This window comes from Dasypus novemcinctus, chromosome 12 (assembly GCF_030445035.2).
Source record: "Dasypus novemcinctus isolate mDasNov1 chromosome 12, mDasNov1.1.hap2, whole genome shotgun sequence".
Lineage (NCBI taxonomy): Eukaryota > Metazoa > Chordata > Mammalia > Cingulata > Dasypodidae > Dasypus > Dasypus novemcinctus.
Window position 1 is genome coordinate 49,889,312 of NC_080684.1, and position 72,089 is coordinate 49,961,400.

A 72,089-nucleotide genomic window follows, 5' to 3' on the forward strand; every position below is an offset into this window, starting at 1 on the left:
CTCCTCAGACTGGACAATTTCAAAAACCTTAAATTCAAGTTCACTGGTCCTTTCTTCTGACTTCTCCAATCTGCTGTTGACCTCCCCTATTTTATTTCTTACTTCAGTTGTTGAACTTTTCAGCTCCAGAATTTCCATTTGGTTTTTCTTTATAATATTTATTTAATTACTGAAACTCTCATTTTGTTCTTAGATTGTTTTCCTGATTTCCTTTTTTCTTTGCCCATGTTTCCTTTAGTTCATTAATCTTGTTAAGAGAGTTGATCTAAGATCTTTGATTAGTAATTCCAGAGACTGATCTTCATCCAGAATAGCTTCCACTTGAATTTGTTTTTTCCTGTGACTGGGCTTCTCATATGCTCTGTAATTTTTCTGAGCACTATATTGTAGTAACTCTGGAAATCTATTTCTCTGACTCCTTAGTCCAACAGACCAAGAACAAGGACAAAAAGAAAAAAGAAAAAAGAAAAGAAAGAAAGTTAGAGAAAAATATTTTTAAAAATGAAAGGCTGCACTGTTTCTCCAAGTCTCTCAGTAAATGCTAGTGGGATGCAGGAAGCTGCTGCTGTTGAGGTGAAACCAAAGCCGGTGTGCTGGCCCTTCAAGGATCTGCTACACAACAAAAAAGAGAGAAAAGAAGGAAACCAATAATAAAGTGCACTGGCTCCCTGTCCTGATAGATGCTGGTGTGAGGCCAGAATCTGCTGCTGCATAGAGGATCAAAACCTAAGCTAACATCAAGATTAGACCAAGAAACACCCATCCACAAAACAAAAAAAAACAAAAAAAAACAATGGAAAAGTCCACCATCTTTTATACCTATTTATTGATTTATAAGCATCCTTCATGTATTAAAAATATTAAATTTTGTGATAATCATCATAAGGGTCTTTTTTATGTGTTTTTACCTTTTACATGTGTTAAATGTGATTTTCAAATATAATTTAAAATTTTAATTTAATAAAATCTATTGATCTATTCTATGTTGTGGCCTATTATTTTTGTACTTACAAAATTGATCATCTACCTAAGATCAGTTAACAATTTACCTCTAGTTACACTGCAATATCTATTTTATATCCTCAGGTCTTTTATTGAAATTAGGAAAGTTTTCTACAGTTATGCCTTTGTGCATTGCTGCTGATCTAATTGGGTATGGGAGATGTATTAGTCAGCCAAAGGGGTGCTGATACAAAATACCAGAAATCTCTTGGGTGTTATAAAGGGTATTTATTTGGGGTAAGAGCTTACAGATACCAGGCCATAAAGCATAAGTTACTTCCCTTACCAAAGTCTATTTGGAGCAAGATGGCTGCCAATGTCTGTGAGGGTTCAGGCTTCCTAGGTTCCTACATCCCAGGGGCTTTGTTTTCTTCTGGGTTCAAGGTTCCTTTCTTCCTGGGGCTGGCTTCTCTTTCTTCTTTGAGCTTACTTCCCAGCTCTTCAGCATCAAACTTCAACAACAAAACTTCAACATCAGAAGCCTTCAACTCTGTTCTTCACCATGCCCTAATCATAATTCAATCATGCCCAGGTACAGATCAGATTACAGTCATAATCCAATATTTCTTTTTGGAATTCATCAATTATATCAAACTGCTACAGGAGAAGATCTTCTTTGAGAATATATATGTTTCTTAGGTTTTTTTAAAATTTGAGTACATAGAAGTTGAATTCATGGGTCACATTCTATCCAGCTAAGATATTCACAGGATACAAGATGAGGTGCTAGAATTTTTTATAAGGAGTCCTGAGAACAAATCAAAACTAGCTATTTGTGAAGTTATTCAGATTTACCTTTGCATCCTTTATGTCCATTGTAGCATTCTTAGTAGCACAGCTTCTTGAAGAAGCCCTATATTTTAATCTATTCTTCCCCAGTATTGCTATGGGTGACCTAACTGGTCCTATGCTGTCAAAATTGATACTACCCCAAAAGTGTTGAGGTCTGTGTTTTATCAGCAGTATTCTTGATACTGCAACAATTTCAGGCAAAGTTCCCAAAAAAACCTGCTCAAGTGGAGTATAAATGTGTCGATTTCCCTATAAAGCTCCTAGGGAAAGGATAAATTGTGGTCATCAAGAGCATCACTTAGGGCATAAAATTCCTCTGACAGTCATGTTGCTAAATCATAAAGCCTATAAAGTCAAGACAACCCACAGCCCCAGTGGCTCTAGGTAAGGAAAGTTGCAGTCTTTGATCTATTTGTTTGGATTTGTCATCCTCTAAGTTCCAGAAAGTCAGATGATGCCTACTCCATAAGGAGCCCCTACTCCAGGAAGTCCTCCCATTTATTCACTGATTAAGCCAAAACATATCAAGTACCTAATACATCCCAAGATTTGTGCTCATGAAGAATGTACAAATTTGTCAAAGTTTCTGCTCTCAAGGAGCTTCTAGTTGGTGGGAGTGGAGGAGATAAGGTAATCAAACATACTAATGAATCTAAACTAGTGCATGCTGGGGATATAGCAATGACTAAGTTAGGCAAAAGTGCCTCTATGTAGGAACTTGATTCTAATGGGAGGTAGATTGAAGAGATAAGGAGGGTGGAGAGAGAGAGAGAGGTGGGTAGATAAATGATAGATGATAGATTATTGATATTGTTAAAATAAAAACTTGAGCAAAATTTGATTAGATATCAGAAAGCTTTGTTGAATCAATTCATAAATTGGGGAGGTTACAATCACCAGGAGGTAGAAAGGAATTTCACTGAACAAAAGGAACAAGAGGCTCTTACAGACAGAAAAAGGGAGTACATTTGGAGGAAATCTTCATTGGTTTACATAGACTATATTTTCTAAAATGGTTAATGCAGTCACTGCTTATCAATGAGGAAGTTAGCTGACATAAAAATAGGGAGTTAACAATAGGTGATTGACTGGTTTAAATTCTGTTATGTGGATAAGCCAGTCATATACAGGGAATAGAAACTTACTTAGAATTTGGTTTTGCTTAGATTTTGGAGGGCTTAGCACAAGCACTTCCATGTTGGGTCTACTAAATGTTATTTGTCAATATATATATGAGAGAGAGAGAGAGAAAGAAAGAAGAGAGAAAGAGAGGGAGGCAGGGAGGCAGAGAGGAAGAAATAGAATTCTGAGAAGAAAGAAAAACAATTGCTTAAAAGTATATATAACTTGCATAACTGATCAAGATCAAGCTGGAGGTGATCCCAAAAGGCTTAGTACGGTGGTTGCCTTAGTTGGCCAGGGCTTCTATGATAAATACCGTACAGTGAGTTGGTTTTGGAGGAATTTATTATCCTATGGTCTTGGAGGCTAGAATACAAATATCAAGGTCTCAGAGGCCAAGCATTCTCCCAGAGTCTCTAGTATTCTGGTATTAGCTTGCTGCAACGTTGCGGTGCCGTGGATTGCACCTATTTCTCCATCACATGTTGATCTGTGTCCCTGGTCTTCTCCTGTGACTTTCTCTGACTGAACTGCATCTAAATTTCCTCTCCTTATGAGGACTCCAGTCACATGGATTAAAAGCCCACCCTAATTCAGTCTGACCACATCTAAATACTCTCTTTGAAGATCCTATTCACAAATTAGTCCACACCTTAACGTATTCAAATGGGTACCTGTTTACAAATGGGTTCGCACCCATGGTAAGGCAAATTAAACTTGAACGTGTCTTTTGAGAGATACACAATTCAATCCCCAACAGTGGTGAAGAGCATGGACAATGGAGTCAGAATGCCAAGAAGCTAATACCAGTTGCAATGTGATTTTGTATACTTTTACTTGAACTCTGTGTTCAGTTTCTGTCTGCAAAATGCATGTAATAATGGTATTATTGCCTGGATTATATAGGTTATAGTTGAAGTGTTTTTGAAAATTCCTGGCCCATGTGCACTATGGGAGGATTTTTAGAAAAAGGTGTTAAAAGGGGAGCAAACGGTGTTTCACACTGAAGGAAAAGAGCGTGAAGATTCCCAGGACTGTTCCTTACACACACCAGTATAGCCTTGCAGTTATTTCCAAGTCACCACCCATTCTGACTGGTTAAGGTTCGTGTCCTACTGGTTGTTCTATATGTCAGCTACCACATTTGCAGATGCTTCTGGCAAGAAGGAGTTGAAAGACTAAGTGCCTGAAGCTCAAAGAGTGCTACAAGATGAGGTTGAATGAGAACACACAATACCTTGGAGGACAGGATCAGAATTAGGATTAGGAGAATGGGGCAACTGGGGCAAAAATTTAAGGAGACACTCACTCTCAGAGTCCTGTCAGTACCATTTGCACAATCCTGAGAGTGAGAGTCTCCTTCAAATGTGTAGGCTTGCTGCCTCACTGGCCTCATCTTAGCCCAGCCCTGCTGGAGGCCATTTTATGGAGTTTGCTTATTATGCTAAGGGCAATGAAAAGCCATCAAGGATTTAGAAGGATGAGGCAGGCGGGATCCAGGCTAGGAGTGTGTGAGCAGCCCATGATACTTATAAGAAGCAGTATTTGTTTTAGGATCCAGACCACTCAGGGGCTTCTCCAGATGGTTCTGAAGCACTGCAAAGTCCCTGCATGCTCTCTGGAACAACTTGACAAAATGTGCTTCAGTGGTCCCACAACCAGTCTTCCCATCCTGTTCAGATTTAAACAGCCATCTCCTAGGACTTATGTAACTCAGGATCCAATATGACACCCTTTTGCATAAAACTACCTGGGGCCCTAGTACCTAAGCCTAGAATAAACTTGGGCAGCTGGAGAGCTTGTGAAAGCTTGTCCCAACAGTTGAACCTCACTAGGACATCATCATTGTCAAAAGAGGCAACCAATAATGTAGATGTGGAAACAGCAAAAGAACCTCTGGGTATAAGTTGAAACCCAACAATTATATCTGGAACCTCAGATCCCAAGTTGTGAGATATAAACTGTATAGCTCAGAAGCTTTTGGTTGCAAGTCATGGAAAATCCAATTCAAATTGACCTAAAATGAAGAGGATTAATTGTACCACTAAGAGAGCAGGTGGGGGGCATAGTTTAAGTTAGAATCCAGCTCCATTTACTGTGATTCTCTGGACATGGCTCCTTGTATTGACTTCATTCTTAGGCTAAATCTCTTCATTGTAATGAGATGGCCGCCAGCCGTAACCGATGTCACAATCATTCTCATTCACATCAGGAAGAGATAACATTCTTTTCTTCAATTATTGACCAAAATTTATAAGCTTCAAAATGATTGGGCTCCCTCTGAATTAATTACCACACTCCATTGCTCCTATCTTACCTGAGCTGGTTCTGTGTTACCTAAGTCATTCAATGGGGCAAGAACATTGACAAACCTGGCCCACCCCTGGTGCCAAGTATAGGATCATTGCTACTCAAACTGCATAGCCACTGCTCCTTGTCACCTTATCAGAGGCTCTTAACCTCCTATATAAAATAGTAACTTTCTATACAAACCCTCCACTACTCCCTATCCATTTACCTTGCTTTATTTTTACTCTAATTTATTACAGACAGCCAATTCTCATTATTCACAATAGTTATGCATTATAAAGTCACTGCAAACACTGAACTGGCAAGTACTGAAACATTGCTCCAAGGGAAAATACATGATTTTATTCTTGCAAGCCTCTGATCAAAGTATTTCCTCTACAGATCAACATATAACCTTGTTGTATATGTGTTTGAGAGGGAAGAAGAGATATGATGTGGGGGCATTTTCAGAATTTGGAGTTGTCCTGGGTAGTACTGCAGGGACAGATGCTCGACAGTGTATGTCCTGCCATGGCCCACTGGGTGGACTGGGGGAGAGTGAAACTACAATGTAAACCATTATCAATGTGGTACAGCAGTGTTCCAAAATATATTCACCAAATGCAATGAATGTGCCACAATGATGAAAGAGGTTGTTGATGTGGGAGGAGTGGGATGAAGAGGGTGGGGTATATGGGGATCTCATATTTTTTTAATGTAACATTAAAAAAAAAAAGAAAGACACCTTATAAATTTTGCTTCCCCTTTAAATTTGCATACAATGATTCCCTAGGAAGTTCTTTGCTTCACCAGTCTTTTAGAGACTGTTCCCATTTACAACATTTAAACCCTTTAAGCCAGTACCATTGCTTTCAGAATATTTTAGAGCAACACTGAAACACTGTTTACAATATGAGAACTGAAACAAGAAGGCAGAGTGAGGTGATTGCCTTATTTGATCTCAGCTAGGGAAGTGCCTATGGGGCAACTCAAATTTTTGTTTGCTCTAAATGTGCCCATGAATGACCACAAAACCTCCGCAAATGCAGAATCCACAAAAAATCAACTATACTTCTTTATTTAAATTTCCTGTTTCCCATTAAAAGAGTGCAATTTCCACAAACATATTGTTCTGTTCCCAGTGCCTCCAATTGGACCTGGCATAAATAACTTTTTCTGAATGAATAACTTGGAGTAGTATGAGCAGTGAGTGACTAATGAGGAAGTAGAGGACTGGCATTGTCTTTTCTAGCAGGGAAGTGGAAGTGGAAGAATGATTAGACTGTGGCTAGAGGTTGAAGGTAAGCTTGAGGTAGGGTTTCTTTTTGTAAAATGAGAGAGACTTCTACATGTACTTGCTGAGGAAAGGGATCCAGTGGAGGGAAAGTTTGAAGAGCAAACTGCCTCCTCTTTTCCTAATGTAATATAATTGGAGGAAGAAATTGGTTCCCATTTCTTATTTCAAGAAACCAATTCAAACAGTTTTAACTCTTATCTTGTTTTCCTTGAGTGACATCTAGAGTTGATCAGAAGTATTGAATCTTTTCTAGTTCTGTTTCACCTCAAGATTGTCATTTGGATTGGTGTTTCCCAAACTATTTTCTGTGAAACAAGGACATGAGATGTCCCTAAATGCCTGTAAAGCTATTCTCAGATCAAGTTTTTGGAAACTCAAATTAAACAAAGTTAAAGTGTGCTTTTTGTTTGTTTGTTTTCATTTTTTATTATTTTTTTTAAAGATACATAGATCACAAAAAAATGTTACATTAATAAATACAAGAGGTTCCCATATACCCCACTCCCCACACCCCCCACTCCTCCCACATGGACAACTTCTTTCATTAGTGTGATACATTCATTGCATATGATGAGTTAAAGAGTGTTTTAATGATGAACTTTTCCAAGTCTTTAATATTCTAATGTGCATTGTAATTCTCCAGGTAGAAAATAGAGTTTGCAAAATTTTCCAAAACCTGTTAAATTAGAAAACATTTTTTAGGTTGAAAAAAAAAAAAGATTACTATGTTGGAGACCTACTAACATTCTGTGGAACAGAGTTTGGGAACTGCAGTCACGGGTTTGCATTTTCCCTTGGAGCATGGTTCAGCATGATCTGTGTTTAGTGCTTGCTTGCTACCAGGTTAAAGGTATCTGTATCATGATGGTGACCATATATTCTTTTTTTTTTAAGATTTTATTTTTTATTTATTTCTCTCCCCTTCTCTCCCATTGTCTACTCTCTGTGTCCATTTGCTGTGTGTTCTTCGGCATCTGTTTGCATTATCCGGTGGTACTGGGAAACTGCATCTCTTTTTTGTTGCATCATCTTGCTGCATCAGTTCTCCGTGTATGTGGCACCACTCCTGGGTGGGCTGTGCTTTTTTCACGTGGGGTAGGTCTCCTTAAGGGCACACTTCTTGAGCGGGGGGCACCCCTACATGGATCGCCCCTGCGTGGCACAGCATTCCTTGGTCCCTGGCAGCACTGCATGTGGGCCAGCTCACCACACGGGTCAGCAGGCCCTGGGGATTGAACCCTAGACCCTCTATATAGTAGACAGACACTCTATCAGGTTGAGCCATGTCTGCTTCTCCAGATATTCTTTTTTTTTTTTTTTTTTTTTTTTAAAGATTTATTTATTTATTTAATTTCCCCCCCTCCCCTGGTTCTCTGTTCTTGGTGTCTATTTGCTGTGTCTTGTTTCTTTGTCCACTTCTGTTGTCGTCAGCGGCACGGGAAGTGTGGGCGGCGCCATTCCTGGGCAGGCTGCTCTTTCTTTTCACGCTGGGCGGCTTTCCTCACGGGCGCACTCCTTGCGCGTGGGGCTCCCCCACGCGGGGGACACCCTTGCGTGGCACGGCACTCCTTGCGCGCATCAGCACTGCGCATGGCCAGCTCCACACGGGTCAAGGAGGCCCGGGGTTTGAACCGCGGACCTCCCATATGGTAGACGGACGCCCTAACCACTGGGCCAAAGTCCGTTTCCCCAGATATTCTTAATTTAGTCTCAATTTCAATTACTCAGTCCTATTATCCCTTTAAGCCCTTGAGAACTTTTCACACTTTTTTGCCTTGAGACAGGTCAGTATAGGAAATGAGGAAAGGCCACTGGTCAGAACAAAGCCATGACCCAGCAAAAAGCATGAGATCCAGCAAAAATCATGGCCATGAGACCCCACCTGGGAACCCCCTGAAGCTCGGGAGGTAGCTGCTTGAAAACAAAGCTGTACCCATTACAACCAAAAAGCCCACCAAGACCCTGGCCACAAGGTCCCTTTTGAAACCCCCAGGCTCAAAGAAGTCCCGGATAACTCCAAACAGAAAGGACTCCTCATTGATTCCCTGAAAGCTAACAGGGTGAGGATAGAAAGGTAACCAATCAGGACAGTAGATAGCAGAGATCCCTCCTTAATATGTAGAAGTGGGGAGAAGGAAAGGCCTTACAAAGGCCGACCCCGGGGCCTAGGTGCACCGCTCACTCTGCAGCATGCCTCACCCATGTCTTTGGAATGTACTCACACCCTTGTCTGTTTCTCAATAAACTCTTTGTACTGGTCTCACCTTTGCTGGTGCATCTCTGAATTCTTTTTTGTAACACAGCCAAGAAACTAGAAACCCAGAGCATTCTGGTAACAGCCTAATTTTTAAGAAATTGCTCTTGCTGTTTATTGAAAGTCATCAGATAATGGAGATACTTACAAGAAGGAAGGTACGGAGCAAAAGGCAGCCAGGGATGTGTAAAGTCTCCAGAGTATGGTCTTAGTCTAAATAATAACTATATGATCTTGCAGAAATTATTTAACTTCTCCATGCATGAAAATCACAAAACATAAAAATCAGTGCTACCTTTGCTGTCTCTTTTCAGTTGTTGTAAGGTTCCCTTGGGACACCTATCAGTAAGGCTTTCCTTTCTCACCCTCATTCCTCACCCCCTTCCCAGCCTGATGGTTCTTTTTAACATTTGTCATCCTCTGACTTGCTATATATTTGCTTCTTTATTTGCTTATGATCTGCCTCCCCAAACTCAAATAGGATTTTTATCTGCTCAACTTTTAGAACAAAGCCTTACACATAATAAATTAAACAACTCTTTGACAGCTTGATTAATTGTAAAAATTCAAGGTGACCAAATGTTTGAGACACCTTGAAAACTACTAGAATAATTGGTATAATTGGAAAATATAAGTATCAGGTACATATTGAAAGCTCAATATATGTTTATAGGCAGTCTTTTATAACATTGGGATATTAACTAAAAAGTCTTTTATAACAATATGCACTAGCGTAACTACAGAAGACTTTGTAGACCAGAAGCGACCATAATGAAAATATGGAATTTGGCTCGAAAAGAAGTATAAATAGTGGGTAGCTGGTGGACAAAACAGTGTGTGCAAGGACTTAAAAGCAGAAATGCAAGCATGTCTCATTTTTTTTTTAAATGGGCTTGTCTCCAGGGAAGCATACGTGTCAGAGCGTAGTGAGAGGTAGATTTGTAAACTCATTCAGTCACTTATTCAACAAATGTGTGTTGAGCACCTACTGTTTGCTGGACTTTTGGCTAGGATGAATAGATAGTAGAATGTCTGATGATTCACTCTCTGAATATCAGCTCAACAAGTTGAAAAGTATTCATGCTATCTCATGAGGTTATTTGAAGGATTAACAAAATAATGTAACCAAAGGGGCTTTGTAAGCCATTATGCTCTGTGATGATACACTTCTATATTATTATTCAGCTGAGGATTCAGCTAGTGAAAGCATTTTAAACCATGCATTTCAACAAGTGGTCACAGCCAATATATTTCTTTTTTTTATGTCTTTTTTTTAATTATCTTTTTTTAAAGTTATTAGATCACACAAAACTTTACATTAAAAAACATAAGAGGTTCCCATATACCTCACTCCCCAAACCCCCACCCCCATCAATTTTTTTAATTGTATTTTTTTGAAGATATATATGGGGTGGGTGTGTAGCCTTCATTAGGTGGGCCAGAAATATCATCTTAATGGAAAGGATGTTTGAGCTGAGACCTGAATGAAGAGAGTCAACTGCAGGGAGCAGATGTGGCTCAAGCAGTTGAGTGCATGGCTCCTGTATGGAAAGTCCTGGGTTTGGTTCCTTGTGTCTCCTAGAGAAAACAAACAATGAGTAAAAACAACAAGCAGACAATAAGCAAAAACAACAAGCAGACAATGAGCAAAAACAATGAGCCAAAAAAAAAAAAAAAGCATTCGGCAATGAATTCTTAATATATAACCAAAAACACAAGCAATAAAATAAAAAATAGATAAATTGGATTACATAAAAAAAAAAAACTTCTAAGAACATTTTTTTAAAAAAAGAGTCACTTGCACAAAGAACTGGGAGAAGGGCATTCCAAGAGGAAGTAGCAAATATGAATGCCCTAGACCGGGTGAATGTCACATGTTTCAGAGACAGAACTTTGAGCAAAGAGATGAGCTCAGAGAGGAAAGCTGAGCAGCTCATCCAGGTTCTTCTAAGCCAGATAATAAGGTTCATTCTCAGTGCAAGGAAAGTCTTTAAATGAGGTAGGAGAAACCCCAGAAGAGTGTAGAGTCCCAGAAATTGAATGATTAAAGAGTTAGCTTGATTCTCATGCAGGCTTCATCCTCATGGTGGCAAAATAGCTTCAATAGTTCTAACTATATCCTAAGCTCAGAGTTTATAGAAAAGAGAGAAATTCTTCCCAGGACTCATTTGCAAATTTTGGAGTACACTCTGATTGGGCCTTTTTGAGTCATGGGCCATTCCTGAATTCTGTACTAATCATTGTGACTAGGGAGCCTGAGTGTAGAGTACCATTCATAACATATGGATGAAAAGCTGGGATTCCACCATTAACTAAACCTTGTACCTTGCATGAAATTATCACCAGAATTTTGAAAATTGACATAGCTCAAAAGTGCCAGAGGGAACTGATTTCTGTGAAGAGAATGCTTTCTTACCTTTTCCAAAAAGTGTCTTAAACAAATATCTTAGTAGGCAAGGGCTGTAGACCCTTGTGGCAGCCCATTTCTAACCCCCAAGTATGCTTCCTTATTTTAAGTCAATCTAAGCCAGATCTAAACCAGGCATGACTCAATCATAAATGGAAAATAGCAGACCAGCAGAGCCTCGTTTTGAATCAACTGATTTGAAAAGAGTTCTGTTTAAAGGAAATGTGACCACATAGTTGGGAAGTTGTTTCGCCCACCCTTTTGCAAGAGTTTCTATCCTGTCATAAAGGTTGAGGTTAGGAACAGGCCATGGTTAGGATATTTAGTATACTTGGCAACAGTGGTCCCTTGGTTTCTTTCCCTTAACCCTGCACACACCATTTACTCATACACTCACTTGTTCATTCATTCAATAAAAGTTTATTGAGCAACTACATGTGCCAGGTACTGTTTAAGTACCAGAGATACTAGAGTGAATGAAACTGATAAAAATCCTTCCCTTCATGAAACTTGCATTCTAGTAAGGGAAGAAATATTTTAAGAAAGAAAAGTAATGTATTTAGTATGTTAGAAGGTGGAGGGCACAAAGGGGATGTGGAATGCCATGGTAGGAGGTTAGCAATTTTTTAATAAGTGACCACCTCTCTAAGACACTTTTTTCCATGCCAACTAGCTTTCTTTATGAAGTATTTCTTTTCCTAATTAGCTAAAAATATAAAATGAATGATGCATGAAGGCAGTTAGTAAAGGGGGGAGGCTGGGGCCTAGAAGACACAATGTGATATAAGATTGGTAAGATTGCTAGGAGTTAGTAGGTTGGAGTTCCTTCATGGGAAACTGGAGCAAACATGACTCATTACAAATCAGCTGGGATTATGTGCTGCCTTTTTCTGGGGTAGTGGAATGTAGAAGGATTTGGAGGAAGCTTTGAACAGGATCTGGATAGGCAGATGAAGGCTCCTTTAACCCTGGAGGATTCTCAAGTTCCAGCTCTGCCTCCCACATTCTACAATTACCTTCCATGTAAATACCTACATTCATAACGGAGCTACTCCCTTTCCCGTGAGTTCCCAGAGTAGCAGAGAGCCAGAGAGGAGCAAAACTGATTAGGAATCAATGCTATGGATAAAGGGAGATGCCATCCTTAAGGCAATCTCTTGCTGAGAGATGCTGACCTTGTAAAGGTGGAGAGGTCATACAATGTATTATCCCAGGTGTGCATCTCCTTATTAAATCATTTGAAATGTACAGCATACCATTTTCATTATGTTAGGATAAGATTTAAATTGTATTATGAAAGAATTGGTCAATAGGATATTTGGGGGTATATCTCAAGAAAAAATGTAAATGTAGTATCCATATGAAAAGGTGAATCATAAAAGGTTGTCAGGGGAATACAAACTAAAATAATGAGATCCCTTTTCAGTGACTGGACTGGCAAAAATTAAAACTCATTGATAGATCAAAGTGCTAGTCCCTTGATATTAATGTTTCTACTTATGAGCCCTGTTTTTGTGAAATTGAAATCTAGCCTAGTATTATATTTTGCCTAAGAGTTACCTCCTGAAAGCCTCCTTGGTACTCAAATGTGGCCTGTCTCTAAACCAAATGCAGTATACAAATGCACTATCTTCTCCACCCCATCCCCACCCCCCTGGAGTTGGACATGACTCCCAGGGACGAGCCTCCCTGGCAACAAGGGATTATTACCAAGCACCAACTAGTGATGCACTTGGAAAAAGACCTTGACAAAAAGGGGGAAATATTAAATACAAATGAGATTTTATGACTAAAAAATTTCAAAGTGAATTGGGAAGTCATTCAAGAGGTTACACCTACACACATCTCAGGAGGATCTCATTGACTGCCACAGTGAGCAGTGCCTCAAGCAGGGGTGCTTCTGAGGGTTCTAGAGGCATCTAGACACTATAGACTATAGGCAGGGCAGACAACCCCAGGAACTGGCACCCTGTCAGTGGCCTTATCTTGGAATATATGATAACTTATTCCTCCAATGTCTCAGAGTTAGATTTATTTATAATTTTCCTACACATGTTTCTTATGCCCCTTTTATTTGAACCTATAATTAGCACTATACCCATTAAATATATGTTCCAGAGACTTAAATCTTCTGGCTGTTCACATGCCTGTTGAACCCTGAATCTCAGCAGAGTTGCAGCCAACACCTATTACCCAGCTCTTCAGACTCATCCAGAATAACTTAACAAAAGGATGATGATGAACAGCCCCCATCCTTAAAAAACAAGAGTATCTACAATTGTAAGCAAGACAGGTCCATTTATCTGTCCCATGGGATCTAAGCCCCCTGTCAATTGGAAGCAGAGTGGGCATCACCATCCCCAAGTCCTCAAGATTGAGGAATGAACAAACATAAGGTGAGAATGCAACCATGGACTAAAGAAGACATTATTATTCTAGTAATGTAAGAACTTGTAGTATTGATATAAAGGCAGTGGACACCAGAGGTTCTGAGGGAAGGGAAAGGAAAGAATAGGTATAACATGGGGCATTTTGTGGACATTGGAATTCTTCTGCATGACATTGAAATGACAGATACAGGTCATTATACATTTTGTCAAAACCTATAAAATTGTGTGGTACAAAGTATACACTAAACCATAGTGCAAACCATAGACTATGGTTAGCAGCAATGCTTCCATATGTGTTCATCAATTGTAATAAATGTACCACACTAATGAAAGATGTTGTTCATGGAGAAAAATGGGGAGGAGGGGTATATGGGAATCCCCTATATTTTTGATGTAACATTTATGCAATCTAAAGTGTCTTTAAAAAATTTTTTTTAATTTATTTTTATTTTAAATCATTGATAATATCCATAGGTAGTGAGAATACGGGGGGAGTTGGCAATGAAATCATTATATGAAGTAACTTGACAGTATTTAGCCTCTAGAAATTCTTCCTAAAAAAACAAAAACACAAATCAAGATACATATGTAGAGAGGAAGGCAGCTGTGGCTCAATCATTTGGGCTCCCATCTACCATATGGGAGGCCCTGGGTTCGCATTCCAGGGCTTCCTTGTGAAGGCAGGCTCGTCTGCACACTGCAGAGAACCACGGGCCCGCAGCCACTGCAGAGAGCTGACTCAGCAAAGTGATGCAACAGAGAAAAGGGAGACAAAGAAAAACACAGAAGAGTGTGCAGTGAATGGACACAGAGAGCAGACAGCAAGCAAGCCACAAAGGGGGGGGGGGATAAACAAACAAACAAAAAAAGAGACATATGTAATGATGCTTGTTACAGGATGTTTCATATGCACAAGAGAAAAGCTGAAAACAACAAACTGGAATGGTTGAATAAATTATACTGTATTCATGCCATGGAATATTAAAACATACATACACACACACACACACCCCGTTTGGACAGATGTCCCTGATATGTTTTATGTTGTTACATTTTGCTAGTTGATGGGTATAATAATTTTTGTTTCTTAAAAAGGGAGAGACGCTATATGCATAGATAGTCTTTCATTATTGTCACTGGGGTGGTGGTAAAAACAAAACTTGGAAAAAGAGTCCCAGCAAACTGCCACCATTGGCTTACTTGGGAAAGTGGAAGAGGAGAGTCAGGGGGATGTTTTTGTTTTTCTTTCCATGCCTTAATATTTTTTTCAATTTTTATGACAAGCACATATTACTTTTATAATTTTAATAGCCTATAAAAGTATAAATGAGAAAAGCAAGGAAATTGTTTACCTAGAGGAGAAAGCATGATCCCAAGAATCAAGCAAGGATTCTAAGAGCAAATAGGGAAGTGTTTGGGAGAGAATAAAGTCCAGAGAGTGAAAGCACCCGAAACCATGCCCTTTGAGAACAGTAGGAAAACCTGGAGCTATTTAGCCTGGAGAAGAGATTAGGTAGAGGGAAAAGACGCTGGGATGGAAATAAGGAGAAAGGATTGCTGGCTTCAAATATTTAAAGTGTGGCAGTGGCAGGGACAGCTAGGTGTTGCTCAGTACCCATCCTCCCCTCCTCTCTCACAGACTAGAACTCCCTATTTGTAACTGGATGCATGGCTATTCAGGATAAAAAACTATATTTCAGGGCCTTCCTTGCAGCTAGGTATGATTGTGTAGCTAAATTGTAGCCCTGAAATGGGAACATAGATGATGTAGTTAATTTCCAGCTTAAGCCAAGGTGCAGGGCCTCCCTTCCTAAACATATATATCCTAACTAATTCACGTGTTGTGTGGATGATGGGTCAGAATTACTCTATGACTCTAGGAAAAATGTGATATGTTTCAAGAGGATAGATTTCAAATCATTAGAAACAATTTTCCACAGGCAGGATTAATTAGAGATAGAGAAGGCTCTATTAGGACCCATTTAGTCTCTCATAAGTCCAGGTGCTTAAACATACGCAGGCTGGAAGACAGTGCTATAGAGAAGGCACCAGTATAAGATGCAAAGGTGGACACTATGGCCTTATTGGTTCTTTCAAGTTATGAGAGTCCATTCTATTCTAAGAGGTACAAATTTCAACACATCTCTATTGACAGAAACAAGATGTTAGACTTGCATTACAATATTCATATTTGTACTCACTTATTACAAATCAGTAGAACCCTACAATCATCTTAGATTTCCTTCCTCAGAGTCTATCTGCCCTTAACCAATTGGTTAACAAGTCATATCAATTTTATCTCCTAAATGTCTCCCAAAACCACTTCCCCTTTTCCAGCATCACTGCCATTCTTTTCTTCCACTGTTTCATCAAAAAAAAAAAAAAATTCCTAAATGCCTGCTGTTTGCCCAAGCATCATGGTAACGCAGGGGATGCAATGCTAAATAAGCTAAGTCTGTGCCTTCAGGAAAGAGATAAGCAAGCAAACAGAAAATTACAAGGCTGTGTGATAAATACTATTCTGAAAATACACTATGCAAGGAATATCTAACCCAGACTGGGAGGATAAAGGAAAGCTTGCTGGGAAGAGGTGATACCTGAACTGAGTCTTAAAGGATAAATTATTTCAGACGTCATCTCCTCAGGAAATTTGTTCTGCCTGCTATCCCACTACTACTTTGCATAGCACACACCATTATTGCTTACATTGCACTGTATTATTGTTTGTTTTCATGTCTCCCTCCCTGGCCTGTAAATTACTGGAGAGAAACAATGAGTTGCATTTATCAGTATTAGCTCAGCCACGTCTATAAATATTTATAGACTTAACTGATTTTAATTTTAGTTAACTCACAGCCACAGTTAAGGATGTGCCTTCTTATGGCTTCTTGTGATGTACAATAATTCAAAACACAGTTCTGTAGCTGCTTTTGATACTTTCTGCCACTCCTCTGCTCAAGCTGACTGAGCTTTCACTTTTTGTTCCTACCAGAGCATACATCTGACCCACCAGGGTCCTCAGTAACAGGAAAGACAGTGACTCCAGTAGCTGCCCCTGTGGACCCTGCATGGACCACGGCTGCCTGGGCGGAGCCTGCCCTCCCAGAGCAGCGATGGGGAAGGACCAGGACTGTACAGCCGTCCCAACATCCTCTGACGAAAGCCAGTCATGAGAACCATGGAATGACTGACTGGGTGAGTGTGCTTTCGTACCCCCATCTCTGGAAACAATGACAGGAGCTCTGACACCAGTTTGAAACTTTATGGCTTGACTTTTTCTAAACTGGTGTCTGTGGGCAGGTTGAAGTAATCAAGTTCCAATTTCGAAGTATTTCTAAGGTAGGCCAGAATGAAATAGTGGAAACTCGTTATAATGCAGTATTTCCCAAAGAGTGAGACACATTCCACCAAGGGTTTGCAAGATGATTCTACACGGTACACAAATGAACGTGCTTTAGCATAGTTAAACGCATATTTATGTTAGTTTAGTCACCTATTTGAAGTCATTTATTTATTTACAGTTATCTTTTCTTTGGGGAAAGTTAAAAAAAAATATGTTGACAAATTCATCGTTACGCAAATAATAGTACAGGAGCCGTTAAGAGAGAAAGCACAGGAAACACTGCTATAGGACATTCCTCAAGGTTCATGCCAACCAGGGAAATTAATCCAGTTCACTATTTTATTCACTTATTCATTCAACAAATATTTATTGAGCACTTGCTGTGCTTAAGGTTCTGGACAGAATGGCAGTGACTCTAACAGTTACAGTACAGTGGCAGAGACAGGTATCAAATATGAAATGAATTATAATTATGACAGCTTCTATAAAGAAAGACAGCATGCAGGAAACCACTGACAAACAGCAGGATGATGTCTGAACTGAATCTTAAAGAATCAAGAGAAATTAACCAGGCCAAGGAGGCCGTGGAGCCGTGGGGGCAGGTGGTGGGATGAGCACGCGTGAGACTCTGGGAGGGCCAATTCAGCTGGAGCACAGAAGGGCCCTCGATGCCTCCTTGTGCAGATTGGTGCACAGGACCCTTGCAGTAGCTCATTTCATTCAGAGCTGATCCAGAAACAGAGGCCCGAGAGGCAAAGTACCCAGCCCTGGCCACACATCCCAAGAGCAGCGGAGCTGAGACCTCAACCCACTCTCTCGTGGGTTCGCACCTTCACCACAGGCTCAGGTAGTGCCCACTTAAGTAGGCTCTGGTCCAAGTGCTGGGGACCCTGCAGGGAACAAAACAGACAAAACCCCTGCCCTACGGAGCTTGCATTCTGACGTGGTGGAAATGGTGACTAAACAAGTCAAAACAAGCTTGTCAGCCATGCAACGGGAGAGAAGTGGCTGAGAGAAAAGTGAAGCACGGGAGGGGCGAAAGGAGTGACCCGGAAGGGCCTCCTGTTTTTTCTGATGGCTCCGATAATGAGGGCAGAGACCTGGGGCAGTAAGGGCTTGCCGGGGCTCTCAGCCTCTCCTCTCCGTAGAACTCCTTCCACCCCGCCACACTCCTCAATGGTACCTCAGCCTCCTTCTGCTGTACCCTGGGGTAAGGGTTTATTCAAGTCTCTGAGTTATAATTATAGGCTGACAAACAAAGCTTTTTAACAGGAAATTTAGTCAGCTGAGTATGATCCGTAAAATACACAAATGGTTTTATGTTGCTGCTTTTACCAGAAGGGATCTCCCTTTGTAAACACTAAATGGCTTTGGGCATCTCGTGGGCATTTGGTGGTCACAGCTCTTTTCCAAAGCACAACTATCTCTGGTTCTGCTGAAGTCCAGAATGTGAACCTGTGACTCACAGGACTTGACCTCTGAGCCCATGGTCACCACCAAGACAGTCTCCCCTCTGTGCACCTAGGCACCAACTTCTTCCTAGCTGTCTTTTCTGTTTCAGCCTTTATTTAAACACACAAACCTGTGCTTCTTCCCCCAGCAGTTGAATAAAGTCTGTTTGCGAACAGGCATCAGCACATGAATATTGTTTTTTACTTGGTAGATGATTTTGAATTCTTATATTGCTCCTGAATTTAGGAATGTTCTGACTATTCTAAGCAAGCCAAAGAATTTAGCAAAGAAGCAAACAAAAATTTGAGTTCAGTTACCCCAAAAATCAGGGGATACAGATGGAATTTGATTCATAAGGACCTAAAGTGCATGTAACAAATTCTTCTTGGCTGATGGAAAGTGAATGTTCCTTAGTCCTTCTGATGTCTAGGGCCCCTAAGTGATGAGTCTGCTTAGGAATGGTGAGTAACCAAGACTCAGAACTCCAGGCTCTGTGGTACTGCAGCGCAGTCAGACTCAGCTGTGAGAGGGGCCTGTTCCTGGAAAACTCTGAGTTCCCTAAGAAGGGGGCAGTGAGAGGCCATGGGCACACTGTCTCCTTAAGGGTCCACAGCAAAGCTAGGGGTAGGTTCCTGCTTCCCCATATCCCAGCTCTGTTCTTCCAAATGTTCCTCAAGAAATAAACCTCCTCCACCACGGGAGGCCCAGAAACCTGCCCCCACGGAGCCCTGAATTAACAGGAAGACATGAAGAGGGAGTTCTCCAGTCTCCCTATTTCCAATTCCCTGGTGCCCATCGCACCTTTCCCTTCCAATGGATTTGTCTAATAATGAGATCACAGCAGACGTAAGGTGTGGGGCCACAGTGTGTTGATGGGGAAGGGCTAAAGGAGAAGAGGCAAGGGACAAACAGGTAATTTTGGAATATGGGATAAGTCAGGAGAGGGCAGTCCTGAGAGGGAAATCCTGTGGGCAGAATAATGGCCACATGAAGGTGGGAAAAGGAAAGTGGGAAAGCAATGAAGGGATGACGTGCCAAAGGCAAAATCAGTGAAGGTCTTGGGGAAAGCCTGCCTGATCATACCACAGAACACCAAATCACAGAGGTGTGCAGCAGTGGACAACGAAGGCCTTGTGGAGCTGAACTGGCCCGCTGCCCAGGGCATGCTGCCAGAAACTGCTCTGCCTTGTATGCCAGAGAGTGGTAAAGCAGAGTCCATTTAAAGCAAAAAGCAGTCATGCCTAATCATTCTTTAACCCAAAGGCTAACTGTGAAAACAAAGGTTTTAGGCAGGATGAAAATTGTTTTGTGGATCTGAGCTGCATTGAGACTTATTTGGTCACTATCAACTTTCCTAATTGTACAGCACCCGGAAGAAGCATTATCAAGCTTCAGCATCATTTCAGCTATTGTTATTTGTGGTCTTTGTGGCTCGGGTTATCTGACAAAGACATTCCTAGTAAATCATTCAAAGTGGTTAGTTGACTAGTGTGTCCTATCTGATCTGATCTGGTTGTTATCCGTTAGTTACACTTATTGCAATTCTAACATGTTGCCATGGAAGAGAACCAGGAAAAAGAAATAGTTCAATTAAAATTAATTTCTGCTAAGAGCTGAGTGTATACTGGACACATTTAACAATCATCCGACCCTTAAGTAGACAATAATCATATACATAGACCTACATAAGTCTCAAAAAATTATACTGTACTTCAGAAATCTGTCATTTTCCCTCTATAAATATTCCATGCACCAATTCAGGCTATACAACTTCAAATTAAATTTATACAATGTACATTTGAATTGTAAAACATGTTCAGGATGTAAACATTCTTTAAAAAACATTGAAAATATAATGATTAGTGAGCATTTCCTTATCTCTAAAACTTTATCGCATTTGACTCTTCTAGTCTATTCTGAACTTACTGTCAATACTACATACAAAAATTGTTTAAAGAAATACAAATAATTATAAATTTGTTTCTGGTCATTCAAAACGACTATGAAATTAATGCTCTTTGCTTCTTGATTTACTTAATGCTTTCCAAGAATTTTTTAATCCAGGAGAGGAGAATATCCAATTCACCGATGGCTTTGTAGATTCCTTTGTTTCCAATCTGCAGATAAAGTACAAATATGAATGCAGAACATTTTCATACTTTAAAAAGCAAAGTGTTTGAAAGCAAGGGTTTGGAATACATACCCCATAAAATATTCTTTTCATCCTGGTAATGGGTTTCATCTCTCTAGCTGATGAAGCACAGGAATTCTAAGAAATCAAAAGTAACACCATGGAGCCTAGAGTGATTACAACTGAAAATGGGAGGATTGCATCCAGCATCCAGGTGGAATCTGAGCCTCCTCTTGACATAAAGGTGCAATGGACACAACCAATCCAGTGTCCACATAGAAGAGGTGGCATTGGATTGGGAAAAGTGGACATAATGGACAAAGGGTATGGGGAAAGGCAGGAAGAGATGAGAGGTGGAGGCGTCTTCGGGACATGGAGCTGCCCTGGATGGTGCTTCAGAGGTAATCACCGGACATTGTAAATCCTCACAGGGCCTACATGATGGAATAGAGGAGAGTATGGGCCATGATGTGAACCAATGTATATGAGGTGCAGAGGTGCCCAAAGATGTACTTACCAAATCCAATGGATGTGTCATGATGATGGGAACGAGTGTTGTTGGGGGGGGGGGGAGAGGGGGGGTGGGGGGGTGGGGTTGAATGGGACCTCACATATATATTTTTAATGTAATATTATTACAAAGTCAATAAAAAATAAAAAAATTAAAAAAAAATCAAAAGTAAATAAAGATACTACTATTGAAAAGGCACTAGTAATACTCACTCTTCCATCCATTCAATAAATATCTATTGAGCATGTACTATGTGCTTAGTATTGCACATGCACTGGCAAGTAAATATTTCATCGTCTCTGTACTCACAAAACTTATAGCCTTCTGGTAGAGGCAGATGATGAATAAGGTAACAAACAAAAAATTAAAATTTATAATTTATGATAAAGCTGTGTTGTACTATGCACGGCTCTATGACAGCAATTTACAGGGGTGACATACTTTGAATAGAGTGGTCAGGGAAGAATTCTTTGAAGAATGACATTTAAGTTGAGGTCTGAAAAATGAGGAGGCAGGAAGTGAATAGAGGAAAGAGGTAATGCGGGAGGATGCACATGGGAGAGCAACTCAGGCAGAGGGAAATGTGTTGCAGAGTCCCTGAAGCAGGAAAGAACTTAGTGATTTCCAGAAACTCAGAGGGCAAAAGCCTTCTGCAGCAAGTGAGCAAGGAAAAGAGGTATGAGAGATGTGGAGCTAGGTTAGGAGCTGGGATTTTATCATAAATGCAGGGCAAAGGCATTAAAACATGAGAATGACAAGACTGAATTTGCCTTTTGAAAAATTACTCAGGCTTCCAAGCATAATGCACAGTACAATGTGTAGGTGTAGATTACCAGGAAAAAGCACCGAGGAAATTAATATTGGTTTTAAAATTAGGAGGAGATTCTGATGTTATAAGGAAACAGCTTGTAGTTTCCCTGGCTGGTGGAAACTGCCAGTTTCCTTTGTAGATCCTTATCTGAGCACTGGAATGGCTCAGGAGTCAAGGGTGGGGAAAGTGACATCCCTCACCGAAGGTCCCATAGGAGGTCCAATCCTAGTGACAGTAGAACGTAGGAGCACAACTATAAAAATAATGTTCAGTTAAAGCCCCTGAACCAGAGGAGCTAAATGACGCTATTCAGGTAACACCTATTAAAATGAAAAAAAAATGTTCATAACAGCATTATTCACAATAGTCAAAAAGTGGAAACAACCCAAGTGTCCATCAACAGATGAATGGATAACAATATGTAGTATATCCATACAGTGAGACACTATTCAGCCATAAAAAGGAATGAAGTTGTTATATGCTGCAAAATAGATAAACCTTGAAAGCATTATGCTAAGTGAAATAAGCCAAATGTAAAAGGACAAATATTTTTATTCCATTTATGTGAAATATCTAGAATAGGCAAATTCATAGAGATAGAAAATCGATACAGGTTACAAGGGGATGGGGAAAGAAGAGTTATTAATGGGTACAGAGTTTCTGTTTGGGTTGATGGAAAAATTTTGGAAATGGATGGTCTTGATGGTTTCACAACATTGTGAATATAAGTAATGCCACAGAATTGTACAATTAGAATTCTGTACAATTGATTAAAGTGGGAAACTTTGTGTTTATGTATTTGACCACTATAAGATTTTTTTAAATGAATGAAAAATTGCCAAGGACAACCAACAAGTCTCTTTAGGCAAAAACACAAAGAGAAGGGGTGAGGGTGCCTCCAGCTCCTTCTCTGGTGAAAAGCAATGGAATTAAAATGATTCCTCAGTCATATACTGAGAATTGGTGTGGGGGCTTCACGGTGGTGACAGTGTCATGGCTCCACCCAAAAGGGGACTCTCCCTTCAGGTCAGACCTCACTTAGGCGAGAGGAGGCTTTCTTATGAAAGGGGCTTTCCCAATTAGGCACCCTAAATTGAAGCCCCAGTTACGTGAAATGTTATTCCCCAAAGAGCTCCATTCTTATTAGTAATCCTGTATTATGGAATTTGGTTTGCAGCACTGTGCTCAGCATCTGCAAACACTGAATGTTTGGGTTAAGGTTCAGTTTGCAGGACTGACCAGCATAGGCTACGACTCCCTGTGATCAGAATCTTGAATTTAATAAGATTTTCCAGCCCAGACCAGATCCTGTGGGTCAAAAATAATGTGACACCTTGAGGCAGAACTGGAACAGAGACCCCCTGCCCCCCTGCCACATACAGAGGGTTACAGCCCTCTGCATTAGTGCAGGGGAATCAGACAAGACCCTCCATGTACCCCAGATAGTCTATCTGTGGTCTGTATCAGGGACTGGCAAACATTTTCTGAAAAGGACCAGATCATATTTATTTTAGGCTTTGCAGGTCAAAAGGCTATTGTGTAACTACTGTATAAGTATTTACAAAAATTAAGTGACTGCTTCTATAGTGAGAGAGAAAACAAATTTCTAGAAATCTTTAATTGACAAAGTTCAAAATGTAACAATAATAATTAAGTCCAGTTTTGGTACTACAGGTATACTAATGAGAAGAATGGGATTTTTGAGAAGGATAATATGTGGCTCAATTGGGATTCAAAGTTGGGGTTCCCTATCATCAAACTGGTTGTAAAGGTTTATCTGTAAAATCCATTCTTAGCTTGTGAGCCATGCAAAAGAGGTGGAAGGCCAGATTTGACCCACTAGTGATATTTTGCTGACTTCTGGTCTATAAGAACACAATGGAACGCAATGGTTAAGAGTCCCAGTTTGAATCAGGCAGCCCTGGGTTGAAATCCTGCTTTTGTCATTTACCAACTGAATAATTGTGCACAAGTTACTTTAACTCTTCTAAGCTCATTTTCCTTATCTATCAAAAGTAATGAAAGTACTCAATTTATAGATTTATTTGGTAGACTCTGAAATAATATATGCAGATAGCTTAGCATAATGCTTTGCAAACCACAAAACCATTCAGTAATAAATGTTAGCTCCTATTATTTCTACACAACATAGTCACTTAAACTTAGTTTTTCATTCCAATGTGGGCATAGTCATTTCCAATAAATCCATTCGATACCCTCAAAAAAAGTCCCAAGTAAAGATCCTTGAAATATTACTCTATACGGATACTTGAATTAGAGTATTAATAGTACTAATAGACAACATTTCCTAGGAACTTATTGTCAGACCTGTGCTCTGTGCTTTAAGTATATACTCTCACAACATCTTCACAGTAATAACCCCATCACCCTGATTCTAAGAGTCAAAATTCCTGGCCAAAATGGCCTGTTATGCACCTGCTCCCTCTCAACCAATTCCTGCCTTAGAGAATACTTCCTGAAATTCATATTACACTTCTGCCAACCTCTGCAATACGGGCTCTTCCTTACCTTGCAGATGGGTGGAGTATTCTATTCTACCTTTAGTATGAAGTAAATTCAAAGAAAAACAGTTTCATAGTCAATGCTGCTAAGCCTCTTTATAAGAATTGTGTCATTCTTCGCATTGGTATATAGCAGCCATTCCCCTCAAAGAACTCAAATTACTTAACAAACCCCTTATTTTTCTCACCATGTTATGCGGATCCCTTTCTTTCCACAAGCTATAAAATTGTATTATACGAGATGACTACACTCTTAATTCAATACAATCAAAATACAATTCCATCTAGGCAAACTGTTCTGAAAGTCAGTTAATTAACCCAGTCTTCCTGGCTTAGTTCCTACAATCAAAGACTTATTTTTCTGAATAAAAATATTTAAGATCCTATTTTTATTCTATTAGTCTACAAGGAAATCTGTTTTTTCCTCCAAAGACAACTATCCCAGGCGCTGGTCTTCATAAAGCAGTACCCATGCCAATAGAGAAAGAAGTGTCTTCAGCCGCTGAGGATGGAGGCAGCTGGTGTCAGAGGGAATTCCTTCATTCATTAAACAACCTTTCATGACATTCTGTTATGTACCAACCCCTCTGTTAGGCACTGGGCACGTAATGATGAGCAAAACAGAGTTTGCAAATAAAATAGTTATAAATAGAAAAATCAACAAAATGCAAGATCACAGTGAGAAGGTAAAAATTTAGCATTTCTGGGAACTCTCTTTATTCCAGTTCCTCTTCAAGTTAATACAGAAATATCAAGAAGATTACTAAGTAAAAATAATAAGTCAGCATTATTTTATTAGTATCCTGCACCAGACACTAATTTAAGGTGTTAATTGCATTGACTAATTTAGTCCTCACAACAAGCCTCTGAGTAGTACCATTATTATCCCCCATTTTACAGATGAGGAAATTGAGGCACAGATGTTAATACTCTGCCCATGTTCACAGAGTTAGTAAATGGAAGAGCTGGGATGGGAACCCAAACATTCTCACTCAAAAATCTATATTTACAACCACTACACTATACTGGAACTAATCAACCAAGACAATTTCTTGTTGAAAACCTTCAAAATTCAGTTAAAAAAAGAGATTAACTCAAAGATTTCTGCTTTATTTTACAGTGGGGGAAATGTCAGAAATAACTTTAAAAAACTACTTCTTGGGACAGAGAGAAAAGAGAAGCTAAGTCCTTCCGGCCTGGAATGATCTGATATCAAAGGCATTGGCCCAAATCTTGCAACTGGAAAAAGGGTATTTATAAAGAGAGTCAACACCTGCTGAATCCCAGGGATGCTATAGAAGGTCCTCAGATGCAAGGATCAATTTAAGGACAAAGCACAGGAAAAGCAAGCCACATGGCACAATATCAATGTGCATGTGCTAGAATTTAAAGATTTAACACTGAGGTAGGAGACAGAAGAAGCCACCCAAATCTGGGGCATACATAAGTTCAGTATCATTAAGGCCTTCCTGTCGACCATGTCATTTGCCAAGGAACTTTCACTGACAATGCATCCCCCAGTTGCGCGGGAGTACAAGAAAGGCTTCTGACCTCTGCCACCGTAGAAAGAACAAGAAGAGTAGAAAAGGAGAAAAACAGGTCCTTGGCAAAAAGAAAACCTATCAATGCCAGAATTGCCACAAGAACTACACTCAGGTTTATAGGATGCTCTGATGCCTTGAGCTCCATTTACTATAAGTAATATCTAGGAAAGATCTGACCCAGAAGGTTTTCATTTTCCTTATTGCTGTACATGTGTCTACAGGCTTCTACCAAGATCCAAAAAGACAACCAGATTATTTCCATAATTCCGATTGCTTTGTTGGAAAGGAGGAATTTCTAAAAGAAGGATATGTTTTTCCTTATATTTCTGTATGTTGTTGTAGTTGCTAAAATGGAATTGCATGACAAAGCGGTCAGCAACTTTACTGCAAGAATGAATGAATGATGTGACAAACTCAGCTGAAGCTGACACAACCTAGTAGGGCAATTTATTAGTAGGAGAAGAATAACTATAACTAAAGTCCAGCTCAAAGAAAAGTGTGAAATAATCATGTAACAAGAAACACACAAACAACAGCCTAACCATTCATCAAGTCAACACGTTTGTTGGGTTCTCATTACATGCTAGCTACACAATAGTGTCTCTGCCTGCATGGCATTGACTTATTTAATATATAAAAGTACCCTAGCCATAAGTGATGGCTCCAGAATCTACTGAGAGCAAGTAGAATTTATCATTTAGCATTGTAATTCTGCAAATACTGTAATTTAAAAAACTGCTCTGGGAGACAGAGGAGGAGCAATCATACTGTGGAATCCCAGAAGGCTTCCAGGGAAAAACAAGTGAGTTTCATCTTGCCAGATGAGTAGGATTCAGGAGGAGGAACAGGGAGAAGGGATGCATAGTCAGAAGAAGCAAGTTGTTCCAAGGTTGGAGAGATCAGAGATGGCTTAAGCACCCTCCAGGTCTCAGCTGAAATCCCCAGACCAAATTATCTAAAATACATCCCTTAGCCCCAACCCCTGCTATAGCACAGCCTAGACTCTGCTCCTTTCACAGCGCCTATCACAATCTGAAATCAGCTGAATCTGGTTGAAAGCATTTTCAATAAGCTCTATGATGACAGAGACATTACCTGTCAAAATCAGACAAATCTGTATTGTGTATGGCAACTGTATTAGTCAGCCAAATCTGTATTGTGTATGGCAACTGTATTAGTCAGCCAAATCTGTATTGTGCATGGCAACTGTATTAGTCAGCCAAATCTGTATTGTGCATGGCAACTGTATTAGTCAGCACTGATGCAAAATACCAGATATTGGTTGGCTTTTATAAAGGGTATTTATTTGGGGTAGAAGGTTACAGTTACAAGATCCTAAAGAGTCCAACTCAAGGTACCATAAGAGGTACTTTCTCACCCAAAGTCTGTTGCCATGTGCTAACGCAAGATGGTGAGCAGCCTTCCTCTTTCCTCTTAAGACTCTGTGATTCCAGTTTCTTCTGATCTCAGCTTTAGGCTGGCATAAGTCTCATCTCTCTTCCCAGGGCTTGTTTCTTTCAGGGCTCAGCTGCTCTGTTCTCTTCACAAGATCAGCTGTAAACTATCAGGCAAATGTCACATCTCTCTACAGGGCTCCAGCATCAAAACTAAGTTCTCTACTCTGCCATGTCTTTTTCTGTGTTCGCTTGTGTATCTACTTCCATGTAAGAGTCTATTTTATCAGCCTACCTAGAGGGCTGGTGCTCAACGCTGAGAAGCACTCTAATGAGAAGGTTGAATCAAAGCACTAATCTTAAAATAATTTAATCAGACATTTCAGCTGAATCTAATATCATCAAAGGGTTATCACACTCAGAGGAACAGACCAGTTTACAAACATAATCAATATCTCTTTTTGAAATTCATAAATAATATCAAACTGCCACAGCAACTAAAGCAAAAATGGAAAATCTCTTTCCGTCAATAATTCTGAGGAAACAAGAAACATGGGTCAGTACGTGGGCAGCTACATTTGACTCCAGTCCCTCAGGAAACTAACCACCCAGACCAAATCCTCACAAAGAATGGCCTAGAATCCTTTCTGCAGAAAGCATTGTATTATATTATATATTATATTATATTATATTACATTACATTACATTACATTATATCATATCATATCATACATCATATCATATTATTTTATATTAAGAATGGCATTCTCACAGCCACTGGAAGAACCTAAAACCTTACATGAGATCTTACACAATTTATTCATCTAGACATATAACATCACACCTTTTTATTCCTTCTTTAGCTTACCTTAGTGGCTAAGAGTTCCTACCTTGGTCATGGCACTGGTTTCCAGAAACTTACTCGCCCCCTCCCCCACCTCCAAAATACAAATGACAGATCCAGAATTAGATTAAAGACTAAATTAATTTATTTGTGTTATATGACAGCAGATGTAGAGTTTTGAGCAAATCTTATCACTGACTTAAGCCCATTTTTTCATGTTAGGTTTTACAAATATTGTGGCTCATTTAAAACAGCAGTTAAGAAAAGTGTATCAGTGCTGCCAGTTTTTGAAAATGGAAACACAAAAAGATTAAATGTCATTTTGGAAAAGGACAGGCACTAGGACACCAACACAAAACCACTGAGACCAGAAAGGTTTATAGGAAACTTTGAAAAAAAAGATTGGCATTATTGGAGGAAAGCATGACTATATTTGCAACCAAGTTTTCATGAAAGGAGGAAAGAGTGACTAACCTATTAACCAAGTGCCTCTTTGCAAACTGAATTCTTTGCAAAACTGAATTCACAATCATACATTAATGTTAACAAAAAATGGCAAATGTTTAACACTGGAGTAAATATATATCAGAAGAGTTTATAAAACATTATCCTATATCTATACTCCCTATAATTCCCAAGGCATCAGATAAGCATATAGAATCTCACTTACCTAGAATAATCTTGGACCCTCACAGAACATTTCTCAATTGTCTAAATTATAGAAAAATATACCTGTAAAGAACCTTTAAATATCTTAAACAGATATAATAGTAGGATGACTTTATTGCAAATTTTTAAAATTTTCAATGTAACTATCGTTATGAATTCATGTTACTTAGCACGTGAAAATTCCTAGCTCAGGGATAGAACTATGCCCCATAATTTTGACAGTGAATTTGTCAGCAAAAAGTTTGCCTAACCTAATTAGAGAATATATTTACCACGATTAAAACCAATTACTTGTAAGTGATCTCACATCTTTAAATTAACATTGTGCTGTAAATTATATGCATTACATATGTTAACACTAACACTGGGCGCTAAAAGACATGTGCTTGCTTAAATGAACCACTCCATTGGAAAGTGTGGAAAATGTCATTGGAAAGCAGTGAGGAGAGACACTAAGAATTTTGCAGAACTACTGTATGCTAGGCACCCTACTAGACACCTCCATATTATCCCAAATCCACAAGATGAGGTTATTATTAATATTATTGTTGCTGTTAGCCTTTTAAAAACAAGGAAATGAACACAAGGACAGAGCAAGGGACAGAGCTAGGTTTGAATTTAGGTCTCTCTACTCTCTGGCACCTAAACAGGAAGTCTAATGTACATTCAGAATTTTTAAAGCTTAGGCTTTTGGACTTTGTATTTAACCAAAGAACAAGACAGGGTTGTTCTCATTTTCTAATTCTTGTTTTATCAGTTCAACCAACTGCAGTTAAATATATACATATATATCTGAAATATATGTATATCTGAAATATTGATAGATCTGGAATAAATGTATCTGAAATTAGAAAGCTGAATAATTGGCATTATTTTACAAGTTGATAAGATAGTTGCAATGGATGACACAAATTACTAGACAAACCCACTACAAAAAAGTGAAGACACAAATATTCTGTCTATCAAGACTTACCTTATTTAAAAATTAATTATACACAACCAATAAGAAGAAATATATCTCTCTAGTTACCAACTACTGTTCAGGCTTTCAAAGTATTAATTAAAGCAGATGATGAAGTCTTGAAAACTAATGGAAAGTTTTTTTCAGTTTCAACTTTGATCATAGCAATTAGGCAAATTATTTTATGAATCCAACTAGGCAATTGTCAAGTTTTCCTTTCAACAGGAGAAAGGAGATAATAAAGATCAGAACAGAAATCTATGAATCGAAAACAGAAAACCAATAGAGAAAAGAAATGAAACTAAAAACTGGTTCTTTGAAAAAGATCAATATTGATGAACCAGACCTATCAGATTAGCCAGACAAATCAAGAAGTAAGAGAGAAGACAAAAATTGCAAATATCAAGAATGAAAAAAGTGGCAACACCCTGCATTATACTGATAATAAAAAGATACTGGGGAGCTAATTCAGGATGATGTTACTTCTCTGTGACAACAGAGTGGCTGAGTGCCTGTTTCCAATGTATGAGGTCTTGGTTTCATTCCTGGTACCTCCTAAAAGACAAACAAACATAAAAACCAACTCTCACTGGGGGGACAGATGTAGCTCAGTGGTTGAGCGTCTGCTTCCCATATATGAGGTCTTGGGTTCAATACCCTATACCTCTTTAAAAAATATATAAAGGATATTAGAACTTTATAAGCAATTTTGTAGCTATAAATTTGAAAATTTTGATTAAATATACAAAATCATTGAAAGACACAAACTACCAAAGTTCACACAAGAAGAAATAGTCTTAGAAAGTATTAAAAAAAAAAAAAAAATAGAGAGAGTATGTAGTTTAAAATGTTCCCACAAAGAAAACTCCAGGCTTAGTAAATTCTAAAATTATACCAAAGATTTAAGGAAAAATCAAAGAAGCATAAGAAAACTTTTGAGGGTGATGGATATGCTCATTATCTTAATTGTGATGGTGGTTTCACAAGTGTATACATATGTCAAAACTATCTGTATTAGATTGAGTTTTGTCCCCAAAAAGGACATATTCAACTCCTAACCTCCAGTCCAGTGAATGTGATCCTGTTTAGAAATAGGATCTTTGAAGGTGTTATTAGAAGAGGCCAAACTGATTCCTAATCCAACATGACTGTGTCCTTATACAGAAAGAAAACGACAGAGAGCAAAGACGGCCATGTGATGGAGGCAGAGATTGAGTTATGCCACAGGCCAAAGAATGCCACAGATCACTGGCAAGTCACCACCAAAACCCTACAGACTTCAGAGGAAGCATGGCCCTGCCACCACCTTGATATCAGACTTCTAGCCTTCGGAACCCTGCAACAATAAATTTCTGTGCTTTTTTTTTAACCTACCCAGTTTGTGGTACTGAAGCAGGCTGGTAAAATAGGAAATCAATAGACAGATCTAGAACCTGGCAAGAAGTCCACGTAGACGTCAATACCCCCAAGATGGCTCCTGGAAGACTCTCATTAGAACTCCCATTCCAACAAGACCTCCTCTGCAAGCCAGGAGAAGCCCAGGATATTCTCCAGGGGCTTTACCATTGGGCCCTCCTTCAGGATTGATGGGTGGGACAAACAATCAAAACAACAAACAACTGGAACTTCTCCCCTGCAATTAGCAAAGGGGCGGAATAATTAATGTTTTAAAAGACAAACAGGAAAGCAAACTGGCGCTGTCCCTGTGCCTGTTCCTGCCCTATTCCTGCTCTTGCTTTCGGTGCCCTGTTTGTGCTTTCTGCACCCTGCTCTTGCTGTTACCTCCCCGCCTCCATGATGAGGACGCAAGTAAAACCTGGGCATTTGTAATCTGTAATGGGGAATTATTGTCTGTAAATCAGCTCTCTTTATCACTTTTCAACCCTTTCCTCTCTCCCTGGGACCCATGATCTGTTATTTTCTCCCATTTCTCTTCCCACTGTTCCTTAATAAATTACTAGCATAATTAACCCGGCATGCTCTCAAAATTCATTTCTTGTAGCTTAGCCAAGAACCTAGAGAATATCCAGTTACAGTACTTTATTTGATTACACTTACGTATGGGACTACTCTAACTTTTAGCAAATCTAAAACAACCTATTAACCCTCCTCCACATTTTCAACTTCCATATTCTCTGTTAATGACTCCACCATCCAGCCAGTCCCCCAACTAGAAACCTTAGACTCATCCCAGACTTTATTCTCTTCTTCACACTCTTCCTGCCCTTCCCCATGACAGCAAAGATGCCATCACTTAAATTCAGGCACATTATCACAATGCTCTTCTCATTGTTTCCTCTGTCCTGAGCGTCATCTCCTAAAGCCACTACCCTCCCAATATAGCAGCCAAAGAGGTCTTTCTCAAACATAAAGTGTTTTATCACGCCATTCCTTTCAATGGCTTTTATTTTCATCAGAATAAATTCTAACCTCCTTAGCGAGTCCTACAAGACATTCCTTTACCTGACTTCTACCAACATCTCCTGGCTAAAATCTGACCAATCCCTCTTCACATTCCCCACAGCCACTTTACATTCATATTCATATACTTGCATTTCCCTGGATATGGTATGCTGTTTCAAGCCTTTATTCAAGCTTCTCTCCCTGCCTCTCCTCCCCATTCCTTCCCTGGAAATTAAGCTTCAGCATCTAATTCTTTAGCTGAACTCTTCTGACTGTACCCCAAGACTTAATCAATAGTAAGTGACACAATGTTACCTGGAAAAGACAAATTGTGGGAGGAACAGGATTATTTACGCCATTGATATTTTATTTTTACATCTGAACTTTGAACTAAGAAAGCTAAAGCCCAGAAATGTTCAATGGTCAGTTGATGATATGAACGTCAAAAAGGTTTTACCGTTATCTATAGCCATAACACAAAGGCCATGAAAGGGAACTGCAAAGTGAGAAAAAAATATTGATTATCGCCAACTGACGACACTATCTAATTCCTGGTTGTACAAGAGTTAGTCTTTTAAGGTTTCTCTCTGGTGATACAAAACACTCCCAACCAAGGATAACTCAGATATAAATCAAGTTATAGCCCAAGATAATGAGATTTGGTAATATAATACAGCAATATTCCATCACTGGAATTGAAAAATTCCTGGACCCAAATGCTCCTGAGTGTATCAAGGACATACATTGTAAATTTTTAAGGAAGTTTTCAGTGCTTTGATAAGTGAAAAACTCCACCTAGTTCATTATATAATTTACTGATCCACCCAGCATCAAATCTAGTTGGTAAAATAGGTTAGTGTATAATATGAGAAAAGTTATCATCGCAAATCAAAATATCTTTGCATCTTTAGCAGAGTAATCATTTTTAAGAATTCTGAATTTCCATTAAAATTATCAACAGAAGTAAAACATCTACACAGAACCAGACATTTAAAAATACCAGGCACAAGGTAACAATTTATAAAGAGCTGTAGTAATCTTTTCTTTTATCTTCAACATTTTAAGACACAAAATAAATAATTATTGGGTTCTCTAAACAATATAAAGCAGTCTATATCATCTGTTCTGCATATTTTATTGCTTCCAAGTTCTTTAAAAGACAATTTTTTCAGAAGAGTACATACATGTCAGGTAAATTCAAATATCAAGTAACTGCACACAGTAAACAAATGGACTATATACCAAAGTTCTGTGTGTACATCAGTTATTTAGAACTCAGATCGCATTTAACTATGGAAACATTATAAATTCAGCTTTGGTTTTTTACTCAACCCCTGAAAATCCTATTTAGTCTCTAGCAACACACTAACATCAGCTTTATTCCAGAGTCTCAGGTCCTGGAAACAGGAGTTGAGCCTTTTCCTCCCGTTTCCCAATCATTTTAGAAGGCTTGCATCGATTTTGAAATATGCCAAGGTTCCTTGGAAATAGCACCCACAGAACTCAGGGTGCCCCTCAAAGCCCCCTCCTTCCTGAAACCTTTCCTGTTCCATCCTGACACTACCATTCCCTGATCTGAATCCCCACCTCTGTAGTTCTTGAATTACAGAGCTTTTACTTCCTTCCCTTTTTAGAAGTGGCTGTGGAATTCCCTTCCAGTCCCATTCCTTTCCTCAGGACCACTGCCCTAATATATATACACGCAGGTGCACATACACAATTTCTGCAGGTCCCAAGAAGGCAATTATCTGTTCTAGTCAGTTTTCCCACTACACCCCACGAGCAGGGACACCAGAAGAAATGCAGCAAAGATAAATTTCTTATATGTTGGCGGTTTATATATAGGCTATATTTAGTGTCCTTTTTTCAAAATTAGTAAACTTTATTTCAACTTCGAAACATAAAATAACAGACAAAAGGCCATTAAATTATGGAAGGATTACTTTTAAAAATCCTGTCCAGGCACAATTTTCTTATTTAATCCTAAAAACAAACTCGATTGTTTCTCCAGTGTTCAGAATGATGAAAAAATGAGCACAGAATGGTTAAATTACATGACCAAGTTCTCCTTATCACTGAAGAAAATGAATTTAAAAAGCTTGACCATATTCAAATCTCATAAAACTAATCCCATATTCTATTTTTTTACCTTTGATATAGCATTGATATAGTACCTTCTATGCCATTGCTGTGAAAATATTACAATATTACAGTTAACTAGAGTCTATAAGCTACATTAGTTGTATCCATGTATTATCATATTCTTAATAACTTGTAATAGAGGAACATCCTTGTATTTGTATTATTGACCACAATCCTCATCTACCACCAAAATCACTATATTATACAGTCCCTAAATTATCCTCTAGCTGTCTTTCAATTAATATTAACCTCCTTAGACTACCCCTTTCAGCCACAATAAAATTTATAAATCAGCACTGTTAGTTATACTCATCATAATGTGTTACCATCATTTTTAATCAAGAAAAATCACACAAAATTATAATTTATGCCTGCTAAGCCCTGCCCCAACTACTAGCTTAGAGTTCCTCTTGATGCTCACTAAATTCTTATTAAACATATAACAGCCTGTGTTGCTAAAAATTATCAATGCATGATTGACCAAAAGATTAAAAACCAGGCAATTAACGAAGTGCACAGCAGTCTACTTGAGGTAGGAGAATATAAGGAGAGTGCTGAGTTAAGGGACACTTGGGGAGGTTAATCAGGTGATATGTTCATATTTGGCCATAAGGGGGAGCCAGCCACTTTGGTAAACCACAACAACCAGCACAAGAAGTGGCACACTGCTCCAAATCTGTGGTCCAAGTCCCTTATTTACTTCAAAAAACTTTTTATTTTTGTATTTTACTTATTTTTAAATTATTATTATTTTACTTCCTTATTGATTTTATTTGGTTATTTTTTTTAACTTCATTTTTGGAAAGGTTTTGGGTCACAGAAGGGTCACAAGTGGCAGGGGAGGATCACTGGTGAGGGGTATAGATGATGGGGGGATGTGTGGGGAGGGGTGCACCTAGGGCATGCCTCTAAGGCAGATGAATATATTCAAGTGTTCATGAGGTGTTGTCTCAGTGGGTGGAGACCCACACAATAACTGAAGGAATATTAAATTACCATCAGTGGGAGTCCTGCTACATACTCTAACAGAATGGCAAGAATCCCCCAAGTACATGGGCAGTGCCTAGGGAAAGCAGACAGACCTTTACAATAGACCCTTGATATTCATAATTGTACTAATGAACCTTTTCTTGTGAAATTGAAACTTAGCCTAGTATGATATATTGCCTAAGAGTTATCTCTCCTTGTTGCTCAAATGTTGTCTCTCTCTAAGAGAGACATATAAATGCACTACTTCTCCTCCTCACCTTGCCCTGGGGTGGCACATGCCTCCCAGGGATGAGCCTCCCTGGCACCAAGGAAACATTACCAAGCACCAAATAACAATGCATCTGGAAGAAGATCTTAACCAAAAGGGGAAAATGGTAAATACAGATAAGTTTTTATGGTTAAGAGATTTCAAAGTGAGTTGGGAGGTCATTCCAGAGGTCACACTTATGCACAGCTCAACAGGATCTCATTGACTGCTACAGTAAACAGTGCCTCAAACAGCAGAGCTCCTATGGGCTCTAGAGATATCCAGACACTCTAAGCAGGGTAGACAGGCTCAGGAATTTCACACCCCATCAGTGGGCCTTATGTTGGAATTTATTCTCCCCAGTGTAACAGAGCTAGACTCATTTATAGTTTCCCTACAAATGGCTCTTCTGCCCCTTTATTTTAACCTATAATTACCACTGTACTTGTTAATATGTCCAAGAGACTTAAATCTTTTGTCTGTGCATGTACAGATTGAGCCCTGAATTTCAGCAGAGTTCTAACACCTACACTCCAGTTCATTGGACTCACCCAGGACAGGTAACAAGGAGATGATGATGGACAATTCCCATCCCAAGGAACAGAGAGTGTCTGCAACTGCAAGTAAGATAGTTCCATCCATCCACCCCATGGAATCTAAGCCACCTCTCAATTAGATACAGAGCGGGCATCACCATCCCAAAATCCTCTAGATTGGGGAATGAACAATGGACTAAAGTCCACTGTTAAAATCTTATTATTGTTCTATTATAGCCTTATAATTATTCTAACAATGAGAGGACTTGTATCATTGGTATAAAGACAGTGGACACCAGAGATTCTAAGGGGAGGGAGAGAGAGAAATAGGTGTAACATGGCATTTTGAGGACACTGAAATTGTCTTGCGTGACATTGCAATGACAGATATAGGCCATTATACATTTTGTCAAAATGTCAAAACAGGGTGTAAACTAATGTAAACTATATCCCATGATGAGTAGCAATGTTTCAATATGTATTTTCAAATATAAAAAATATACCACACTAATGAAAGACGTTGTTAATGTAGGAAAATGCAAGAAGGGCAAAGTGGGGCATATGGGAATCACCTGTATTTTTTATGTAGTATTTATGTAATCTAAAGATTCTTTAAAAATAAAAATACGTATATTTTAAAAAGACATCTCATTTGACAGTGTAAGATATTTGGGCAGAAAAAATATCTATTTTTTGCCAAAAATAAAATCAAGAGAGACCACAGTTCAGAGTTCCTAGACAGATTTGTTTTCTAAGCTTTTCATCTAGAATATTGCTTGGTTTTGATTATATCATTATGTGTTCTCTAGTTATTTGAGCCAAGAAAACAGAATCAATGGGAGATTCACGTGTACAGATATGCTGTATTGTAATCAGGTAAGGATTTTTTTTCTTGTTCCTCACCATCATTAACAAATTTCATCTGGAATAACATTAAATTAAATTGGATGGCTGATGCAATGAGTAGCACTTCTAAACAGAGGAATCAAGGACTCTAGCAAAATAAGGGAACTGAAAGGACTTATTTTAAATATCCATTAAAAAGAGGCCCCTGTCCTCCAGAAACTGAAATGGGAAAGATTTTTTTGTCCCTTTGGATGACTCCAGTCCAGCAAACAGGGACTACCAAAGTTCTCATTATTTTCCACAATATCAAGTCCTTCAACAGTTTATTTTCCTCCTCTTAAAGTCTTTTAGTGGCAAAACTTCTCTCTTACTTGTGTGATAATAATCTAATCTGGTGATAAAGAGAAATAAAATTATATAATTAAACAACTTAAACTTAAGAAAATAGATAAAACTCTTTACTGCCTTGATAATATGACCTTATAGGTTAGGTATAAAATAAACCAAAGATAAGTGATGATATTTCCATTATTTCAGGCAAGGTTATACGAGCCAAACTATTTTCCCTGTGTTTTACAAAGAGGTACCAGTTCATAATTTTTATTGTTGTTGTTATTTTAATGGAATATGAGAGCTTATGAAAGACCATGGAACCTAAGTCCAAAATAAGGACATAACTTAAATACAATCTAACCAAAGAAAAAGAGAATGTAGATGTTCTGACTCTTTTACCTTACTAACCAACTCACACTCATGAAATGACCCTGCACTATGGGTTGAAATTAGGCACTTAATGGACCACAAGAAAAAGACATCCAAACTAAAAAGAAAAATTTTAAATAAATCCACTCCCAGCTGTCCAGCATTTAAGTTTCAGTGACCGTGATTCCCAGGTGTAGAAACTTCTTTTCTATGTGGCATCTCAAGGATTATAGTAATCATCACTATCCCAACCTTTGCACCATCTGCAAGGTACAAGCGCCGGAGGCTGGAAAGTACATATATATATATGGAGCCCAAACCAAGCCACAGTGGAGCCGACATCCCTACAGAGGCTGTTCAGTTAACATTGCATGGAGCCTGACTTTGTTTTTTAGGTGTTATTATTGTTGTTTCCTGGACTGGTCTCTTATTACTGTGAATGGTTTTGTAGAAATGTGGACGCTTTTACCTTCTTAATTAATTCCCCAGTGCTTCCTATAATAGTGACCATACAGTCGTGGTAAATAGTTTAGGTACCAAAAAAGATATAAGCTCTTCTTTTTCTTTAAGTTTCATCTAAGACTATACCTTAAAAGGGATATGGCTATAAAAATTAGAGAAATACGTAAAGAAAATACAATCTAAAAGCTCTCATCATTGTGGAACTTTTTTTAAAGAAAGAAAAATAATAGCTTTGAATAGTGTCTGGCACATACTTGGTGCTCAAAAAATATTTGTTAACTGAGTGAATGAATAACTTTTGAGTCATATAATGAGAAAATGATAAAAATAAATAAGTACTTATTTGAGGATCTTTCCACATTTCTTTAGCTTTCTTCAAAATGGTTTTTGTGCCACCTCTAGGAGATAATAAATAGTGGCATAATGAGCTATGGACAGATATTTGATGCTATTTCCCTGGTGATGGACTTCCCATTTGGACTACGAACCAACAATTAGACAGTGCCCTTCACTGACCCTTTGATGTGGAAACAGCTACCTACCTGCTGTTTCCTAGATATGTTTCTAAGATCAAACTCACCATGTCTGCTCTGCATACTTACACAGTTGCTCAATTTCTGCGTAAGGCTATGAAAGTCTTCTACAAAGTGTATTTCCTTGCAAGCTTGTAATTGGAGGTAACCAAAAACATCTTCCATGAAGAAGGACAGAAGCTGTTCTTGAAATCTGCAGTTTTTCTATAAATTAGATGAAAGACATTGCATAAGGCAAAACATTAGTCATTTTATGTTTTTGACTGTCACTTGAAACATGCCCCTGATTATTACTTAATGACCATCTGGAAAAATAAAAATGTAAGAAGTTTCAATCAAGTAGAAAAGTAAAAAAGAAAAAGGACAAAGCCTTACCATGAACAGTTTTCTTGTTTTCTTTTTTAGTAATCTTATATTTTTTATGTAGTCTTCCTATAATAAAACAAGAGAAACAAATTTTATCAAGAATTGCAAATGTCCATTAGATTTTCATTCTAAGCAGTGCCTAATTCTTACCGGAACTGCTGCTTTGAGCCGTGCTGCCTTGACATAGAGGGTGTCGACAGCTTGGGACAGTGTTCCCTGGGAGGAGCAACTTTTGTTGAAGGAAGATTGCTTGTGCTTGGCAATGGCAAGAGACAGAGTGACAAACAGCAACCCAGACCTCAAAAGGCAATTCACCCACATTTCCCAATGTCCCACTCTGTACTGTGTTACTTACAGAAACCAAGCAGTAGCTCTTGCTGGTTAGATAAAAGGATAACCTACTTACTTTAGCCCTCAAAGCTACCTCTCCAGTGAGATGCTGTGAAAGATATTTTACAGTTTATATAGAGGAAAATCATTTTGGTTGCTCGATTTTTTTAGAGCTTGCTTCATAATCAAAAATTGTTGACCACACCATGTGTGACGTTAAGTAAAAGCTCAATTTTACTGGTAAGGCTAGCTCACCATCTCCCCCAAAATTTAGAACTTCAGTTGCATATCAAAACAGATTTCATTATTTTAACAGACATGCCCATACCAATGATTAAAAATTTAAAATTTTTAAAAAAGTAAAACCCTATATATATATATATATATATATATATATATATATACTGTGTATTTCTAACCAGTGTCCCAGAAAATTTTAGCCAAGAAGGAAAAGTAGGAAGCCCTAAGTGACTTGTTCATGACTCCAAACAGGTTTTCACTTTTAGCCCTTGCTAAATCCTTCTTGTGGCTCCTCCACTTCCCCCAAAAGCCATCCCTTTTCAGTTAGCATCAAGGCCAAGAGAAAAGTCTTCCAGCTCTTCTCAAAACGTTTTCCAGCTCAGAAAGTGTAACTCTCCTAACATCGTCAAAATTGATTTGGAACTGGACTTGGAATAAAGACCCACAACATAATAGGTTCTCCCTCATCTCTTCCCAAACTTATCACCCAGACTTTCCAACCAACAGTAGACTTCCAAAAGAGTGTGAATTTCCTGAGGAAAGAGAATATATCTTGTCATCTTTGAAGCCTCTGCCTCTACCATGGTGATGCATCTAAAAAGAAGCACATCTAGTATTAGTTAAATGAATACTTCTCTTTGCACCTCAGGAGATGCCATGATAACTGTTTTTTTTTGTTGTTGTTAGTTTGTTTGTATTTTTATGCCATTAAGAAATGTTTATTAAGGACCTCCCTATACAAAAAGCAGTGTTAGGTAATAGGGAGCTAGCAATATGGATGTTACATGAACTCCCATCCTCGATTCTATCCCAGTTCTTTCTATGGCAATAAGTGTGGTTCATTTTGGATATCCGCTCCAAAATCAGATAGATATAGCCCAGGGTCAGATACTGAAAAGCAGGGATAGGTCACCAAAGCCTAGCATAAAGTTAATGTGGTGAAAAGGACAAGCCAACACTAGGAATCTGTTTGTGAGTAAGAGATTCATCAAATCTCAGCAGGGCCAATAACAATCATCAGAACCCAAGACTATGTTCTAAATGAAAGCGAGTAGGACTAACAAAGGAGGAAGGAGAAAGAAAAGAAATGTAAGGTGAAAGGTCCAAAGACTTGAGGGTGTTTTCTGCTATTTCAAAAAGTGAATGGGTCTCTTTGATAGTCCCTGCCCCAAGCTTCATTTCCACAGAAAGACCTCTAGGGGGCTTAAAGAAGCACCTGGTGAAAGGCACACCCTATCAAGTGAGATGAAAACTGTTCTCAAAGAGCTGCAACAGAAAATAGTTGAAAGTGCAAAGTGAGATGGAAATTTTGTAAAATTTCTTTTAAAAATTAAGTGTTATAAATTCTTTTTTTAAAAATTAGACACACCAGTTGTTCTATACTGAAATATTTGTGCTTTCTAAGTCAAAATGCAATCTTTACAACCTGCCTACCTTTTTCCAGATAAGTTTTGAAATAACTTAGGTTCTTAAAATCAGTAAGGTCTCCATGTTTGTTGCATATTATACTGTTTACTGCAATATGTATGATAGTATATAGATAGAAAGAAATGGGAAACATATATACTGTTAAGAGTAACTATGTCTGGGGTTGAGTTTGAAAGAGACTTCCCTTCATGCCCTACATATAATTTCTGTTAACTTTGATTTTCTTTGAAAGCATGGATTAATTTTGTAATTGAAAAAAACTAGATAAAGAAATAAGCTTTTTTTAAAAATGAGGAACAAATGAAGTTTATTCTAACATTTTAGTGTGTAAAACCTCTCACCCCCAGCCCCTTTTTTAAACAATCCACAGTTTGCTAAGCCATTGGATGGAGGTCCTATTAGCAAAAAAGGGACAACAGACTTGGCACTGCCATAGATATTCAGTAAAAAACATTACCCAACTATAAATCATCCAACTTAAATGCAATGGAGTCAAAGAAACTAAAGAATAGGTGTTTTGATTGGAAATTAAAAGTTGATATATCTTCATAACAAATTTTCTTACCATGTCTTCAATTCTACTGACCCTGTTATCAGGCAGTAAAAAGAAACAATGTCCTAAAAGAATCACTCCAAGTATTCAACATTAGGTAGCAGGTTGAACTAACACTGAACTTTCTGTTTATTGATTAAATTTTTCAACTTGTATATTTAAGCCAATGTATTTTCCATACTGAACTACTTTTAATAATTTACCTTAGAATTGGTGTTTTCTGTAAGTTGTCACAAAATGCATTATCTGAAGAAGAGAGGTATTTTTTCTTCTTTCATTTAATGATGCACTACACAGATGCTGACTTTATATATTCACATACAACTTTTTTATTTACAATACATAAGACTGGCGAACTCAGAGGAACTGCTGTAATCACTACATAGAGCATACTATATTAGTATTTCAAGTTTATTTCAACCCATTTCTTCTTTTATACTCTAAAACATCTTCATTATATTGGTTGATGAGATAGCCCCAGAGAAAAATGGTGGTGGCCAAGGTCAGTCCAACTTTCCACCAGTCAGGATTACTATGCAGCCGCTGCCGAACACCCAGCTTTGGCGGCTGAACAGGAACTCAGCCAGGGCCAGCAGCTTGGAGAAGGGACGCAGCAACGTGGGCGGCGCTATTGTGCCGGCCCAGCTCCCAGGAAATAATCTCTAATGCAGGGGTTCTTAACCTTTTTTATTCCACAGACCCCTTTGCCAGTCAGGTGAAAACCACGGACCCCTTACTAAGCCCACACTATACCGTGTATTATTTAACAAATATATCCACACCTGCACCAACAAATCTCCACAAGAATGTTTTTTTGAACTTCAATTCAAGCTCACAGATCCCTGCTCTAATGCAATTATAAAATTACTTTAGTATTTGTAACTTGAATGTTAAAGCTTAAAGAAAAATCTCAGTTTTGTGTTTTTTAAATTTTAATGAAGAAAGTTTATTTTAATAAAAGACCTTCTAAAAAAATGAAGTGCTATGTTTTACCTGGGAGTAACTTAAATGGCATTTGAACCAGGACATGAAAAACCTGAAGATTTTTTGAACAAAGGAATGCCCAGTATTTAAAGTTCCTTTTGGGGGGGGGGGGGGGGGAAAGTGTGCGGATACCACGAATCAAAAGTCCAAGTGCCTTCAGAGGGAGTGGAATTAATATTAACACCTTGAGTGAGTAGGCATAGGAAAACCAGGGTTTTCTTGCTTGTATGACCACTAAGCCTAAAAGCTGCCTCATTATACAGCCTTGACGCACTGTGTAGATGCAATAAAAGGATGGTACAAACTATTTCCAGGACCCATAAGCTGCCTTGAGCTGCCAATTTGGACCCCTGTTGAATACCAACAAAACTTACAGGCAATTCAAATTGCTAATATTTGTAAGTAAAGTAGATATGAGTTCTACCTGTTTTTTAACCTCCAATAGTTGCATTTCCATGAATGTCTTATATCCCTCAAAATCATCATCTGTTGCCGCCTTTCTCCACCCCTCCTCCCCTTCCAGCCCCCGCCGTCCTTCCCGCCAGTCCTGCCCATATTGCCAACCCACAATCTGCCCTCTTCCCCAGTAACTGCTTACCTCAGGTCTATCCATCAGCTTCAGCCTGTCCACAGCCGCCCCTTAGCCAACCCTCCCTTCATCACGCCCCTCCCTCTACCCAACCCTATATAGCTAAGTGTACTTCCGTAATAAAGCAGACCTGTTCCTGCGCTCAGGCGGTCTCCGTGGTTTTTCCCCAACCGCGCGTCCCCCACGCCTGGAGAACCGGTGATCCCTCTTGGGGCACCCCCCGCCGGTGGTTCGGCAGGAGCAAGCCCCCCCGACTCTTGGGCCTGAGCGAGGACGAAACCCTCTCGCTCAGCTACAATCATCACCTAAGGAAGATTGTGCATATTTCAAGGATGCCTCTGCTTTGGTTTACAGTCAACTCAAGAAACCTGGTCATTTCATTTTATACTGAAAATTCTATCTCTACATCATAGCCATCCTATACCTTAGTCAGATGATCTGTTCCTTAGGGTCTTTTAAACAGTCAAATCCGACCTCAAATGATGAATAGTGATCAATATAAGGAAAATTCAAAATACAAGTCTTGGTGGCATTTCCAGAGGACAGTTTCAAAAATGTCTAAATAATAGGAGAACCAATATAGTAAGTGCAAGATACCTTTGGGACACTAATTTCAAAAGAAAATCTCTGCTCATCTGGATGTGTTTATTAAATCACTTCCCCATGTTTCTTGTAGAGAAATGTATTTTAAAATTTATGAGAAATGGGTATAATTGCAAGGAGATTTGCTTTTGAAACCACTCACTAGTTGTCTGATCTTGGGAAAGTTACTAATCTTCTCTAAGCTTCATTATTTTTCATTATTAAAATAGGACAATAATTGCACTTATTTCAGAAGGTTGTCACAAGTGAAAAATAAGGTAATATAAACAGAGTGCATAGCGCAATGATGTCTATAAGTGGAAGCTATTCATTATTATTTATCAAATAATAAATGCATATGTATTATACTGAAAATTTCAAGGTTCATCTCAATCCTTCAGAACCTTTGAGAAACGGTTGAAGAAAATGAGAAAAGGCAAGGATGAGCAACATTCTGACTAGAGTTGAAAGAGTGTGTGAACATGAGAAATTCAGTTTATACCACACAAATCCAGAGAGCAGACCAAGACCATTAAGTGGATATTTTAGGGAGGCTGCTTCTTTATAATTTATGGGGAGAACATTCAAACAGTTAATATACCCAAAAACATAATTCACTGCCCTAATGCACTAATGGCATTGCAGTTTTTACTCTTAAATCCAAGTCCCCTCCCACCTAAAAGAACCCTTGCTACCCTCTCTGATTGCCAAGCACATCCAATGAGTAAGATGAGCTCACCAACACATACAGAAAATCCTAGCTGGCTTTGAGCCCTCAATGATACAACTTTGTCCTTTTTCTCCTATGGCACAAAACAAAATGTTTTAAATTGAGATGCTAAAATTGCTAACCCATTTGGTTAACTCTATGACATAGATCTTTTTTCACATTTTATATCTTCAAAATCAGAATGCATCTTATAATCCATGGAGTCTTAAAATCAGTCACCCAGTCAGCAGTCCATATGCCGTTATCACTTCCTCTGCAATCTTGAACTTGCTCATAAATGTTAATGATTTCATCACTTCAGTTGAGCTGTGTGTGAAGTTGTTGCTCCAGGTGTTAAGTTTAATTGCTGTTTAAAATGTCTTCAAAAGATAAACACCATTAGTCAAGGTCCTCCCAAGAAACAGAACTAACAGGTATATTATAAGGAAATCTTGAGATCATCCGGGCTGGTAAATCTGAACTCCTATAGGGCAGGCTTCAGGCTGGGAATTCCCAGAAAGGTGATATTGAAGTCCTTAGTCCAAATACCCCAGAGGAAGCTGGCTGCCTGGGAATTCTGGCAAAAGCCAATGTTGAAGTTGAGGCAGAAATTCTTCTCCTGATTTCTGAAACCCTCTGTTCCCGCCGCTTAAGGCCTCTAACTGATTGAATGAAGAAATTACCCACATTACTGAGTCATCTCCTTTGTTGATTGTAGATGCAATCAACTGATTATAGATGCAAATCCTATCTACCAAATACAAGTAAGCCACTGTTTGCTCAAACATCTGGACAATACAACCTAGGCAAGTTAACACACAAAATTCACCATCAAGATTACATGGCATTGAAACAAAAGTTACGATATTTACTGAACAGGATGGAACAACAATGGGGTGCAAATTTTATGTTAGATAAGTAAATATTTGGTTTTAGAAGAACGCCCCAGATTACATCTTTTCTTTTGAAGCAGCGACAGTATTAAATATTAAGAAAAATATTTCAGGGAAGCAGATGTGCCTCAAGTGATTGGGCTCCCGTTTACCATAAGGGAGTTCCAGGGTTCTATTCCCAGGGCCTCCTGGTGAAGGTAAGCTGGCCCAAGTAGCAAGCTGGCTCAGGCAGAGTGTTGGTGCAGCAAGATGATGCAGCAGGGGGAGACAAAGAGGACAGACAATAGGAGATGTGGCAGACTGAGGAGTTGAGGTGGGGCAGAAGATTGAGCCTCTCTCTTCCACTCAGGGGAGGGTCCCAGAGTTGGTTTCCAGTGTCACCTGGAGAGGGGATGGGCAGACACAAGGGAGTGCACTGCAGATGGACACAGAGGGCAGACAATGAGAGTGGTAGGGAGAAATAAATAGGTAAATAAATTTTTTAAAAAAGAAAAAAAGGATTGCATAATGGTCTAATTTGTAGTGCTTCTTCCTCTCTTAGTGGCAATTAAAATAGTGCAACTTGCAATACATGGCATCTTAAATTCATTGAAATATGTTTAGTGACCTCAGTGATTGGCATAATGCCTTAGGGTCATCAATCTTAAAATCAGTACAGTTCTAAACAAGAAGTAAATTGATATATTTTAACTCAATCATGCTAAAGAAAACAAAACAAAAAAAGCCGAAATCCAGTGTTTTTTTCCAAAGTCTGGATAGAACTAGAGGAGGTAGCTAGATAAGAAATAACGTTAAAAAAATATGTTCAATACAATGATTAGTTCTGTCTCTCCAGAATAGTTAAGTCCCTCTCTATTGGATAATTCCACGCTGGAAACCTTATTTATCTCATGATTATATGATCAGAGGGATGAATAAGAAAGAGTAGGTTAGAGAAGGAATGAAGAATGATGTCAATAGACAGAACAGGAAAAAAACGGCGTGTGAAAACTAGTTAAATGAAGAGGTAAAGCACACAAATATTCATGAAAGCCTCTGCCAATCCTCCTGGCCCTGTACTAGGTGACTCATACTCTGTAGGTTTTCACACTACATCATTAATTCACTAACCATTTACTGAGTGCTTCTTATCTTCCAGGCACTGTATAAAACATTCCAGTGGCAGCAATGGCAGGGCTGATGGTGGTGGCAGGCAATAAATAAACAAAATAGATAGGTAAGTTACATACTGTTAGAGAATAAATGCTTTGGGAAAAAATTGATTAGGGTAAGGAGACTGGGGGTTGGCTAAGATGGGGAAAGAAATCATTGTAAATAAGGTGTTCAAAGAATGCCTCAATGGAAAGGTAACATTTAAGCAAAGCTGAAATGAAGTAAGGAAGTTATGGAGAGAACAGTTTCAGGCCGAGGAAACAGTCATACAAAGGCTCTAGCATGCTCAGTAGAGTGAGGAAGCCTGGGAGGCTGGGTCAGAGTCTTTTTTCTTTTTTAAAGATTTACTTTTTTTTTTTAAGAGTTATTTATTTATTTCTCTCCCCGTCACCCCGACCCCGGTTGTCTGTTCTCTGTGTCTATTTGCTGCGTCTTCTTTGTCCGCTTCTGTTGTTGTCGGCGGCACAGGAATCTGTGTTTCTTTTTGTTATATCATCTTGCAGTGTCAGCTCTCCATGTGGGCGGCGCCATTCCTGGGCAGGCTGCACTTTCTTTTGCACTGGGCAGCTCTCCTTATGGGGCGCACTCCTTGCTCGTGGGGCTCCCCTACGTGGGGACACCCCTGCCTGGCAGGGCTCTCCTTGCGTCCATCAGCACTGCGCATGGGCCAGCTCCACACGGGTCAAGGAGGCCCGGGGTTTGAACCGCGGACCTCCCATGTGGTAGACGGACGCCCTAACCAATGGGCCAAGTCTGCTGCCTGGATCAGAGTCATTGAGGAGGGTGGGGAGGATGTAAGGCCAGAGAGGAAGCACAAACCCAGATCAGCAAGGCCTTTCAGGTTATTGGAAGAACTCCAGCTTCTACTCCAGATCATGAATTTTGAGCAGAGGAGTAAAATGGAACCCAAACGTCATCAACAGATAAATGGATATACAAATATATAGTGGAATATTGAGCAATAAAAAAGGAGTAAAGCTTCTGCACTCCTTTTCTGTAAACCTGCAAATGTTCTAATAAAGAAAGGAATGAAGTACTGACTGATACACAGTACAACATAGATAAACCTCAAAACCATTGTGCTAAGTGAAAGAAGGTAGACCCAAAAGGTCACATAGTGTCTGACTTATAGGAAGTATCCAGAATAGCTAAATCCAGATACGCAAAAAGGAAATTAGAGGTTGCGTGAGGCTGGAGGAGGAGGGAATGGGAAGTACTGCTTGGTAGGTATGTGGTTTATTTTTGAGATGTTAAAATGTTTTAGAAGAACTAGATAAAGATGAAGGTTACACAATATTGTGACTGTCCTAAATGCCACTGCATTGTTCTCTTGAAAATGATTAATTCCATGTCTTTTGACTATCACCTCAATAAAAAAGAAAAAAAAAAAAAGAATAAAGAAAGAAAAAACTGGAAACAAAATATTTGGAGAGTCTAGCTGCTGATACAGCAGGAGAGAAAGAAGCCAGGTCTAAGTCACATGGATGATAAGTCTTATCTGTGGTCCTGGTACTTCCCTTCTTCTATAATTGAGAAAAATATGTTTTCAACTATTTTGTATTTGTAAGCTTTTCAGTAGCTCCAGAAAAGCATTTTTAAAAAGAGTCTCCTACCTCATCCAATTTTCAAAACCATATTTACATCCATTTAAAATGCTTTTGGGGGAAGCGGACATGGTTCAACTGATAGAGTGTCCATCCACCATATGGAAGGTCCAGGGTTTGATCCCCAGAGCCTCCTTACCCGTGTGGTAAGCTGGCCCACACACAGTGCTGCCGTGCACAAGGAAGGTCATGCCACGCAGGGGCGCCCCTGCGTAGGGATGCCCCATGCACAAGGAGTACGGTCCACAAGGAGAGTCACTCACATGAAAAAAGTGCAGCCTGCCCAGGAGTGGCACTGCTGTCATGAAAAGCTGACACAGCAAGATGACACAACAAAAGAGACATGCAGTTTCCCAGTGCCGCCTGATAACGCAAGTGCACACAGAAGAACACACAGCAAATGGACACAGAGAGCAGACAATGGGGGAAGGGGAGAGAAATAAATAAAACAAGTTTTAAATAAATAGAACACTTTTGGAAGAAGTGAAAGCATGACATGATTGCTTATTTTTCTGTTCAACCAGAAATTGGTGAAATTAAGAGAGGCCTTGGCAGTCAGGGGTGACAATTCAATATTCCATAGGCTGGGTGGGGGGAGAAAACCTTTAAATAGTAAATATAAGGCATTATGAAATGCTCCAAGTTACGTTTGAGGATGTAGTTAGTCCTCAGAGGAGCTGCTCTGCACTTAGCAGTCCTCAGAGCAGCTCCACTTTGCAGAGGAGGATCTGAGTTCAGAGCCCACATGTTTCCCCACCATCTGTGTGGCCTCCCACCACACTGGAGAACAGGGCAAAAGGAATGTCAGGCTTGTTGATGCACTACATGAAATAGCCTATGCGACAGTGACCTAAGCAAAAAGGAGTGGATGGAACAAGAGGAAAGAATCTAAGAAAAACTAAATTTGCCCTCTTGTAGTATTTTACTGTTCTTGCCTTTGTAGTTGATTCTTGTTATTCCCAGTACCACAAGCAAATACTGAGTCATTTCTCCTAGGGGAAATACAGGGGGAGTTCCTGCGAGTCACAACATTTTCATCAAACGATGAACACATAGTCTTGTTGCATGTGCATTTCTGTTTAAAGATATCTTATTTAATATAAATATTGCTGATTCATTAACATTGAGCTATAACCAGAAGCACTAAAACTTGTGTCTGAAAGAAGCTTATTTAACACATGGATTTTTTCCTCCCAAATGCACATATCATCACCTTCCTTTTTTAGTATTTAACAAATCAATTTTATTGATACATATTAATAAAGCACACAATTTATCCAAAGTATACAATCAATGGTATTTGGTATAATTACAAAGTTGTGCATTCACCCCTTCTTGTTTTCAGAAACATTAGACAGAACTTCATCCCTACACTTGGAGGGCATTTTAAACAGTGACATTACCAATAGAAAGCACCAAAAGGCAAAAAAAACATGACACTAAATAGACCACCAAAAGAATACCTGTTTACAATATGAGAGTGGAAACAAGAAGACAGAGTGTTGCCTCAGCTAGAAACGTGGGTGTTGACTGACTCAAATTTGTCGCCATTCTATGCGTGTCCACAAATGACCGCAAAAACACCGTGAGAATTGGTTTGGGGTTACAAATAAATTTTAGCGAGTAGGCAAATTCTCAAATTCATAATCCACAAATGATGAGGAGCAACTGTGCATTATAGCAGTATCTAATTATTTAGAGTACTTCACAAAGATATTCCTTTCCTTGAGCTTCCCAATAACACTGTGAGAGGTAAAGGAGGTCTTGTTTTCTCCAGTTTCCAGGTGAGAAAGCTGAGGCTGAGAGATGTTAAGTGAATTGCCCAAGGTCACAAAGCCAGGTAGTAGCAAACTTTGACCCAGGTCTTTGAACCACAATTCCAGTGGTCTTTCTACTGTACCATGTTGTCCCTAGGTTAATAAATAAATATGAGTTACGTACAATTCCAAGGTCTTCTTGTGGGCAGTGTGAGAATAAACCTACCTCAAAAAGTTGTTGTACATTCCAATAACCATTATGCAGCATCAATTCTATGCATAGAATTGTCAATTTAGGGTTATTTTAGTATTTTCTGAATTGAAAGTTTGGTATCATACATATTGGTCATTCATTCCCTGACAATGAAAGGTGTATCATCAGCAAAAACTGCCATAAATATGGCACCCAAACCATGATTTAAAAAAAAAAGAAGCAGATTTCCTGTAATAGCCCACTACAAAGGATAATGGAAAACAGGTCTCTGTTGCTCTCTCATTTGTCCAGCAGAGGAAAAGGATAAAAAGGATTTGCAATGTACAAATCCAAGTACATAGGACTTAAAAATAGCCTTTCTATCTCATTCTCTAAGTGCATCAAGGATATGCTCACAGTAATACAGTAATAACAGTGAGCACTGAGGTAGAGATTAGAATTTTCTATCAAAACATGAATTGCTGGTCATCTCTTCAGCCCTGTGTCCCTGGGGCAATCAGCATAAGCACCTGATGGGCGCTCCTTTGAGGGAGTCACAAGAATGGTGGTTTGAAGCTGTTTGTACCCCAGAAAAACAAGTTCTTAAAAGTTATTCCATTCCTGTAGGTGTGAACCCATTGTAAATAGGAATTTTGGATGAGGCTACTTCAGTAAAGGTGTGACCCACCTCAGTCAGGATGGGTCTTAATTGTATTGCTGAAGTCCTTTATAAGAGAATGCAATTATTACAAAGAGAGTGACAGTCACTAGCTACCAAAGCAAGAAGTGGAAATCAACGAAACTCGAAAGAGAAGAAAGAGACCAGCAGATGCCACCATGTCCATTGCCTTATGGCAGAGGAGCCAAGGATCACTAGCAGCCAGTCTTTGGGAAGAAAGCATCACTTTGAGGGTGCCTTGATTTGGATATTTTCCCAGTCTCAAAACCATAAGCAATTAAATTTCCATTGTTTAACCCAACCCATTTCATGGTATTTGCTTTGAACAGCCTAGGAAAACAAAACAACTTGCAATATGATTTCTCTCTGAAGAACTTCTTTACAATGGCCTAAGTTCCTTCTGAATCCTGCCTATTTGCCTTACTTTCTGGCATCTTCTACTGCACCCTTGCTCACTCATTTTAGCTACAGTAGCCTTCATGCTGCACTTCAAACCCACTGGGCATGCCTGTGGCTCAGGGCCTCTGCATTTGCTGTTCCCTGTCCTGAAGTACTATTCTCCCAGGTATCTGTATGGCTAGCTCTTTCAATGCTTTCAAATCTTTCCTCAAATGCCACCTTCTCATCAAGGTTTTCCCTAGATAAACTGATTAGAATTCACTCCACCCCATTCTTGCTTTTCTCTTTATTTTCTCCAAACCCTTATCATATCCTAACCATAGCATGTATTTCACTCATGTATTTTGTTTACAGCCTATCTCCTTTCACCAAAATCTAAGTTCTACCAGGGCAGAGATTTTTGTCTGCTTGCCCGTTGTTGTTTCCCCAGGTTTAAACAGTGACTGGCACATGGTATATGCCCCATAATTATCTGTTGGCTTACTGGATATACTTCCATTTGATTACCACAGAATGCTGTGAGGCAAGAAAAGATCAAATGACAGTCAGGGCTCTGAGAAGGGAGGAAGAAACGTTGGTGCTTACATGATGATGGCTTGGGGGGGCATCTCTAGATATTTCTCCTCGACCCACTTCTGAGCTTTGTTGGTCAGCCACAAGCATCTCTTTATCTTCTCATTTTGCCTATGAGGTCTACAGAGCCCACCGTGGGCTTCCTCTCCCCTGCCTTCATCATTGTTTCCTGTCTCTCTTCAGCATTTCAGACCAAACCAGAAGTGTAGGAAGGTCAGACCAGCTGAGCAACTGGGTTACTTGGGAACCTCTAGTGCACTTCTGGGTTGGGTGATGTTGACTATTACTATTTGTTCTGTATCTTTTCTCTCATATCTTCCAACACACTAGCTGGTCACTTTACTGAAGTTAAATGCATCTGTTTTTCTTTGTATTGCAAGACTGGGATCTCTCTGATGCCAGGACTAAGCTCATAAGATGTTTCTTATCCTTCCTGCAAACTTGTTTTGGGTGCACTTGTTTTCCAGGTGACTGTCATGAACTAATGCATTCATTAATTCTTTCAACATGCAAATATTATTTCATTAGAACCTACCATAGCCAGGCAATATTCTAGGCAGCAAGCAAAACAGAGTGAAATCCTTATCCTTGTGGAACTTAGATTCTAGCAAGGAATTGCCTTTGCCAGGTTGCCCTGAGAATAGAACCTCAGGCAAATCTTGAGTGCTGATGCTTTATTAGGAAGCAGTGAGTGTAAGGGAAAAGAGAAATGAGACCAACAAGGACAGAAAGTAAATTCATGGAGGTGCATTCTTGAGTTAGCCAGTGCTTTAGGCTAGTGTTTTGGCCATGTAAAACAGCTGCAGATGGTCTATAATATAGAAACACCAAAGGGGATGAGGAGAGGAAATGAAAATTATATGCCAACTTCCTCCCATGAAGGTTAGTCCCATCTAGAGTTAACACTGCATATCTGGATATTATCTGACACCCTCAGTAGCCTAAGGGAAGACAGATCCCACAACCTCCCATGGCACTTTATTTGGTCCAGGGAGGCAGAAGGAGCAGGAATTGCTCTCTGCAGTTGGAGCTGGGAACAAGAGAGGCCATGAGAACTTCAGATGGTTCATAAAATATGAAACAGAATTTATTTTAAGTTGTAAAAAACTCATCGTCATAAAAACATAGCTAACAAGTGGAAAGAGTATTATAGTCATGGTATAGTAATGACAACTTGGGAAATTTAATGCAATTTTTGTTAACTATCGGTCAGATTCAATTCTGATCACATTTACCCTTCCACCGTTCATAGAGAATCATCTTTTTTTTTTTTAAGATTTATTTATTTTTATTTATTTCTCTCCCTTTCCCGACCCACCCTGGTTGTCTGTTCTCTGTGTCTATTTGCTGCATCTTCTTTGCCCGCTTCTGTTGTTGTCAGCAGCATGGGAATCTGTGTTTCTTTTTGTTGTGTCATCTTGTGTCAGTTCTCCATGTGTGCGGTGCCATTCCTGGGCAGGCTGCACTTTCTTTTGCCCTGGGTGGCTCCCCATATGGGGCACACTCCTTGAGTGTGGGGCTCTCCTACGTGGGGGATACCCCTGCATGGCAGGGCACTCTCTGTGTGCATCAGCACTGCACATGGGCCAGCTCCACACGGGTCAAGGAGGCCTGGGGTTTGAACTGTGGACCTCCCACGTGGTAGACAGACGCCCTAACCACTGGGCCAAGTCCACTGCCCAAGGATCATCTTAGTTTACCACAAAGCTGTTCCCTTTCATCCTTGCCTCAGAACCCTGAGTTTGGGTGGCAATGTGCCTAGTTCCAGAAAATGAACTATGAATGATCTAAGCCAGGTCAGCAACCTACCATAACCAAATCCAGTTCACAGCCTGTTTTTGTAAACTCATCGTCTAACAATGGTTTTTACACTTTTAAAATATTGCAAAGGAGAAGGAGGAGGAAGAGAATATGCAACAGAGGCCATATATGATCCACAAAGCCTAAAATATTTACTCTTTGACCCTATAGAGAAAAAGTTTCCTGACACCTGATCTAAACCAATAGCTGTTATAATCACATAAGCCATTTCTAGTCAAAAAGACGTGAAGGTACATTTGCTTGGGGCAGGTCTTTAGCTTGCATAGAGTAAATATGAACCTGCCTAGACAGCATACTGAGGGGAGGGAAAGAGAGCTGGGGGGTTCTTCACCCTATTTCTCTTTTCTGAACATCAAAATTAATTTGGACAATTCCACTTTCAGCCAAGATGGAATAATTGGGACCAGATCTACCTTATTTTTTGGCCTCCTAGAGTGTAGTAACAAGGTACCACAAACCTGGTGACTTAAGACAACAGAATTTTTTTCCTTTCACTGTTCTGGAGGCTAGAAATCCAAAACCAAGGTGTCAGCAGGGCCATGCTGCCTCTTAAGGTGCTAGGGAAGAACACTTCCTTGCCTCTTCCTAGCTTCTGGTGGTTGCCAGCAATCCTTGACTTGTAGATGCATCACTCCAACTTCTGCCTCCATTGTCATGTTGCATTCTTTCCCCTGCATCTCCAAATTTCCATCTTCATGTAAGATTATCAGTAATATTGGATATAGAGCTCACCCTAATCCAGTGTGATCTCATCTAAACTTTAATTACATCTGCAAACCTTATTTTCCAAATATGTTCATGTCCTGAGGTTCTGGGACATGAACCTCATTCAACCCACTACACTCTCTCACCTGAAACAAGTGAGAAACTGGACAAAATAAGAAAGAACAATTTTCAACGTGTTGGACATCAGGCAATGAAGGACAGTGATCTGAGAAATGGCAAACCAAAGAGGAGAGTCCTGCAACTGCCCCAGCTTACTTTATTGAGGGAGTTTCCAGGCTGCAGTGCAGGAAGGGGGAACCCAGCCTGAGCCAGAGGACCCTGAGTTAAGAAGATGGAGCTGAGAGTTTCAGGAGAACAGGGCCACTGGAACTGTCAGGGCAGTGTGCCAGAGAGAAGGGAATGGAACACAGAGAGAACTCCAGAGATCTAAAGAGGGTCTCCTTCAAATATTCATGTGAATACTGATCAGCACATGCATGTGAAGAAACTACCCAAGGCTGAGGAAACCTGAAAATGGTAGAGGGAAGAGTAACTGGAGTTCACACTGGGCTGAGAATTGGTGACTGTTCTCACCAGCCAGACTAAAACAAAAACAAACAAACAAACAAACAAAAACCCTCATAATTCACAGGACATTAGGTAGAGTACTCAAAGGATCTTACCTCAGAATTAGGGAATAATTAACTACAGAATAAATGCTACTTTGGTCCATCCAACAAATCTTAAAAAGCAAGACCCAGTGAAAACATTTCCAAGTAACTCAACTACATCCCAGAACAAAGTTCAAGAATATTTATAGGGATACAAAAATATCCAACACCTTCAGTTTCCTTATTTTTAAATGAGAAAAATATTCTCTACCTGATAGCTTTGTTGTGAGTCTTAAATGAAATGATACGTAAAGCACTTAGCATATTGCCTAGCACACAGCAATTACTCAAAAGCACTGGCTATTTAATTAGTGTTGCTGTGGCTGTTGTTTTCAGGATCATTTATGTTTCTCATCTTCAAGATATACCAATGATTCCACTAATGTTTATGAGTTTTAGAAAATTAAAATTAAATTATAACAACCAGCAAGATAGCAGCAGAGTAAGGAGCTCCTAGAGTCAACTCCTGCTACAGGGCAGTTAGTAAACACCCAGAGCCATCTGGAGCTAGCTGAAGCACCTTTTTGGGGCTCCAGGAGACCAGAAGAGCATCCTGCCATATCCTTGAAGGAATGGACAGAGGAGACTGCCCATCTGCAGAGAAGACTCATAAGTAGAGCACTCCATGCCCTGGAGGCAGGCACACATCCTCCACTGGAGGCATAAGCCATCTCGGGAGCTGTTCCACAGTTGGAATTGAAAGTTCATCTTCCCAAAAATGGGGGAGGAAGAGACAGTTGGGTACCTACTTCAGCTACTGATGAGTAAAGTCAGCAGGCTACAGGATAATCCTGAGAACAGCTAAAGTTTGAGCCTGTCCAAGTCAGAAAAAGGCCAGTAGCCTCCATCTTAACTCCATGCCTGGTATAAGGGGAAGTGCGGCAGACTAAAAATCCCAGTGCTGGTGAGGACCAGCTTCTTTCCATCCAGATCAGATTGCAGCTGTAGCAGAGGCCCCAGTGCCACCTCCCGCAGGGAGGAAGCTGAGGGAACCTGGGCGGGCTTCTCTGAAAACTTACCAGCCAAGCTGCAGAGGCCAGTGATTACCCTACTCTGGTGGCAAAAGCCACCCCAGGAGCTATTCTGTGCCTGGAACTGGAAGCTCCATTTTCCAAAAACAGGAAGAGGGGGAGGATACATTTGGCCACCAATTTCAGTTACTTATTAGTAGACTCAGCTGTCTAAGGTATAACCCTATGAACAGCTGAGGTGTGAATCTGTTCAAGTCAGAAAGAGGCCTGTGGCCACCATTTTGACTCTGCCCTGAGCATTAGGGGAAGCCAGGCTGACAGAAAATCACAGTGACAGTGGGAACCCGTTTCTTTCACCCAGATGGCCTGCAGCCCTAGACAAGGCTTTGGCCCCACCTCTGGTGAGAGGAGGCTGGTAGGCCCTGCACCAGCCAATCCAGATAACTGCAGTACATTTGACTGGCCCAGACTGAATAATTGGTAGTTTACTGAGGCAACTGTGATCATCTTGGACCTGCACTGCATAGACTGCTGCCCACTCCTGCAGCTCCATCCATGCCCCAGGCAGGGGCATAAAGCTTCATTAGTCTCTCTGGGCAACTAGAGTCTAGGCCTGCATGACTTAAATTATTCCACACAGAAGAAAGTTAGGAGAAGCTTCATCGGTCCTTAAGTCAATGAGGGTAGCTTGAGTCTCCACAGTTTATAGCACCAACTGCATCCTTCGCTCCTACTGCACAACCAGCAAGGGAGAAAAGGCAGGAAGCCCTAAAACTGCAACTCAATGTTTTAAAAAAATCAAAAAAGGCCTAAATAGCTGGAAAAACATTCCATGCTCATGGATTGGAAGACTAAATATCATTAAGATTTTGATTCTACTCAAATTGATACACAGATTCAATGCAATTCTGATAAAAATTCCACCAACATTTTAAAAAATTTGAAAACACGATTATCAAATTTATTTGGAAGGGTAAGGGGTCCTGAATAGTCAGAAACATCATAAAAAGAAAAAGCAAACCGTCATCTCCAGACTTTAAATCATATTACCTAGCTATAGTGGTAAAAATAGCATGGTACTGGCATAAGGACAGACACATAGACCAATGGAACCAAATTGATTGTTCAGAAACAGAACCTCACATGTATGGTCAAGTGATTTTTGACTCACCTGTCAAACCCACACAGCTTGGGCAGAACAGTCCATTCAGAAAATGGTGCTGGAAGAACTGGATATCCATAGCCAAAAGAAGGAAAGAGGATCCCTATCTCACACCTTATCCAAAAATTAACTCAAAATGGATCAAAAACCTAAAAATAAAAGCAAGAGCCATACAGTTTCTAGAAGAAATTGTAGGAAAATATCCTCAAGGCTTGGTGGTAGGTGGTGGATTCTTAAAAGAGATAAGAGGAAGACTAAGATGGACTACTGATGGTTAATGTATATAGAAGTTTTAATTGGCTTTACTGTAAAAGTGTGGAAATGTATAGAGTGGATGGTAGCAAATAGTGATTAACAGCTATTTTATAAATGGGAATGTGGCTGAAAATGGTAGACTAGGTATGTCAATGCCAACTGACCTAATAATCAGAGAATAATCTAGGAACTGAATAGCACAGTAAACCAAGAGGTGGATGAGAATTGTGGTTGATTGTACACATGCAAGAGCGTCCTTTGTGAGCTAGAGCAAATGTATATCACTATTGCAGGGTGGTGGGAATGTGGAGAAGCATGGGGAAAACACTCCTGGAGTGACCTATGAACTGTGGTTAGCAATAATATAATATTCTTGCATCTATGTGAAAGATGTACTGTGTTGATAATGGGGCAGTATGGAAAATGTGATCAAATGCACACTATGGACGTAGTAACAATCAGATGATATTACCTTATCCATAACAAATGGTCCACCACAGTGTGTGTGTTGATAGAGGGGTGTTGTTTGAGAATTCTGCACATGTGCATGATTGTTTTATAAGTTTATAACTCCTGTTTTTAAAAAAATATATTAAAAAATAATAATATGGAAAGCTATTTAGTAACTGTGATTCTACAATTCACCAGTAGGGTAAATGTAGCAGGAAGAATATTACAGCAGTCAAAAGGATGTAAGGCTTTTTAAACCTCAAAATATATTGCCAGACAAGGTTTGAGCACCTCTTTAGTCATCTGTCATTCTTACCAAACTAGAATGGCTAAAACAAATTTCTTCCTAAAGAAATATCTAAGTCCCTTCTGGGCATATGTTTGTCTGAACCTAAGTTTTAAAACCATTTGCTCTAACTGCCCTCTTCCCCCTCCCCCATCAAATCTTAAGATTACAACAGACCCATGAGCCTTTGTTTTGATGGCTGAACGCTTAGTCCAGCCACTGAGGAACAAATTGGTGGATGATCAGGTCCAGCCTTCCTGAAACCACAGTTATACTGACCAAGGAAAGAGTGGGTTTCACTCTATTCCTCATACCTAAAAACTTGGTGAACTTTTGTACTTAGAAATCTGCATAATTTAATCAACATTCGTGGGCAAAAATACGTGCTTCATCAGTTTTCTTTCTTGGTTTTGCTTTGTTTCCATTACCCAATTCATGTCCTTCCCACAAAAAGCAAGATGCAACTGCTTGTTTCACTCCTATGGCTTTCCTTCTAGAAGTGTTTTCTAACATGACAGCTGATTACATCCTTCTGTGGGTTCCTATGTCACTTCTATTTATTCAGAATCACCACAGCTTTGGCCCAGGGTATCCGTGAATAGACCCCAAGTTAAAAATAATTATAATTATTGTCTAATTCATACTGTAGATCAGAAAACTTCTTTCCAACTTCCTCTTCCTTCTCCCATATACCTCAATAACAACCCTGCAAACAAAACATCTCTCCATCTCTAGTAGTTTGAAGCTGTATAGCAGAGAAACATGACCTTAAATCTAATCCATTCCTGTGGGTGTGAACCCATTATAAGAAGGACCTTCTGATGAGGCTACTTCAGTTAGTGCATGAAGTCCTCCTTCATTTAGGATGGGCCTTAATCCTCTTACTGGAGTCCTTATAAAGGAAATAAATACAGAGAGAGAGGGAAAACCATGGAAGCAAGAAGCTAAAATCAATGAAACCTGGAAGAGAAGGGAGAGAGTAGTAAACACCATCATGTGACTTGCCATGTGATAGAGGAGCCAAGGATTGCCAGCATTGGTCTTCGGGAAGAAAGCATCATCTTGATGGTGCCTTGATTTGGACTTTCTCCTGGCCTCAAAATCATAAGTGAATAAATTCCCATTGTTTAACCTGACCCATTTCATGGTATTTTCTTTAAGCAGCAACTTAATAGCAAATCACTCAGAAGATAGAAATCCCTTTTATTCATGCAATCATCTAAATGGTTGTTTTGTTCCCTAATCCCAAAGTTCAAGTGCTTTTCCATCACTTTCCTAGCTGTGAGAGCTCAAGGGATTGAACCTGCTCCTCTCTGGGTATTGCCTCTCTTAAAGTTCCCTGCAGTCTACCATGGTTCCATGCAGATGGGCAGGATGGCAAAAATATATATATTTTTTGAGAGGTAAAAATATGTTCATAATTTTTTGTCATTCTTATTTTCTATCTTTATGAGAAAATGTGTTTTTATACTGTCAAAGACAAATAGAAAACTGACAGGGGTTGAAAATGTATTTCCTTGTGTGTGTGTGTATGTGTGTGTTGTACTTTCTACAGTTCAAGCAAGTTTCTTGCATTTAAAATTCTTCCTCTTCTGAAAAGTTAAGGAGAAAACACTTTCTTCCTGACCCCTCAAAACCCCTAAACTATGCATTTGGTTAAAAAAAAATTCCCTTTTTCTTGTAACTTTTTTAACAGTTCTTTGTGATGTAAGTACTGTAAATTAATCTGCATATATCATTCTTTTCTATATGGCTACCAGAATTATATTTCTAAATCTTGACCCTGGAAACAAATAATAGCCACCATTTACTGGGCTAGGAGTTGTACGAAATATTGTGTTTTTGTGTAATATTTCACATTTTCCTTATTTTAAGGACAAGGAATCTGCAGTTCAAAGACTGTGAGGCAGTGAAGAGCAGCTCTCATGTGCTTTGGGGACAAACCCCAGTACATTGGAACCACCTTCTGAAAACAAAAGGTAAGAGCTTGACAAATCATGCAGGGAGGACTCTGGAGGATGCTACTATAGCTTTAGAAAAGAGGGCTCCCAGCATCCTTCATACATCAGTGATTATCCACAAATGTGCTCCAACTATGCTGGGGAGGGTCTGCTATAGTTTGAATGTGCCCCTTGAGATAACATGTCTTGTATGATTATGTCAGAAACTATTTCATTGCTTTGTATTTAGCTTTGTCATAAATGTCGCCTCATACCCCCAGGAATCCATTAATTTTGTGAGGCATTTGGTGGAGGGAAGTATGGACAGGTGAAGTGGGTCACAAACGATGTGTCAACCAAAAACACCTCAAATGTTCTATCTCGAACTACAGTATGGAGCAGTTACATTAGCACAGTACATATGGAGAACTGGGTAATAACTATTAGGTTGGTGCAAAAGGAATTGCGGTTTCGGACTATGAATTTTAAATCACTATCACTAGGCTGTTATTAATCAAAACAAGAACTGTTACAATCAACACATTTTTGCCTACAAGAAATAAGTTTGTATATTCCTATAGGGTAAAAATCTGTGCTTCGGGATTCAATGAACTCTTGGAAAGCATTTTCTGTACCCTGCTGGTTGTGGAAGCATTTACCCTGCAAAAAGTTGTCAAGATACTTAAAGAAGTGGTGATCCGATGGTGAGAGATCAGGGGAATAAGGCAGATGAGCCAAAACTTCATAGCCCAATTCATTCAACTTTCGAAGCATGGAAAAGAATTGGGCCCTTTCTGTTGACCAAGGCTGGCTGTAGGCATTGCAGTTTTCAGTGCATCTCATCCATTTGCTGACCATACTTCCGATGTAGTAGTTTCACTAGGAATCAAAACCTGTAATGGATCAGGCCAGCAGCAGATCACCTAACAGTGACCACAACCTTTTTTTAGTGCAAGTTTGGCTTTGGGAAGTGCTTTGAAGCTTCTTCTTGGTCCAGCCACTAAGCTGGTCATCTCCAGTTGTCCTATAAAATCCACTTTTTGTTGCACTTCACAATCCAATCGAGAAATGGTTCATTGTTGTTTTGTTGCATAAGAAAAGAAGGCACTTCAAAACAATGATTTTTTTTTTTTTTTGGTCAGTTCATGAGGCACCCACTTATTGCACTTTTTCACCTTTCCAATTTGCTTCAAAAGTCTAATGACTGTAGAATGGTTGATGTTGAGTTCTTTGGCAATTTCTCATGTAGTTAAGAAGTTTCTTCAATTGGTTGTTGTCAACTTCCAATGGCCAGTCACTACGCTCCTCATCTTCAAGGCTCTCGTCTCCTTTGCAAAACTTCTTGAACCACCCCTGCACTGTCCATTTGTTAGCAATTTCTGGCCAAATGTGTTGATGTTGCGAGTTGTCGCCGCTGTTTTATGACCCATTTTGAACTCAAATAAGAAAGTTGCTCAAATTTGCTTTTTTTCTAACATCATCTCCATAGTCCAAAATAAATATAAAATAAACCGCAAGTAATGTCATTAGCAAAAAAACATAAAGTGAGAAATGCACATTAAAATGATGTATAACATAACCACATTTATTTACAAATGTATACCAATATCAAATGGCAAATTTCAACAATGCAAGACTGCAATTACTTTTGCACCAGCCCAATAGCTTCTTTCTCATGTGTTCTCACAAGTTCTCTGTGAAGCAGGATGCTATCAGTTGCCTGACCTCAAGTAAGAGAAAATTAAAATACAGAGTGTTGTTACAATTATGTTATCAGCCCATAGCAGGTTAAAGGCTGAGTCATGGTATGAGTCAAAATCCTATTAGTCCGCTGAGCTTCCTTTCCATAAACCCCATCAATAACTGAGTTTCCAGGCACTAGAAATAGAAAATTGTTTAAAACCGATGTTTCCACTGTTCATTTCCCACCACATCACTGCATACAAACCATGCTCCAGCCACTCTGGCCTCTAAACTTGCCCTAAGTACAGTGTCACCCTTCCCATCTCCAACCCTTTGCTCATCTAGAACCTTGGACCTAGAATGCCACTTAATCCTTTCTGCAACCATCTGCCAAACACTCATTGGGCACCTATGACATGACGGGAATTTTAGAGATAGACACATGGCAAATAATTCAAATGCGGTGTGATAAATGCTTAGAGGGAAATGGAAATTAGGATTTGAGAGTCCCGACTTTCATATTACACCATAATGAATATGGAACAATTAACTATAGGCTAAGAAAAGCTGGAAACCAGTTAGGGCAAGGTTTGAGAGTTGCAAAGGGGGAAACAGGGGCAGATTTCAAAGAAGAGATGACATTTTAACCTATGGACATCCCTATAATCCTTCAAAATATCAACCCAAATGCTACCTTTGGAACATTCCTTAATAATGGCGGTCATATCTGGGGTAACTTTCCTTACAAGACTGAAGCTCCTTGAGAACCATATCCAAATTATATCTAAGCTTGTATTTCACAGGATCTTGCACACCTTAAGATGTAAACATCTATATATGGAACCAAATTAAATTGAAATGTCATGGAAATGTCACTAGGTGTCATTTAGTAGAGGAGCAATGTAAGCTTCATAAAGTTCCTGGGCAGCCACTGTGCCTGAAAACAGCATTTGCAGCAATAACAAGATGAAAATGTCACAGATGAAACAACAGCTGAAAAAATCATCTTATAGCCTACTGGTTTCAAAAGGAAACAGTGTCTACTAATAAGAGCACAACTGGTCAATTACTAAGTGTTATTGGGATTCATCTGCACACTTTTCCAGGGTGAGGTGTGAGCTGCAGAGAATGACCCCAGATGGTTAAACCCATAGAAGCAAAGAAGAGAATGTACTCAGTAGAGCCATGAAGGGTCACCCTGAATGTTCACAGCATAACAGGGAAAAAGGAGAAAGAAGGACCCAAGGTAAGGTTATGAAGATGTCAGAATTATTCAGGAATGATAATTCTCCCAGTCTCCAGCTGGCATAGGGTCCAACTATAGCATGTTTGCCTGTTGGGTTGAAGAAGAGGGAAGGAAAAGGGTAGCTAAAGAAAAAAGCAAGGGCTCCCCTGGCACCAAAGGAGAGATGAGAGCTCTTTTGGTCCATTAGGTAATAGTGTACTTTGACCTGGTTTCCTCTGTTTACCAGTGGAAAAAATAGGAGAAAAAAAATTATTAAAGAAGTATTTTAATTTTAGAAACATAGTATTATTGTTTCTGATTTTGTTTTATTACAGAGTCAAAATTTACAAACAACTAAAATATGACAAAAACTATATTTATTGTCCATAAGTGATCTCATCTATATTACCAGACTCTATCATGCCACTAGAAGGGGGAGAAAGATGTAGAGGTCAGGGTCCTAGTAGGAAACATATGACACACTTAAACCGGGTAATGGAGAAGAGTTTAAAAGGGAGGCAAGATGGCGGCTGAGTGAACTTCCCGGTTACTAGCTCCTGGAGGGAATCGGCTGGGAGGCGTCGGAGACTCCTTGGGACCGGGCTGTTTCGGGATTTTTCCTGGTCCCAAGGTGTTTAGACATCGATTTGGAGGGAAGGTAACAGAGAGGATCCATCCGTGAAATATACACGGAGATCCCAGCTACGTGTGGAGGATTCCCTCCTTGGGTAGGCAGAGCCGAGGCAGCTAGCACCGCGCCAAGCCCCGGCGGGCAGCGGCCAGGGTAGCCTAGCTGGGCCGCGGTGGGCAGCGGGCAGGAGAGCCGAGCCGCGCTGTGCCGCGGCAGGCGGCGGGCAAGGGAGCCGAGCCCAGCCGAGCCTAGCCGCGCCGCGGCGGGCGGCGGGCGGGGAAGCCGAGCCGGGCCGAGCCCAGCTGAGCCGCGGAGGGCGAGGGGGCCGAGCCCAGCCGAGCTCAGTCAAGCCCAGCCGCACCGCGGAGGGCGGCGAGCGGGAGAGCCGAGTCGCGCTGCGCCGCGGAGGGTGGCGGGCAGGGAAGCCGAGCCCAACCGGGCCCAGCCGAGCCCAGCCGAGCCCAGCCGAGCCGCGGAGGGCGAGGGAGCCGAGCCCAGACGAGCTCGGCCGAGCCCAGCCGCGCCGCGCCGGGCGGGAGAGCTGAGCCGCGCTGCGCCGCGGCGGGCGGTGGGCGGGAAAGCCGAGCCCAGCCGAGCCCAGCCGAGCCGCGAAGGGCGGGGGACCCGAGCCCAGCCGAGCCTAGCCAAGCCCAGGCAAGCCCAGCCGAGCCGCAGAGGGCAGGGGACCGGAGCCCAGCCGAGCCCAGCGGAGCCCAGCCGAGCCTGGCGGCGGGGTTTCTGTTCTTTGTTTTTTGTGTTTTTTTTGGGTTTTTTTGTTTTTTTTAATTTTTAATTTTATTTTATTTTTGTTGTTGTTGTTGTTTTTTTAATCCTCTCTTTCCTGTCCCCAATATTCTTCTTATACTATTTTATCTTAACAATACAATAGGTCCTACAGGAAATAACTCACATTTGCTGGGTTTCCTCACCCTCCACTGCCTCATTTTTCTGTGAATAGATTTAGCCTATCTACACTATCCCCTTTCCCCTACAACTTGATATCCTCCACCATCTGCTATCTCTCCTATATTCCATCTCCCTTTCTTTGATCCGCAAAGTATCTAACTCTTAATTTCTAATACCTTTGTTTAGTTTTCCATCTGGTATTCGTCCCTGAAACTATTACCTTTCTTTTCTCTTTCCCTCTCTCACGGAAACAATAGCCTCTTAGTACATACCACATTCCTCCCATATTCAGTCGTCTACCTCATTATAGGTACTTTCCTACTACTATAACTCTACACAATTTACATGATCTAACCTCCATCCTCCCAGAACTCATATTGTTGCTTTGTTAACATATATCACCAATACTACTTCACACTTTTTCCTCCCTTACACAATTGCCTTTCCCCAGCACTAATACTTTCCTTTAAAGTGAGCTTAACTAGCAATAAGAAATTGGAATAAGAAGAACAAAGTGACAAAGAGAAGAGATAACACTTATGCAAAAACAACAGCTAATTAATCTCCAAGACTAGACAAAGAAGCTAAGGAACTGATTAAACCCATCAAGAAAAAATGTTGACAAGACAGCAACAAAAATCTACAAACCAAACCAGTAATCAGGAAAACATGGCTGAATCCAATCAGGAAGGGGGGCAGGACTTCGCACAAGCAATGAAAGATCTCAGATCATTTATCACCGACAAATTTGATGAAGTAATGAAAGAGGTTAACAGCATGAAGACAACACTTGGAGGGGAAATTACAGACATGCGCAAAAAAATAACAGATATGATGGAAATGAACACCACAATTCAAGAAATCAAAAATACACTTGCAGCAAATATCAGCAGACTAGAAGAGGCAGAGCAGAGAATTAGTGATGTGGAAGACAGTGCATTGGAAATCAAACAGATAGTAGAAGGGGTCAATAAAAAGGTAGAAAAAATCCAGATAGGACTTAGGGACCTGAATGATAACGCAAAATGCTCAAACATACGTATTATAGGCATTCCAGAAGGAGAAGAGAAGGGAAAGGGGTCAGAAGGACTGCTGCAGGAAATAATGACTGAAAACTTCCCAAATCTACTGAAAGAGACAGATGTACATATCCAAGAAGCACAGCGCACTCCACTGGTCATAAACCCCAACAGGCCCACCCCAAGACATATACTTGTCAAATTATCCAATGCTCAAGACAAAGAAAAAATTCTAAAAGCAGCAAGAGAAAAGAAAACCATCACATACAAGGGAAACTCCATAAGATTAAGGGCTGATTTCTCATCTGAAACGATGGAGGCAAGAAGGCAGTGTTATGATATAGTCAAGGTACTAAAGGAAAAAAATTTCCAACCAAGAATACTCTATACAGCTAAACTAGCATTCAAAAATGATGGAGAGTTCAAAATATTCACAGATAAACAGAAACTGAAAGAGTATATCAACAAGAAACCTCCCCTTCAAGAAATTCTTAAGGGAGTTCTGCAGGAAGAAAGGAAAAAACAGGACAGTCAGAGATGGAGGAGAGTGTAAAAGCAACAAGAAAGACAAAAATAGAAGGGGAAAATAAAATAATACAAACAAAATATAACAAACACAAATCCAACCAAAATATGGCTACCATAAATAACTCTCTAAACGTAATAACACTGAATGTCAACGGACTAAACTCACCTATCAAAAGATTCAGACTGGGACACTGGATAAGGAAATGCGACCCATCTATATGCTGTCTACAAGAGACACATCTTAGACCCAGAGACTCATGGAGGTTGAAAGTGAATGGCTGGAAAACAATCATACAAGCAAACAACAACCAAAAAAAGGCAGGAGTAGCTATATTAATATCAGACAAAATAGACTTTAAATGCGAAACAATTGTGAGAGACAAAGAAGGATACTATATTTTAGTGAAAGGGACAATCTGTCAAGAAGATCGAACAATCATAAATATTTATGCTCCTAACAAGGGCGCCTCTAAATATGTGAGGCAAATGCTGGAAAAACTAAGTGAAAGAATAGATGCATCTACAATTATAGTGGGGGATTTTAATACACCACTATCAACTCTGGATAGAACATCTCAAAAGAGAATCACTAAAGAAACAAAACATTTGAACAGTATATTAGAAGAGCTGGATCTAATAGACATATAGAGATCATTACACCCAAACACAGCAGGATATACATTTTTCTCAAGCGCACATGGAACATTCTCCAAGATTGACCATATGCTAGGCCATAAAGAAAGGCTTAATGAATTCAGAAAGATTGAAATCATACAAAACAATATCTCTGACCACAGTGGAGTGAAGCTGGAAATTTGCAAGGGACAGAGACCCAGACTCCACACGACAATTTGGAAATTAAACAGCACACTCTTAGAAAAACAGTGGGTCAAAGAGGAAATCTCAAAAGAAATCAATGACTACCTTGAAACAAATGATAATGATAACACAACATACCAAAATTTATGGGATGCAGCAAAAGCGGTACTGAGAGGGAAATTTATAGCCATAAATTCATATATCAAAAAAGAAGAAAGAGCAAAAATTGGAGAACTAACTGCACTTTTGACGGAATTAGAAAAACAACAACAAAGTAACCCAACAGGAAGAAGGAAGGAAATAACAAAGATAAGAGCAGAACTAAATGAAATAGAAAATAAGAAAGCACTTGAAAAAATAAACAAGACCAAGAGCTGGTTTTTTGAGAAGATCAACAAAATTGACAAACCTTTAGCGAGACTAACAAAGAAAAAAAGAGAAAAGATGCAAATACACAAAATAAGAAATGAGAAAGGTGATATCACCACTGACCCCACAGAAATAAAGACTATCATAAGAGGATACTTTGAAAAACTATATTCCAACAAAAATGACAATTTAGAGGAAATGGACAAATTCCTAGAAACACATAAGCAGCCCATACTGACGAAAGAAGAAATTGATGATCTTAACAAACCAATCACAAGCAAAGAGATAGAATCAGTCATTAAAAATCTCCCAACTAAGAAGAGCCCAGGGCCAGATGGCTTCACAGGTGAATTCTACAAAACATTCCGGAAAGAACTAACACCAATCCTGTTGAAACTATTCCAAAAAATCGAAACAGAAGGAACACTGCCTAATTCCTTCTATGATGCCAACATTACCCTAGTACCAAAGCCAAACAAAGACACCACAAGAAAGGAAAATTACAGACCAATTTCTCTAATGAACCTAGACACAAAAATACTTAACAAAATACTTGCTAATCGTATTCAACAACACATTAAACAAATTATACACCATGACCAAGTGGGATTTATTCCAGGTATGCAAGGATGATTCAACATAAGAAAATCAATCAATGTAATACACCATATAAACAGATTGAGAGAAAAAAACCACATGATTATATCTATAGATGCAGAAAAGGCATTTGACAAAATACAGCACCCCTTCCTGATAAAAACACTCCAAAATATCGGAATACAAGGAAACTTTTGAACATGATAAAGAGTATATATAAAAAACCGAAAGCCAACATTGTTTATAATGACGAAATCCTGAAATCCTTCCCTCTAAACTCAGGAACAAGACAAGGATGCCCATTGTCTCCGCTCCTATTTAACATTGTCTTGGAAGTACTTGCTCGAGCACTGAGACAAGAACCAGATATAAAAGGCATTCAAATTGGAAGGGAAGAAGTCAAAATTTCATTATTTGCAGATGACATGATCCTATATGTAGAAAACCCTGAGAGATCTACAACAAAGCTCCTAGAACTCATAAATGAGTTTAGTAAAGTCGCAGGTTATAAGATCAATGCGCAAAAATCAGTAGCATTTCTATACACCAATAATGAGCAAGATCAGGAGGAAATCAAGAAACAAATACCATTCACAATAGTAAATTAAAAAAGCAAATACTTAGGAATAAATTTAACTAAAGAGGTAAAAAACTTATACATCGAGAACTATACAAGATTGTTCAAGGAAATCAAAGAAGACCTAAATAAATGGAAGAATATTCCCTGTTCATGGATAGGAAGACTAAATATTATTAAGATGTCTATCCTACCAAAACTGATCTACACATTCAATGCAATCCCAATAAAAATCAACACAGCCTTCTTTAAGGAACTAGAAAAACTAACTATGAAATTTATTTGGAATAGAAAGAGGCCCCGAATAGCCAAAGACATATTGAAAAAGAAAAACGAAATAGGAGGAATCACACTTCCTGACTTCAAAACATACTACAAAGCTACAATAGTGAAAACAGCATGGTATTGGCATAAGGAGAGACACACAGACCAATGGAATCGAATTGAAAGTTCAGATATAGAACCTCATGTATATAGCCATATAATATTCGATAAAGCCACCAAACCCTCTCAACTGGGAGAGAATGGCCTATTCAACAAATGGTGCCTGGAGAACTGGATAGCCATATGTAGAAGAATGAAAGAGGATTACCATCTCACACCTTATACAAAGATCAACTCAAGATGGATCAAAGACCTAAATATAAGAGCCAAGACCATAAAGACCTTAGAAAGCAGTGTAGGGAAACATCTACAGGACCTTGTAATAGGAAATGGCTTCATGAATATCACACCAAAAGCACGAGCAGCAAAAGAACAAATAGATAAATGGGACTACCTCAAAATTAAAGCCTTCTGCACCTCAAAGGAGTTTGTCAAGAAAGTAAAAAGGGAACCCACACAATGGGAGAAAATATTTGGCAACCATATATCTGATAAGAGACTTATAACTTGCATATATAAAGAACTCATATATCTTGAAAACAAAAAGATAAACAACCCATTTAAAAAATGGGAAAAAGACTTAAACAGACACTTCTCCAAAGAAGAAATACAAATGGCTAGAAAGCACATGAAAAAATGCTCCAAATCTCTAGCAATCAGGGAAATGCAAATCAAAACTACAATGAGATACCATCTTACTCCCATAAGATTGGCAGCCATGAAAAAAACAGTAGAATACAAATGCTGGAGAGGATGTGAAGAAAGGGGAACACTCATCCATTGCTGGTGGGAATGCAGAAGGATCCAACCATTCTGGAGGACAGTTTGGCGGTTTCTCAAAAAATTATCCATAGATTTGCCATATGACCCAGCAATACCACTGCTGGGTATATACCCATCAGATCTGAAAACAAGGACACAAACCGATATATGTACTCCAATGTTCATAGCAGCATTGTTCACTATCGCCAAAAGTTGGAATCAATCCAAATGTCCATCAACAGATGAGTGGATCAATAAAATGTGGTATATACACACAATGGAATACTATTCAGCTGTAAGAACCAATACACTACAATCGCACGTGATAACATGGATGAACCTTGAGAATCTTATGTTGAATGAAGCAACTCAGGCATTGAAGGACAAATACTATATGACCTCAATGATATGAAATAAGTTAACTGCCTCAGAGAGCTAGAGTCTGGAAAAGTGGCTTACAGGAAATCGGGGGGTGGAGGAAGGATGTGAGTTAATGTCTGCAGGGGTGGAATCTGTGATGAGCTGGCGGTAAGTATGAGCACAAAGAAGGGACAAAATGGGGGCAAGGGGTTACCTTCGGGTGGGGTTTTCTGGGTTTGAGGGGGGCTGGGGATGGGAAGAGGGGTAATATTGTCCAAGAAATAGGTGGGAGGGAGGGGCAACATACGAATATGGGAGAGTGTCAGAAGTTCATTGAGAACTAAATGTTGAGTAAAACGTATCAAAGTATAAGTAGGAGGGTTACCTGGTTAGGATGCTCAGGGGGTATGGTCTGATGCGTGACGGACTCCGGAGGGAATAGCTGAAGGCTCATTTTGCCAAGGTGGGTTCTACCATTGGGTGGGGTGGACCCATATCCTGGGGAAGACTAATGCCGTTGAATAGAGAGAACTGTATCTCTCGTGAGAAAGGACGGCTCCCAGGGTATTAGATTGGCAGGCGTTGTGGGCCCTAAGGGGAGGGGAAAATGGATGTGGAATGGATGGAACAAAGGTAAATAAGGGGGAAAAAGAGGAGTTATGTGAGAGTACACGAGGATGAATATAAAACAGCTAATATTACACCAAAAACATATAGGAGACGACAGACTAATAATGAAAACCATAAGACAAAACATAGGATAACTAAAAAATTTAGAAAACTGTACAGCCTAAAATATGGACCACATAGTAAGCACAAATGTCACCTTGTTTGAAAACTATAGTGTTGGAATCTGTACATCAGTTTCAGGAAATATGATATGAATAAGTTAAAAGATTATTGCTGTGCAAGGGAAAAGGTTTTATGGTGGATCTGGGGAAATACTGTATATTGTATATATGAATTTCGGTGATCTAAGACTCTTCTGAAGCTGACATTATGTTGGGATTCACTTTACGGGAAGTTTTGGATCACAGAGTGGTTCAACAAAGGCAGCGGAGGAATACTGATATGGGATGTTATTGACAGGATATATATGGTTGACAGGGAGTTATACAGGGCATATGCCCAGGGTATATGGTAATGTCTATATATACTCATAGTGGAAACAAAAACAACAGCTGGGGGGGTACTGGGCTCCTGGCCGGGGGGTCACTATTGTGGGCCCTGGGAGAGCAGCGGCAATCCTCCAGGTGCAACGGCAAGAACCAGGAAGGAAGGAGGGCCCAACAGTGGGCTCGTGATACTAATGGTTACACTTTTGAGCCTATACACCTGCAATAAGAACAAGGCCTAGAGTAGCATTGTGCCTGGGGGTTTCCTCCTGACAGCCTGCATGTTACTCAAATGTGGCCACTCTCACAGCCAAACTCAGCGTGTAGATGCGATGCATTCCCCCCAGCGTGGGACATGACACCCAGGGATGAGCCTCCCTGGCACCGAGGGATCACTACCACATACCAGCTGAAGAAGCAACTAGAAAATGACCTTGAATTAAAGATTCAATGCGGAACAGCAGAATATACCTGTCTACATATAATGACATGACTTCGGGAAGCTGTTTGACCTAATGTAAGGGGGAAATGGAAAGGAGAAATGAGATTATAAGGCTGTGAGTCTCTAAAAAAGAGTCTGGAGGTTGTCAGAAGGAATTCCCCTATGTACAACTGAACAGAGTCTAAGAGACAGATAAGGTAGATACAACCCCAGGTATTGGTTCTTTTGAGGGATAAAGAGACCCACGGGTTCTATGGTCATGGCAGAAGGGGTTCACTGCCATGACAGATAGCCCTTCTTTGGAGCTGGTGTTTCTGCGTGATGGAATTGGACTCAGAGGGGATCTCTTTTCACAAGACTTGCATGCTACTTTATTGGAATTGTAGTCAGTGCTGGGTTTAAGATATATGTAGGGGATTTGAATCTCTGGACTGATAATATGACACCCAGGCCCAGAGCCTCAACAGACTTCAGCTCCTACACTTTGATTTATTGGACTTACTCCACTCAGCTAACATGGAGTTGAAGAAGGTCAACCACCACAACATGGAGCCTAGAGTGTCTACAACTGGAAGCGGGAGGAGTGCATCCAGTACCCATATGGAATCTAAGCCCTCACTTGACATAGATATGCAATGGACACAACCAATCCAATGTCCACAGAGAAAATGTGGAATGGGTGTGGGAACGGTAGCCATGGTGGCTGCTGGGTGTGGGGAACGGGAGGAAGAGATGAGATGTGGAGGCGTTTTTGGGACGTGGAGTTGTCCTGGATAGTGCTTCA

The 72,089-nt window shown here is 39.7% G+C and overlaps 1 protein-coding gene across 1 annotated transcript; it reads right to left on the bottom strand.

Moving 5' to 3' along the window:
- Window positions 1-17,242: 17,242 nt before the first annotated feature.
- IL26 (interleukin 26) lies at window positions 17,243-39,283 on the bottom strand. Its single transcript, XM_004479201.3, has 5 exons — window positions 39,113-39,283; window positions 38,972-39,028; window positions 38,666-38,800; window positions 20,552-20,617; window positions 17,243-20,465 (listed from the first exon to the last, which is right to left on the bottom strand). The coding sequence occupies exons 1-5, from the start codon at window positions 39,281-39,283 to the stop codon at window positions 20,379-20,381; spliced, it is 516 nt and encodes a 171-aa protein (XP_004479258.1). The 3' UTR covers window positions 17,243-20,378.
- Window positions 39,284-72,089: the final 32,806 nt, after the last annotated feature.

Bases quoted from the DNA above. Each gene is read 5' to 3' on its own strand.
- IL26 (XM_004479201.3), bottom strand. From the start codon at position 39,283: ATGTGGGTGAATTGCCTTTTGAGGTCTGGGTTGCTGTTTGTCACTCTG. The intron at 39,029-39,112 runs GTAAGAATTAGG...GTTTTATTATAG, and splicing joins GGCTCAAAGCAGCAGTTCCG to GAAGACTACATAAAAAATAT. The intron at 20,466-20,551 runs GTATGTATTCCA...CTTTATCTGCAG, and splicing joins TGAAAAGAATATTTTATGGG to ATTGGAAACAAAGGAATCTA.